This window comes from Schistocerca serialis, chromosome 3, assembly GCF_023864345.2.
Source record: "Schistocerca serialis cubense isolate TAMUIC-IGC-003099 chromosome 3, iqSchSeri2.2, whole genome shotgun sequence".
Classification (NCBI taxonomy): domain Eukaryota; kingdom Metazoa; phylum Arthropoda; class Insecta; order Orthoptera; family Acrididae; genus Schistocerca; species Schistocerca serialis.
The window spans coordinates 207,488,678-207,560,766 of NC_064640.1; the positions used below are offsets into that span (position 1 = coordinate 207,488,678).

At 41.7% G+C, this 72,089-nt stretch overlaps 1 non-coding gene across 1 annotated transcript; it reads right to left on the reverse strand.

Moving 5' to 3' along the window:
• Positions 1-11,941: 11,941 nt before the first annotated feature.
• Positions 11,942-12,016, reverse strand: Trnat-ugu (transfer RNA threonine (anticodon UGU)). The gene has a single exon. It is a non-coding gene; the product is annotated as a tRNA-Thr (tRNA).
• Between the last annotated feature and the right edge of the window lie 60,073 nt (positions 12,017-72,089).

Sequence of the window (72,089 nt, forward strand, 5' to 3'; positions counted from 1 at the left end):
ATCAGAAGAGATTCTCTCTGGTTTCGAGCGGTTAACAAAAGTCGTAAAGGGTCCCAATCTTGCTTGCGAGATGAAAACAGAGCTGACCATTTGCTGCATAGTCGACAGGACTGATTGTGGACCTCTGGTAAGAGCCGAGTGGAGAGTCTGAATCAGAGGCTCAGATGGATCTGTGACCGTGTAGGCTGCAGATTCCTCGACTCGCTTCGTGGGGTGGTTGGGTTTCAGGTTCCGCTGAATTGGTCAGAAGTTCACTATATGCGGGAGGAGGCTACACGGGTAGCAGGGGCTGTGTTGCGTGGACTGGGCGGTTCTTTAGGGTCTCGGGAAAACACAAAATTGGCTTCAGTCTCAACGGGTGCAGGCCGAACACAGGAAGAACGTAGATACAGGAACCATCGGTATAACAGTTGTAAATTGTCGTAGCTGCGTTGGGAAAGTACCAGATCTAAAAGTGCTAATAGAAAGCACTGATGCTCAAATCGTAATAGGCACTGAAAGCCAGCTAAAGCGGAAATAAACTCAGCCGAAATTTTCACGAAGAATCTAACGGTGTTCCGAAAAGATAGGCTAAACACGGTTGGCGGTGGCGTGTTTTTTGCTGTTAGAAGTAGTTTATCTTGCGAAATTGAAGTAGATAGTTCCTGTGAGTTAGTATGGGCAGGGGTCATTGTTGACAATCGGAATAAAATAATAACTGGATCCTTTCGCCGCCCTCCCAATTCAGATGATACAATTGCTGAAAGGTTCAAAGAAAAATTGAGTTTGATTTCACACACGTACCCGACTCATGCGATTGTAGTTGGTGGTGACTTAAATTCACTTTCGATATGTTGGCGAAAATACATGTTTAATTGCCGCGCGGAGTGGCCGTGCGGTTTGAGGCGCCACAGGCACAGGTCACATCAATATTCAAGAAAGGTAGTAGGAGTAATTCATTAAATTACGGGCCCATATCATTAACGTCGATATGCAGCAGGATTTTGGAACATATATTGTGTTCGAACTTTATGAATTACCTCGAAGAACACGGTCTATTGACACACAAAAAAAAAATGGTCCAAATGGCTCTGAGCACTATGGGACTTAACTTCTGAGGTCACCAGTCCCCTAGAACTTAGAACTACTTAAGCCTAACTAACCTAAGGACATCACACACATCCATGCCCGGGGTCAAGATTCGGACCTGCGACCGCAGCGGCAGCGCGGTTCCAGACTGTAGCGCCTAGAACCGCTCGGCCACACCGGCCGGCTATTGACACACAATCAACATGGATTTAGAAAACATCGTACTTCTGAAATACAACTAGCTCTTTACTCGCATGAAGTGTTGAGTGCTACTGACAAGGGATTTCAAAATAATTCCGTATTTCTGAATTTCCAAAAGGCTTTTGACACTGTATCACACAAGCGGCTTGTAGTGAAATTGCTTACTTACGGAATATTGCCTCAGTTATGTGATTGGATTCGTGATTTCCTGTCAGAATGGTCACAGCTCGTAATAATTGACATGAAGTCATCGAATAAAACGGAAGTGATTTCTGGCGTTCCCCAAGGTAGTGTTATAGGCCATTTGCTGTTCCTTTTCTATATAAACGATTTGGGAGACAATCTGAGCAGCCGTCTTAGATTGTTTGCAGGTGACGCTGTCGTTTATCGACTAGTAAAGTCGTCAGAAGATCAAAACAAATTGCAAAACGATTTAGAAAAGATATCTGTATGGTGCGAAAACTGGCCATTGACCCTAAATAGCGATAAGTGTGAGGCGCTAAATGAAATTTGTTAAATTTCGGTTACACGATAAATCAGTCTAATCTAAAGGCCGTAAATTCAGCTAAATACCTACGAACTACAATTACGAACAAGAACACATACAAAATGTTATGGGGAAGGCTAATCAAAGACTGCTTTTTATTAACAGGACACTTAGAAAATGTATCAGATCTACTAAGGAGACTGCCTACACTACGCTTGTCCATCCTCTTTGGGACTGATGACCTCAGAAGTTAAGTCCCATAGTGCTCAGAGCCATCTGAAGCATCAGCCATCCATCCTCTTTCAGAATACTGCTACACAGTATGGGATCCGTACCAGATAGGATTGACAGAGCACATCGAAAAAGTTCAAAGAAGGCCAGCACGTTTAGTATTATCGCGAAATAGGGGAGAAACTGTCACTGAAATGATACAAGATTTCGGATGGACATCATTAAAACAAATGCGTTTTTCGTTGCGGAGGAATCTTCTCACGAAATTCCAGTCACCAACTTTCTCTTCCGAATGCGAAATATTTTTTTGACGCTTACTTACATAGGGGAAAACGATCACCGTAATAAAATAAGGGAAATCAGAGCTCGTACGAAAACATGTAGGTGTCCGTTCTTTCCGCGCGCTATACGAGATTGGAATAATAGAGAATTGTGAAGGTGGTTCGATGAACCCTCTGGCAGGCGCTTATATGTGATTTGCAGAGTATCCACGTAGATGTTGACGTAGACATCTTCAGATGTCAATACAGCGTTTGATTAATCCACGTGCGTCATCCGAGCAAAAATTTTATTCAAAATTAAATTAAATGACCATATCTGTAAGTGAATAACCTCTAGAATAGTACACAAGTCTGTATTGTTCCGCTAACTGCCCGGTTTAAAGTAATCTGAGCTTCCGCCAGGTAGTCAACACAGCAATAAAGACCTCCTGAATGGAAACGTTCCCAGTATACGATTATGTATTTCCCTCTTATGGTAGCCTTCGTCTCAGAAAATGTACCGTTGTTTCTCCAGCGTGCCTAAACGTGTCCTATGACGCTGACGTGTCCTATGACAACGAAGAGCGTGACAGAGGGAACTTTACACTTTACTATTCACGACGACACATGTTATTGTTTCTTCCTGTTACAATCCCTTTGAATGTGAGAAGAATCACTGCTACGTACGTGCAGTAATTAGTCTAATACTGCCTTCGCGGCCCCTATGGGAGCCTACATAGGGGAGATGAACAATATCTCTAGATTCTTCACATAAAAACTGTTTTCGAAATTTTCTAAGTTGTCTTTCGGGGAATAATTTTCTGTCTACAAGCGTCAGGCTTTCTCAACATTTCCGTGGCTCTCTGTAATGAGTCATACGTACTTGTCACCATTCGTGCTACCTCTCTTTTTATACATTCAGTATCCCCGTGCTATATTAGCTAAAAATTATTCTTGGTATTTCTTACCTAATAATGTACTGTTCTAATGTTTCTCATTAGTATTTCAGCACATATTTGTCCCGCTTTGAATGAGCGAACATTAACTAACAGTTTAATCAACAATAATTTAACTAGATGTGTAGTCGTTTCTAATCTGTTAAAAAAAAATGGTTCAAATGGCTCTGAGCACTATGGGACTTAACATCTATGGTCATCAGTCCCCTAGAACTTAGAACTACTTAAACCTAACTAACCTAAGGACAGCACACAACACCCAGACATCACGAGGCAGAGAAAATCCCTGACCCCGCCGGGAATCGAACCCGGGAACCCGGGCGTGGGAAGCGCGAACGCTACCGCACGACCACGAGATGCGGGCTTCTAATCTGTCAATTATTAAGGCTCACTGTATTCTCTAGGAGCTCATCAGCAGTCCAGGTTCTTAAATAACCAAGTGAAAACACATCTTCAACCTATCGCTACACAAGATTCTTTCCACATGCTGATTTATCACAACAGTACAATAGTACATTATCCATCTTGCAGCATTAAAGAGAGTTATATGCGATATTGCACTGCCTGTGTAGTTCACAAGTACGATGCCTTATTCTTGCATGCATGTCCGAAGGAATACTTCTTAGTAATTATGAACGAAACAGGCACTGCAATTAGTTATCGACCGACACAGGGCAAGCGTCTTTCAGTTAGAATGTCTCCTCTGTACGGGAATATACATTACAGATGGACGGGTGCAGTTTGTAGGCACATGGTTGACGACTTATGGATGTTTGGGTCTAGGCGCGACTTGTGCTCGTATAGCCTGATGCGCGCGTCGGGGTAGTACGTTGTCCTAGTTCCGCCTATTAGCGTCAGCGCCTTGTTTCTGTTCAGTGTCGTGTGAGTTCTCGTGTACATCCCTTTGCTATTTGTCGTCTAGCGTCTGGTGTTTGTGTTGCCCTTCCTGATGTGACGTTGTCTCGTGCCGTGATGGCCAACATTCTTCCCTCGATTGCTACACATACAAATACTGTCACCTTCAGTTTTGATGACTCCAACAGGGCGAGGTGGCGCAGTGGTTAGCACACTGGACTCGCACTGTGGAGGAGCAGCATTCAAACCCGTCTCCCGGCCATCCACATTTAGGTTTTACGTGATTTCCTTATATTGCTCCGGGCATGTGCAGACCTGCTCTTTAGAGATACACAGTTGTTTGTTGGACAAGATGAAGGTTACTAGAAATCAATTGCGTACTGCGTATTTTGATTCTGAATTATATGTGCTTTTGTTAAATTCCATCACCCCCTTCAACTTGACAGGATCTTATTACGTCACGGCACCTAGGTTCCATTTACTCATCGTGAAGGTTCCGCCATCATGTTTCTTTTGGGGGATGCTGAAGTGGTCTGTACAAATGTTCGGATTTTTAATCTTCCGCCCGAATTAGACTACAGTTATCTGACGTCCATGATGGGGACATATGACATATTCGAAAGGTACGCTGGTCTGCTCAGCACCGCTTACAGGTCTATAGTGGTGTTAAGTCGGTAAAATTGGTGATTAAAAAAATACTCCCTCTCAATTACAGGTATGCGGCTACCGGGTTCATATTAATTATACCGGTCAGGAAGCAACATTCTTCATTTGTAATTGGACCGGCTACCTCCATACCAATTGTCCGCGTTGTGGGGTGGTATTGAAACCCGCTTACGAACAGCGTAAAAAATTTACTTTAGAGGATCTTCTCCCACAGGATTCTGCAACTGAGCCAAACCCAGGTTTGAGGATAAATGTGGATATTTGAGAGATACATGTAGGTACATTAGAGCCGTCACTCCCGCGGTGCCAGGCCCGGTTATTCAAAACAAGCGTCACGGAACACAAGATGATGATGCGTTTGAGGAGCCTTTTCCTTTGGCTCGCCTTTCGAATAGCCCTCCATTGAAGTGCCCTCTTCTGCCGCCTGAGTTTGTGGTCGAGGAAGCTGTGTGTGCTTCTGCACCTGATCAGGGGGTTACTGATAAGTCAGCTGGCGATTCTCCCGCCATCCAGGCCATCTCGTCGCACCGCCTTTTAAGGAATCTGTTTCACAACCACACTTGTCTCCCCCGGCTACATGGGATACCTCTCTGGTTGTCTCAGCTTCCTAAGCTACTTCTGTTCCTTCTGTCACAGCCTCCTCTTGAAGAGCGTAACTTGATTGATTCCCACGGACAGGGGGGCTCTCTGTCGTTACCAAGCGACTCTCCATAAGTGAGTCCCCGTCTGTCAGCGAGTTGGATGTGGAGGTCTCTCGCTCTCAGTCTGAAACGGATTTTCTGCAGGGCCAATCCACTCAACCGCAAGAGGCAGCGAAAATTCCGAGGAGCCTTAGTATACAACTTATCCAGTCTGAGAGAGTCGCATCACGGAAGAAGAAAAAAGAGTTGGATGGTGGGGAAGATGTTCACTCTACTTCTCCCTCCGTTTCGTCCACTGATTCCGCCGTAGATTCTGGTACATAGCTCCCTTCGATGATAGTTCTGTAGTTTTGTGTTTTTGGTTCCATTTCCATTGTCTATGCAAGCACACACTTTCCTCACTTTGAATATTAACAGGATTGTTTCTGAACTCCAGCTCGCAAATTAGCTACAGTTTATATATGACGCTCGGGCGGACGTAATTTTTTTCAGGAAGTACTGTATTATCTGATCATTTTTCAATTTCTGGGCTCTCGAACTTTTTTTAATGTAGCTTTCGAACTTTTTATTGGTACGGCCTTATTTTATAGGGAAGGATTTCCATTACAAGATTTCGAAGTTCTCGATGATGGTAGGGGTACAGGATGCACCTCCTGTGATTTCACTTTACTTCTCCTATATGCCCCTTCTGGCTCTGGTCATTCTATAGAACGTTCGCGTTTCGACAAAGAGAAAATCATTTACCTGCTTCAAAACTCCCCTACAAAGATTCTATAGGGTGGTGATTTTAATTGCATTCTCCGGCCGGGAGCCGCCAGAGTGGCCAAGTGGTTCTAGGCGCTTCAGTCTGGAACTGCATGACCGCTACGGTCGCAGGTTCGAATCCTGCCTCGGGCATGGATGTGTGTGAGGTCCTTAGATTAGTTAGGTTTAAGTAGTTCTAAGTTCTAGGGGACTGATGACCTCCGATGTTAAGTCCCATAGTGCTCAGAACCATTTGAACCATTTTCTCCGGCCGGAGGATCAGTCTCTTAATTTTAGTTCCATTAAAGAGCTCGATGACATGGTACGCTCCTTGCATCTACGTGACATATGGATTTGTCGGTATCCTACAGTTATGCGATACACTTACTTTACTGACACCTCTAGCAATCGCCTTGATAGCCATTACCTTTCTGATTCATTGTGCGGGAGTTGACGCGATAGTCGCCTGTTTTACTGATCATTGTGCTGTAACCGTCACATTTAATTACGTGCTGCCGCCGGTAAAAATGTAGCGTCTTTCCTGGATGCTCAATATAGCCAGTCTATATACAAGACTATTACATTGGTGTTGTCATTTAGCAAATATGGCCCCTTGCTCTCATGCTATAGAAAGGCACTCGTCTATTGTGTAATGGTGGAAATACTTGTCAGACCACAAATTCGTAAAGCTCTCATGCGTTTGGTGCCGTAAGGGCGTCAGAAGTCCGGCGGACCCAACACTATTGTTATTCCGTATTACGTCAACTGTACGACTGCTCTAGACAAGCTCCTCTATGGACTATGGATGTACGCCAAACCAGTCTCTGGATTAAGGACCACAACAACAAGTAGTGCGTAAGCTTAGGGCCCGATGACCTCAGCAGTCTGGTCCCAAAAGACCTTACAACAAATTTCAAAATTTTTACCTGCGCGACCACATACGGATATGGTGGAATAGTGAAGGTACCAAGTCGATCTAACTATAAAATAAATGTTAATGATATGATTCTCACTTGGGGTACGAAAGGTCCTGATTTCAAATCCCAGATTAGATCGCATGTTTACACAGTTCTTAGAGGGTTGCCAAGTGTACGCCTGTTTAAATAAAGTAGGTTTGCCGTGAGCTTTCCGTTCCAGAAACTTACTGCGAAAACTCCGGACAAAATCTCAACAACGTTCCATTTTACAAGATGAGCTGACTTCACTATTCCATCATATCCGTATGTGGTCGCGCAGGTAAAAATTTTGAAATTTGTTGTAAGGTCTTATGGGACCAGACTGCTGAGGTCATCGGGCACTACTTGTTGTTGTGGTCCTTAGTCTCTGGACTCTGGACTAGTCAGCCCTCCACGTTACTCTACTCTGTGCAAGCCTCTTCATCTCCCAGTACCTACCGCAACCCACATCCTTCTGAATCTGCTTAGTGTATTCATCTCTTGGTCTCCCTCTACTTAATCTAACGTAAACTGATTTACGCTAAAGATAACACACCCACCCATGCCCGAGGGAGGAGTCGAACTTCCGACGGGGGGAGCCGCGCGGACCGTGACTACACGCCTCAGACGAGCGCGCAGGAAACACGTTTGCACTGCATCCTTCGATAACGCCGGTAGTAGAGTGTAAACACCCGACCGTGATATTTTCAGCTTACTTTTTAACTACTTTACTCAACTGCATGACGACCACATTCCGGTTGACAATTTTCCTGACAACTTTTCCTCCTTGCTGGATTGCGTAGTTACCCCTGAATTAAATGTTTTTTGAGCGACTTCCACAAGGACAATGAATATGATGTTGTAACCAGGTCTCAGTCACTTGAGTCACCTGGATTGGATAGTGATCCTAAGAAATTTTATGTTCATTTTTGGGCTGTCATAGGTGACAAAATAACGTCGATGGTCAATGAAATAATATGAGGTGTCTCGCTTTCTGGTCCTTTCAAGAAAGGTAAAATCGTCCTCATCCCGAAAACCAAGAGTCGATCTGATCTTGACTGACTTCGTAAAATTGGAAATTTGTTGTAAGGTCTTATGGGACCAAACTGCAGAGGTCATCGGTCGTTAAGCCTACACACTACTTAATCTAACTTAAACTAACTTACGCTATGGACGACACACACACCCATGCCCGAGGGAGGAGTCGAACCTCCGACGTGGGGAGCCGCACGGCCCGTGACAAGGCGCCCAAGACCGCGCGGCTACCCAGCGCAGTTGACTTCGTCCGATTGCTCTCTTAAACTTCGATTATAATACTGTTGCTCGGACGAGAAACACCTCTCTCTCTAAATTGCTCAACAAAATCATTGCTGTTCACCAAAGATGTGTGCCTCGACGCTCGACACTAATTTCTGTTATCTCAGACGAGGAAGAATACAGTCGTCTAGCTTCTGGGTCACTATGTTCACAACGTTGTTGAAGGAGTAAACGACCCTGATCCTCGTGTCATTCACCATTATATGGAAACCACACATTGGAAATGGCTACAGTTCCCACATTATCGAGTGCTTTTTGCAAATATACATTTTCTTGATTTTAATCTACAGGGTGTTGGTTAAGTCCTCCTGCAGTCTCTGGTGTCTCCCAGTTTCTGGTGCCCAGTCATGCAAAAAATGGTTCAAATGGCTCTAAGCACTATGGGACTTAACATCTGAGGTATCAGTCCCCTAGACTTAGAACTACCTAAAAGTAACTAACCTAAGGACACCACACACACCTGCCCGAGGCAGGATTCGAACCTGCGACCGTTACAGCAGCGGGGTTCCGGACTGAAGCACCTAGAACCGCTCGGCCACAGCGGCCGGCCCCAGTCATGCAAAGTCCTGTTTCCTTAACTCTTCTTCCTGACACACATAAAACATAAAGAAATTAAAAAAATAAAAGAAAGAAATAAAGTTAAAATAAGACAATAAGTAGTGAGTTTGTTACCTTGTTGGCAACTCATATTATATGATGACTTTGACTGTGATCGTCTGAATGTTCATGGAGGTACCAAGTCGATCTAACTATAATATAAATGTTAATGATATGATTCTCACTTGGGGTACGAGAGGTCCTGATTTCAAATCCCAGATTAGATCGCATGTTTACACAGTTCTTAGAGGGTTGCCAAGTGTACGCCTGTTTAAATAACGTAGGTTTGCCGTGAGCTTTCCGTTCCAGAAAGTTACTGTGCCTTCTCAAAGAAATGGACTGAGGAAATCAACAGTCTGATCTAGCGAAAACTTACGCACATGAGACCACATACCAATAAAGAAACTTGTGATAGCATAATGAATAATGACAACCACGAACAATTTGTTTACTTATTGTTGTCAACTCACTTCTGTAGAGCAAAACGAAAAAAAAAACGGAAAAAAGAAGTGGTGAGGTGACCGCTCGCGCTAAGTGGGAAATCAGATTTCGAATCTCAGTCTGGCACGAATTTTCACTTTCGTTATCCCAGTGTACAGCTAATGGTCGTCCACATTCGCAACTGCGAATACATTCTACGCAGCTAAGGAAATTCTGTCCACTTGCACTTATTTCATACGATGTTTCACGTTCGAGAGGTTACAAAGAACATAGTCAAAGAATACCCACATATTGTGCAGTGAGAAATGTATACGTCATATCATGCTTTTCCTCAGTGTTCCAGAACTTGTATTGTTCAAGTTAATGATTACGATAACATCCAGGGTCTAATACAGACAACAACCTAAAAAAAAATCTGCGTAGTTTGATGTTTATAAGACGTAAGTATAAAAACAAGAATATAAATTAATCTGATAAAGATACGAAACATAACTTCCGAAGTTGTGGAATGTGTCACATGTAAACAACAGTACATTACCTTTACATCAAGCTAAGTTATTTCTGATTTAGTTAACTGTGACTTCGGAATATAAAAATAATCCCTTGTTTGGTGAGCAATAAAGTGTTTCTTTAACATCACGAAAATTAAACGTGGAAAACAATCGATTACAAGTGGCATCTGTCTGCACAATCTGGCAACGCTCTAGGCTGTGGCAGTTCCTGTCTTCTCTTCGAGGTTTTATGCTGTGACTGCGCACTTGATCTAGCGGGAAGCAGCGCATCTTCGAAATGCAACGTCTGGCGTTCGAAACCACTCGTTGCTCAAATTTTTATAGCGCCTTTCATCTGAATGCTGAAGTCTTTAGCGTGATGATAGCACAGCTACAGTGTGTTTCACTTTCTGACATATTGGTAATAATATTTCCTTCCAAAAACATTACCGTGAAGGATTTGTTGGTAAACTGCCTGCCTCTGAAGGTCACATGAGTCACAGCTCATCGGGGCCCACTTGCTGTCTTCCTTGTACTTCGGAAAATTCTGGATATTTGTGATAAGATCCTATGGGACCAAACTGCTGAGGTCATCTGTCCCTATGCTTCACACTACTTAATCTAACTTAAACTACTTTACTCTAAGGACAACACAGACACCCACGCCCGAGGGAGGACTCGAACTCAGAAGCGCGGCCCTCGCACTTTGTCGAAAGTGTCAGCTACCGTTCATTGCTTTGGAGAGTACAAAATGGTTTACCGTTCTTGAGTGATGCTCCACAAAAAAGTCTAAGATTTGCAATTTCACGCTCAATGGCAACGTAGGTAGGCGATTTGTAGGTGATAAGTATTGTATTACACTAAAAGGCAGGACATGAATATGGTTCAAAAACAATGTTATAGTTTGTGATATAGTCTGACGTCCTTAATACGTTGTTTAATGTTGTTCTTAATGCCTTATATATGGATTATTTCCCTTTCAGAAGTGAAACTTCATGCACCTCTTTGTGAGAAATTCGTATGTTTTCGTCTAGCCACAGCCAATAACTGTTGTGTAATGAGCTTTACGCTCATTCTTTGATTTCTTACGGTAAATGTGTGCCATAAACTGTGTGAATACCTTGCAGTGCATGCTCTATAGCAACGCAGGCAAGCTGCACATTCTGAGGTCCGCATATGGATTCATGGAGAACTTAACACTGGTCGAAAGCGATATTTAGGTTTCAATTACTTTTAAACCAACGACGTTTCCCACTTTTGAAGCTACCCCAGAGTGGAAGGAAGCTGTTAAAGTCGGTGTTAGCAGACGTCTACAGGGTTGGCTAATTGTTACTTCACTGATTTAGCTCAGAGAAACTACATTCTCTTCGTTACTATTCCCTTGACATGTGGTCCTATGTGATGGGCAAAACTCAAATTCGTATGGTTGGAAGTCGAGTGGAAGTTCTTCAGAGACGTTTATATACTGAAGAAACTTGGTATTCACAAATCAGATACCTATGACCATTAACACAGCTTACTGAGTCGAGGTTGTGAGAAGACTTAATGTGTAAAGGTTTCCTTCTGACTTTGTTAAAGAGTTTCTTCTAGCAGTTTGCCGCTCCTTTAAATATAACAGAAAATTACATCTTAAGCCGCGTCCACACATGCACGCCACGAACCCCGAGCGGTGCGCGAGCCGCACGCGCGTCGCTCGCCTTTCGTTCGTTGGAATTGTGGGTTGCAACGAACCTCCGGCGATCCACAGGAAACCCACGAACATGTAAGTATTCGAAATTAGAATTGTATTAATACCTTCGCCGGCCGGTGTGGCTGAGCGGTTCGAGGTGCTTCAGTCTGGAACCGCGCGACCGCTACGGTCGCAGGTTCGAATCCTGCCTCGGGCATGGATGTGTGTGATGTCCTTAGGCTAGTTAGGTGTAAGTAGTTCTACGTTCTAGGGGACTGATGACCTCAGATGCTAAGTCCCATAGTACTCAGAGCCATTTTTATTGATACCTTCAGCTGCTGACGGGCGTTGATACGTATCAACGGGGACAGGTGAAAACGTGTGCCCTGATCGGGACTCGAACCCGGGATCTCCTGCTTACATGGCAGACGCTCTATCCATCTGAGCCACCGAGGGCACAGAGGATAGTGCGACTACAGGGAGTATCTCGCGCACGCTTTCCTTGCATGTCCACACACTACATTCGTAGTGTCCCTGCAGTCGCACTATGCTCTGTGTCCTCGGTGGCTCAGATGGATAGAGCGTCTGCCATGTAAGCAGGAGATCCCAGGTTCGAGCCCCGGTCAGGGCACACGTTTTCACCTGTCCCCGTTGATATGTATCAACGCCTGTCAGCAGGTGAAGGTATTAATATAATTCTAATTTCGTTCTATACAGCTGCAGGTCATCAATGGTGTGTGTTCTTCCGGACATGTCCGAAAGAACAGACACCATATCCATATAAGTATTCAATTTGCAGCCAAGCTGTAAACATGTCTACGTGACGGGAAAATTTCGGGATTATGGTGATGAGTGGTGCGGCACTATTAATGGCAAGTTTGTCGAAAAACAAAACGAAACGTCGACGTTGGTGGCACACTGAAGTTTATAAAAAAATAATGCAGAACTTATTATGGATTTGAAGTCACAACAAATAAGTGGTCAGTATAAAAATTTCTGTCGAATGTCATCTTCTGACTTTGAAAATCTGCTACAGAAAATATTTCGAAAGAGGACACTAATTTCCACACAGCAATTTCCACTCAAGGCAGGTGAGCATTAATATTTAATATTTGTTGTACATAATTTGTTTACTTCTTGTTTATAATTCTCTGTGTGGTTGTCGTAAGATCCTGACCAAATAAGCAGGGTGGGCGTGGATATATAAAAAAACTGGCTGATCTAAATAAAGGCAAGTCTGTGCAGCACTCGTCCATGAGTTACAAGGATATATCAAGGTAACATATTAACAAAGTTGTTTAACTCTTTTAATTTTGAAAGTTGTTTTATTTTTAAAATATTTTTATAAGTATAAAATTAAACGCATTTCGCACAAAATCATCAAAATCCATTAAACTAAAGTTATGTTACACAAAATCTGAATACTGTTCTGCAGTTATTGATGCAACAGGTGATGGTTGAGAAAAGACAGGTGTCAAGGAATCATATGGCGATTGTACGGGAGCAGGTACTGGTTGCAAAGTGTGAAAAACGTATTGTTGAGAATGTGTGGGGTGATATACACTTTCTGGAGGGATTTTCCAATGCTGAGCATTTGGAGCAGCCCAATCAAAACAACCCTTTATCGGCTTCCATAAGTATGTGAAACACGGCATGCAGTACCTATTTCTGCGTTTCGGGTGAATATTCCTTTACTTTTGCAGCGACATACGTAAATAAGGCATCGATTTCGTCGGACTTATTACAAGGCTCTTTCTCCAATTTCTCTGCAACAGTTTGTAAAATGTCAGACGCACTCCTCATCATTGAGTCGTTAGCATCAGTTCGCTTACGCTTAGTAGGTCTGGCGGGAGATGTTGACCCTGTTTGCTCTTGTTGGCTGTCTTTAGAAATGTTGAGTCCTGACTCGATGTCATCTTCAATTCAAATAATCTCATCCGTCTCCTGTAAATTACAAGTAATAATTAATATTAACCAATATTAATTATGCATTATTGGTATTACGTGACTAACATAAAAATAGGAGCCTATTAAAAAACATTAAGTCGTGTCGTTCACCTCAGACCAATAATGTAGTAGTTATCCAGTCACCAAAACAATTATCAGTCCTGTTTTACAAATATAATATATAAACTCAACCCCCCTCCCCTCCCATGCTTAAAGGAAGTTTAAGTATGATTTCTGTTTCAGCTACCTGCGACAGCTGCAGCTTGGAAGGAAGTAAGCAATATATTTGAAACACGATGGAACCTGCCTCACTGTGTTGGTGCTCCGGACGGGAAACATGTTGTTTTTCAAGCTCCAATGAACTCGGATACAGAGTACTTCATTACAAATGCAGCTTCAGTATTGTGCTTTTTGCATTAGTGAACAGGAATTCTAACTTTATGTTTGCTGACGTGGGATGGCAAGGAAGAATTTGGGATGGAAGAATATTTCAAGGGAGCAAGCTACATAGTATGATGACTGGGAGCACATTGGGTCTTCCGGTAGCGGAACTGCTGCCAGGGCGTTCAATGCAAATACCTTATTTCTTTGCAGGTGACAGTGCATTTGCTCTAAGTGAAAACCTCATGAAGCTATGCTCTGGAGACTTTGACAATGGAACTCCTCACAGAATTTTTAATTATCGCTTGAGTAGGGCCCGACGGATAGTCGAGAACGCCTTCGGTATATCAAGCTCAGTGTTTCGGCTTCTAAGAAAACCAATGCTTTTGGCACCTGAAAAAGCCGAGGTGATATTGATGGCAGTCATTTTCTTACACCATTATCTAAGGACCCATTCGCCAAATTTGTACACGCCTGCTGGCATTGACCATTAAGAGAATGGAGTTTCAATTGAAGGGAGAAGATAATATGACGTCTTTGTTACCACTGAGACATGTCCCCCGACGATCCACAAATTATTGTCAAAAAATTAGGGATGAAATAGCAGATTATTGTATGAAAGAAGGATTCCTAGAATGGCAACACAAACATGCTTGAGTACATCAACATTTTCTTACCGTCGTAAGTCCTTTTCTTGGTACTTCCCTGCCCTCCAGAAACTTGAAAGCTTCATAAGCAAACCACCTGTTTACGTAAACGTCGTCGCCGGCCGCTGTGGGCCGAGTGGTTCCAGGCGCTTCAGTCCAGAACCGCGCTGCTGCTACGGTCGCAGGTTCGAATCCTGCCTCGGGCATGGATGTGTGTGATGCCCTTGGGTTAGTTAGGTTTAAGTAGTTCTAAGTCTAGGGGACTGATGACCTTAGATGATAAGTCCCATAGTGCTTAGAGCCATTTTGTAAACGTCGTCTCTTCCTGAACAATAACATATAGAATGTAATGAAACCCTGTTTAAAAAAATACAGAACTCTACAGCACTTATGATTGTTACTATACAGGTTTGGATGATGTATGTAAATAAAGCACTTAAAAATGAAAATGAAGCCTATTATTTTATAACACCATTCATTTTCTTAATACACTACTGGTCATTAAAATTGCTACACCACGAAGATGACGTGCTACAGACGCGAGATTTAACTGGCAGGAAGCAGATGCTGTGATATGCAAATGATTAGCTTTCGAGAGCATTCACACAAGGTTGACGCCGGTGGCGACACCTACAACGTGCGGCCATGAGGAAAGTTTCCAACCGAATTCTCATAAAATAAACAGCAGCTGACCGGCGTTGCCTGGTGAAACGTTGTTGTGATGCCTCGTGTAAGGAGGAGAAATGCGCACCATCACGTTTCCGCCTTTGATAAAGGTCGGATTGTAGCCTGTCGCGATTGCCGTTTATCGTATCGCGACATTGCTACTCGCGTTGGTCGAGATCCAATGGTTCAAATGGTTGAAATGGCTCTGAGCACTATGGGACTTAACTTCTGAGGTCATCAGTCTCCTAGAACTTAGAACTACTTAAACCTAACTAACCTAAGGACATCACACACATCCATGCCCGAGGCAGGATTCGAACCTGCGACCGTAGCGGTCCCGCGGTCGAGATCCAATGGCTGCCAGCCGGAGTGGCCTAGCGGTTCTAGGCGCTACAGTCTGGAACCGCGCGACCGATACGATCGCAGGTTCGATCTTGCCTCGGGCATGGATATGTGTGATGTCGTTAGCTTAGTTAGGTTTAAGTAGTTCTAAGTTCTAGGGGACTGAAGACCTCAGAAGTTAAGTCCCATAGTGCTCAGAGCCATTTGAACCATCCAATGACTGTTAGCAGAATATGGAATCGGTGGGTTCAGGAGAGTAATACGGAACGCCGTGCTCGATCCCAACGGCCTCGTATCACTAGCAGTCGAGATGACAGGCATCTTATCCGCATGGCTGTAACGGATCGTGCAGCCACATCTCAATCCCTGAGTCAACAGATGGGGACGTTTGCAAGACAACAACCATCTGCACTAACAGTTCGACGACGTTTGCAGCAGCGTAGACTATCAGCTCGGAGACCCCGGCTGCGGTTACCCTTGACGCTGCATCACAGACAGGAGCGCCTGCGATGGTGTACTCAACGACGAACCTGGGTGCACGAATGACAAAACGTCATTTTTTTCGGATGAATCCAGGTTCTGTTTACAGCATCATGATGGTCGCATCCGTGTTTGGCAACATCGCGATGAACGCACATTGGAAGCGTGTATTCGTCATCGCCATACTGCCGTATCACCCGGCGTGATGGTATTTGATGCCATTGGTTACACGTCTCGTTTACCTCTTGTTCTCATTGACGGCACTTTGAACAGTGGACGTTACATTTCAGATGTGTTACGACCCTTGGCTCTACCCTTCATTCGATCCCTGCGAAACCCCACATTTCAGCAGGTTAATGCACGACCGCGTGTTGCAGGTCCTGTACGGGCCTTTCTGGATACAGAAAATGTTCGACTGCTGCCCTGGCCAGCACATTCTCCAGATCTCTCACCAATTGAAAACGTCTGGTCAATGGTCGCCGAGAAACTGGCTCGTCACAATACGCCAGTCACTACTCTTGATGAACTGTGATATCGTGTTGAAGCTGTATGGGCAGCTGTACCTGTACACGCTATCCAAGCTCTGTTTGACTCAATGCCCAGGCGTATCAAGGCCATTATTACGGCCTGAGGTGGTTATTCTGGGTACTGATTTCTCAGGATCTATGCACCCAAATTGCGTGAAAATGTAATCACATTTCAGTTCTAGTATAGTATATTTGTCCAATGAATACCCGTTTATCATTTGCGTTTCTTCTTGGTGCAGCAATTTTAATGGCCAGTAGTGTATATTCATCAATTAGTTTAATTACAGTCACTTCCGACCACTCCATATTTAATCGCTGGAAAATCAATCACAAAATCGCTTTGTTGAAGCCTGACAATAATCTAAAGATATTAATTAAAATGTAATATTTTAGTTCAACTTAAAAATCACTCTTTTCTCACTAGTATCTTGCAAAACAATACTCACATGCGCGTTAAAAACGACAAACCTTTCGCGCTCCCGTCCAAATCTGAACTGCGAACATTCAAAGTGTTCGTTGGAGAAACCGACAGGAGATGGATTGCGGTGCGTCGCGCGTGCGCCCAGTCCAAATGCGAAGAATTCAATGCGCACGAGCGGCGCGCGAGTCGCGCAGCGCGCTAGTCTGGGCGCACCTTTTAATGCACTGATCTGTACCGCAGAGTGGCTTCAGCCGCTGAGCGGAGCAGACGCTCTGCATGCCTCCACCTGCAGGGCCAGCGCGCTTGCGTTGTTTACTTCTTCCGGCCGACAGCAACGTGACGCCATAGCGCCACAAGATCGTGGTTAATCAATAAGGGAAATCAACATTGAAATTCGTTTTTCAAAACTACTTTTTAGGCCAAAAGCACTCGATGTCGAGCGCTTTTTAAAGGAGGAGTTAAAGCTCCCTCCTGCTGACATCATAGGCATCCACCTTTCGTAATGGCCACCTTTCGTAATGGCACTATAATGGGATTTTCTAAAAATCGGCCTGTTATAGTGCAACAACTGTGCTGGATTGCATCAGCATTTGGTCATTTGAAAGAAATTGTCAATTTATTTCCAGTAGGAAATACTACGGGTTCAGAGTTATTCGAGCTTACTTTAAAAGTACTAACATTCATTTCAAGCTGTTTTTTCAAAGTACTCATAGTCATTTTTCATAATAATCGTTTCAGCGGAAATTTTCTTGCTTTGTTGACCAATGACACATCACTTAACTTTAATACACTTTACAGTCCATACACTTTTCACTTTGCACATACATTCAAGTGTACTAGAATCAACTGGTTTAATGTGAAAGAAGTCGACAAAACATTTACTACACGTGACTTTGATAACCCAGTAGAAAATGCTCACATTCATGCAAAATTTTCGGTAGTTAAAGACCTGTACTAAAGTGAAAGATGTAAGTTCGTTAAAACTGCACCAAAACTCAATCATAAAACTGTGTACCCCAGTAATGTACAGAGGCAGAAAGTTGCTAATATTTTTCATGAAACCACTGTCTCTACTCTGAAATTAAGTAATAGTGAGTCTGGTACGATGATGTTCCTTGGAATCATTCACAAATGGTGAAAAATGTTAACATACACAGTCCAATGAAAGGAACACTGAAGAGGAACCTGATGGATCTGCCATTTTTATCGCTAGATGATGAATATTTTAGCTTCATCAACAGTTTGCTAACGTGGTTTGAAGTGTGGAACAAAACATGTCTGGTAATATGATGGCTCAGGAGGTTTCTTGTCCAAAGTTCCACTCACCTCGTGGTAAATTTCTTCTTACACGCACGGGTCCTTGAAGTTACTTACATGCAGTTCTCAGCCGGAAAATGCTATAGAAAAAACAACTCTACATATGGTAACCACAAGTCGCCCTAGAATTTTTTTGTTGGTAGAAGGTTACTTGAATGAAAATATTTTTGTGGGTAACATTTCACTCTGTTACGGAAGCTTGCATACACCAGTCACTAGCAAACTTCATTCTAAACTGCACAAAGTCTGGAAAGTCCACATATATGCATCATTCATAACCGTAGCCAGTTTATGCTAATTATGACTTATTCTTCACCGAAAGTTTACAAACGGATTGTTTCTTTTAGAATAGCTCGCTCAAATGTTCCCAAAATCAATCTCTCGGAAAAAAATGTTCACGTTCGCGAGTAAGCAACACGTCACATGGAATTTAGTTATCTAAAACGTCACTAAAAGTTCTGAATTTCACACTGTGCTTTAAATCGAACTCCCTTCCAGACTTTACGGCATTTCTCGAGCGTTTTGGTACCGGAATATAACAACATTAATGATGCTCAACGGAGCACATATCAGTAGGTCTGATCACTACGAGATCAAAGCCCCGAGTCTACTCTGCACAAAGGAAATTTCTAGTTCCCAAAATACACGCGAATTTGCTAATTGCTGATTGCCAGAGAAACATCACAACCAGTCGGATACCAGCATCAATCCCACTTCATACCGCGCATATGTACAGAACCAATCAAAATTTGTCACTGAATCGGAACAGCAAATTGCCCTAAATACATTTACAAAACCTACAAATATAGAATCAACTCCCTGTTAACGAAACTACTTTTCCTGAATCATAATCTAATTTAACCAGTACTATAAACCGAATAAACAGTTTATAACGAATGAGTAACACACACGTCATTTTCGAACATTCCTCACTCAACCAATTACTTCACCGTATAGTATAAAAACCTTACATAAAACAGTATTTCACATTCACACGTTCATTCACTCTCATAACTAAGCACAGTTATAGCAGCAATCAATAAGCAATTAGAAAATCAAACGAACAGAACCGAAAATGAAATTGACAGTATTCTGACTGCAGCTCAAATAGTGTCCGTTAGTTAGTGACCTCTATGAGATCACTACATTCACTCGAGCAATCTAACACCACCTGCGCTGCGCGTGACTCATACTGCACGTCTTATCACTGCTGTAATTTCCCTTCTAAATAGGTACTGTGTAGAGGTGCTACGCCTCACTGGAAACCACGGTACTGAATCTCAGTCGGACAACGGATTTTTCAGTCTTCGTTTTAACCCAGCCTTCACCTCTCGTAAATGAGACGAGTCGCTAGAAACAAGACGTGGTTCTCATTTGTCCAGATTTTGGCCTTTAGCTTACGACACACAGCTAGCTGGTTCCTAAAAAGATATACGTTTATTGATAGATGATTACTATTAGAATATCTGTTTGTTCACGTACGCATGCACACATACACAAACACATGTTGTAAACAGAATTTACATAGTTACAGATGGACCAATACACTATACCCACTGTAAACTAAAATGCCATAGAATACTTTTGCACAGACAATTGTCCCTAATATTTTTGTCTTAGATGTGAATTCATGCCGTAACAGTGTATCTACACATCATGTTGAAAGTCCTTGTTCTGTTTGCTAACACAGTCCCCACGGAAGTTGGCAGTTGGTAACCAAACTTCACAAATTCTTGTAAAAGGATTTTTAGTACGTTCATTTAATCCGAGGCACTCTAACAATATGTGATCAGCTTCCACCTGTTCTCCACTAGAGCTGAAAGGTGTCCCTACGATGTGCATCCTGTGAATATATTTATGGCAAAATACGTGGTTCAGTTTGAGCCTCAGTATTATAAACGAGTGGTGAATAGGCACTAAATATTTATGTGCTTTCGTGGGATAGGAGACTAGCAGATGAATTATTACATACTTCCAGCCTTTGTGTAAGTTGTTTCCTCCCACTCAGGTTGCCAGTCCTTTGCCATGCCTCTGCGTAGTATATATCTTTAATCCGTACTTGGTATTACAGTCGACGTGGCAGTTCTGTCACAACAAGGTCTTTGACTAAGCCATCAACAGCTTCATTGACAGTAATCGCACGATATGGTTTCACTCAAACGAAGTATGGCTTTCTTCAGGCGTCGATTCAAACACTTCCATAATCCTGCATACACAATAGTTTCAAACAGGAGCAAAAATTGTTAAATACTGTTACAGCAGAGACTGACTCCTTGAGATGGAAATATGAAGATGCTATCGCCCATGAGCAAGAACATTTTTGGTATAGCAATAAGTACCATAGTTATGATACTTACAGCTGGTGGTAATCTGAATAACCTACACTTCTGTAGGCACGCTATGAAGTACGCACTTCCGATAGTCACAGCGTTTTGAGCCATCAGTACAGATACGGATTGCTTTAGGATGCTGTTTTAAGAGCTATGCCTATGTTTTGTTATTGGCGCCGAGCAGTCTAAGGCGCTGCAGTCTTGGACTGTGCGGCTCGTCCCGGCAGAGGTTCGAGTCCTCCCTCGGGCATGGGCGGGTGTGTTTGTCCTTAGGATAATTTAGGTTAAGTAGTGTGTAAGCTTAGGAACTGATGAGCTTAGAAGTTAAGTCCCATAAGATTTCACACACATTTGAACATTTTTTTTGTTATTGGCGTGGGCCTCAAAGGTAATGTGAATTATTACTAAGCTGTTTTTAAAGTGATCGGCGAGCTCGCAGCGTCGTTATAGGCGAGGTCCTTTGAAATAAGTGGACGCCGACAGAGCAGCGGCGCAGGCCCCGCTGCTGCGAGGAGAGGGCAACCAGTTGCGGCAGCTGACGTCACACGTGGACAGATGAGGTGATGTCAGACTGGAGTAAGCAGGGTGCGCACAGATAAGTCATCTTCGCTCGCTCGTCATGTCGACAGCTCCCAGGCTGCTTGTTAACGTAGCATCTCCTATTGCAATGACTGCGCAAGTCATTCTAAAGTGAGTGACATAAATGACAGACTAAACTAATTACAACACATTATATCAGTGGGGTAACGAAATGTACCTAACAACCGAAAAAAAACGCAGGTCATTCCTGGTTGCTAGAGGGGTCGTGTGACAAATGCCCATAATTATTGGCCTATATCACTGGCGTCAATCTGTTCTAGAATAATGGAATACCTTTCATGCTCACATATAACTTCCCTGCAGAACGAAAATCTCGTCTATGTAAATCGAAAAGAATTCCATCAACAGGTATCTTGCAAACTCATCTCGCTCGGTGTCAAAAAGTGGTTCAAATGGCTCTGAGCACTATGGGACTTAACATCTGTGGTCGTCAGTCCCCTAGAACTTAGAACTACTTAAACCTAATTAACCTAAGGACATCACACACATCCATGCCCGAGGCAGGATTCGAACCTGCGACCGTAGCAGTCGCGCGGTTCCGGACTGAGCGCCTGAGCCGCTAGACCACCGCGGCCGGCACCGCTCGGTGTCAATATAAACTTTAATCAGTCAGCTTGCTTTGTTCATTAGTGAGATCCTCAGCCCTATGGACTTCAGGAAGGTGTTTAATATAGTTGTGCACTGTCATTCAGCGAACGCGTTATGATCTTACCATATATCGGATCAGTTTCGTTATTGGAATCAGGACTTCGTTGCGGCTAGATTCATATTTCGCTCTTAAGAGCATAAAATCGAAAGACATACAGGAATTTTCAGACGGAGGAGGAGCTGGAGATTAGTGTTTAACGTCCCGTCGACATCGAGGTCATTAGAGAAGGAGCACAAGCTCGGATTAGGGAAGGATGGAGAAGGAAAGCGGTCGTGCTCCTTCGAAGGAACCATACCGACATTTGCCTTAAACGATATAGGAAAGGGTGGCCGAGCGGTTCTAGGCGCTACAGTCTGGAACCGCGCGACAGCTACGGTCGCAGGTTCGAATCCTGCCTCGGGCACTGATGTGTGTGATGTCCTTAGATTAGTTAGGTTTAAGTAGTTCTAAGTTCTAGGGGACTGATGACCTCAGAAGTTAAGTCTCATAGTGCTCAGAGCCATTTGAACCATCTGATTTAGGAAAATCACATATAACCTAAATAAGGATAGGCGGACACGGGTTTGAACCACTGCTGCACTAATGCTTGTCTAGTGTGTAAACCACTACCCTTACCAGCTCGGTGAAATTTCAGGAGAACCCCAAGGAAGTTTACTATTATATACGATCTAGTGAATAACATTGGAAGCTCCACGCGTTGTCGGTAGGAAGGCGGAAACACTAGAAGACAGTAGCTTATTGTAGGAAGATCTGCTTGGTATCGGCGATTGTTACGTAGGCTGTCTGGTCATCTGGGATGTGAATAAATGTAGCAAACAGGTGATGAGATCTACTACTGTTAGATTACGTTAACCCTGGAGCGAGCGCGCCGAAGTATGAAGTGCGCCACCCAACAAACAACATTGTCTTGTACCGGTCCATTGTTGTCTTACAACTGTGAGCTTGTACCTATTCCTTCATTGCTGATTCAGCTAATACAGTGGTAAGTTGTGTTGCCATACGTCCAAGTGAGCAGCAGCAATATAAAACAAACAGCTGAGAAAATACTTATAATCTCTGCAAGAAAATGACCCCACGACAATCCCTCAATGAGGCTGTTGTCTACGATATAATTAGTTATCAAAAAAGTGAGTGGGATCTGATGTAGCTAGGCTGAGGGGTAACACCTGTACGTGGCAAAAGAGCGATTAATGAAAGTTTATTTTATTATTGTTTAATTTAGCCGTGCTTTAGCTTATATAATGCAAGTTTGATTTATCACTGTCTAATTAAACGATGATTAAACTTTGATTTTGCTCATACATTTTTACCTTTGTAAGAAAGGACAGCTATTCTTTACATGTGTTCAAAGTAAGCCATGCACCAGCTCGTTTTACAAAAATACAGTATCTGGACGACAGTTAACGTTGCGATATCATTGGAAACAGTAACTAACGTAAAGTAACTAGGAGTAGCCATCCGGATTGACCTATAGCTAATGACCAAGTTGGTAGACTAGGAGGATTCTGGCACAAAGTAGGTCACATATGACATCATCGATGACGTCATCGATAAGTCATACGATTTACCCACCCCTCCACTCCCCCATCCCCTCTAACAAAGGCCAATTGCCCTATGTATAAAATAGTGGGAAATTCAAAAACTAGTGAGAATTTAAAAAATAAGCTACGTTTACCCCCACTCCTACGACCTCGCTGTGGAAGTGGGGCTGTTGTACTAAGTGTAAATTAACTGGAAATTCAAAAATCCACGATTGTGCGTTGTCATGCTTGAGGAAGTAGGTCACTCGTGCTACATATGGAATTCAAGGTGGTCACAGGGTTTTCCCCTGAAGGCACTGCGGAAGCAGAACTGTTGTCGTAAGTATAGAATCCGCTCAGATACTGGCAAAACCAGTATTACTTCAGAAAACAGTATGCTACCACAAAGGGAAGTAACCAGTCTGCTGACCTACTTAACATTTCTGTACGGGCTTGCAAGGCTAAGTTTAAGTTTAGAAGAAAATTCTAAGTTGCCAATGTATGTGTCATACAGCATCCTCTCATTTAAATTGAAAAATAGTAAGCGTACTGCTCCCCTAAGTTTAAACAACTACCCTCGTGGTGTCACAATTTAAACGAGTTTTTTCGAGATGGAATGGTTGTCACTATTATGTTGTGCAACAGGAACAATTAAGTCTTTATTTAAAACCACAATCGAGGGAGAGGGGGGGGGGGGAAGGGGGTGCACTGAGTCACCAAAAGCCCCCCCACAGTCATCAGCTGCATCGTCGCACTGCAGAGAACTGCATGACACACAATGCCGATTCTGCTGCCTAACATGAAGTGTGCAATGGTAGTTCCGATTTCTACCACTAGTATGCTGTTTACGATGGTGCTACAGCCAGATACCAATACCAGCTAAGTAAAAATGGCATAGGAAATTTTAAATGTAAGAATCCAACTTATGCTTTAACCCACACTGAAAAATGGTGGGATCTTCGAAGTGGCCTTCGACCCTAGCAAACTTTCTGGAGGGGAAATTTAAATGTTTGTGGATAATGGATGGGGGGGGGGGGAGGGGTGTAGATGCACACTGATCCTGTAATCAGGGTTTGCACAATGTAATGTTAGATATTATGATTGCAAAATTAACCATGAAAAATGAATGTGTGGGATGGGTGACAGCAATAAAAACACATAGTAAGCTGCATTGTTCATAATCAAAACCGCAATTCTCCCATGAACTCCTCATTCTTATATGCAGTCATGTATCAAACACATTTGAGAATCAAACACTACTATACTTACTTACAATTTGAGTCGTAACCACAAAAAAATTGGCAAATACCTTTGATGGAAAGTACAATATCTTTTACGAGAGTAGAACTTGATACCCTACATGTATACCACATTTCAAGACTAAAAAGTGGCCGGCCGCGGTGGTCTAGCGGTTCTAGGCGCTCAGTCCGGAGCCGCGCGACTGCTACGGTCGCAGGTTCGAATCCTGCCTCGGGCATGGATGTGTGTGATGTCCTTAGATTAGTTAGGTTTAAGTAGTTCTAAGTTCTAGGGGACTGATGACCATAGATGTTAAGTCCCATAGTGCTCAGAGCTATTTTTTGAAGACTAAAAAGTGATCTGCTATCAGCAGCAGAGCCCTTACCATCTAGAAGATATAATATGTAGCGAAGAGCTCATAGCACCAGTCATGTAATGCAGGATGATGCAGTCTCTTGCGGTGACTGCAGTGGAGAAAGAGGTGTGCCCACATAAACACATTGGAGTCAAGTGATTTTGTGCTCTGGCGGCACTGTGTGGCCAGCTGCTGGCTGACAGCATGCACCCCGCCAGCCACCGTGTCTCTGCAGCTGGCCGTTCGAATATAATGAATTTCCTTGAGACAGCGAAGTTGCTGTCCATGCATCAGCACGGCTCTAGAAACCATCGCTCCTGCGAAACGCAACTCGCCCTTTTTTCACTTGATATCTTGCGAACCGTGGATGAAGGGTATCAGACGGATGCCATATTTCTTGACTTCCGGAAAGCGTATGACTCGGTGCCCCACTGCAGACTCCTAACTAAGGTACGAGCATATGGGATTGGTTCCCAAGTATGTGAGTGGCTCGAAGACTTCTTAAGTAATAGAACCCGGTACGTTGTCCTCGATGGTGAGTGTTCATCGGAGGTGAGGGTATCATCTGGAGTGCCCCAGAGAAGTGTGGTAGGGCCTCTGTTGTTTTCTATCTAGATAAATGATCTTTTGGATAGGGTGGATAGCAATGTGCGGCTGTTTGCTGATGATGCTGTGGTGTACGGGAAGGTGTCGTCGTTGAGTGACTGTAGGAGGATACAAAATGACTTGGACAGGATTTGTGATTGGTGTAAAGAATGGCAGCTAACTCTAAATATAGATAAATGTAAGTTACTGCAGATGAATAGGAAAAAGAATCCCGTAAAGTTTGAATACTCCATTAGTAGTATAGCGCTTGATACAGTCACGTCGATTAAATATTTGGGCGTAACATTGCAGAGCGATATGAAGTGGGACAAGCATGTAATGGCAGTTGTGGGGAAGGCGGATAGTCGTCTTCGGTTCATTGGTAGAATTTTGGGAAGATGTGGTTCATCTGTAAAGGAGATCGCTTATAAAACACTAATACGACCTATTCTTGAGTACTGCTCGAGCATTTGGGATCCCTATCAGGTCGGATTGAGGGAGGACATAGAAGCAATTCAGAGGCGGGCTGCTAGATTTGTTACTGGTAGGTTTGATCATCACGCGAGTCTTACTGAAATGCTTCAGGAACTCGTGTGGAGTCTCTGGAGGAAAGGAGGCGTTCTTTTCGTGAATCGCTACTGAGGAAATTTAGAGAACCAGCATTTGAGGCTGACTGCACTACAATTTTACTGCCGCCAGCTTATATTTCGCGGAAAGACCACAAAGATAAGATAAGAGAGATTAGGGCTCGTACAGAGGCATATAGGCAGTCATTTTTCCCTCGTTCCGTTTGGGAGTGGAACAGGAGAGAAGATGCTAGTTGTGTTACGGGGTACCCTCCGCCACGCACCGTATGGTGGATTGCGGAGTATGTATGTACATGTGGATGTGGAATCTTGTTCATCCGCGAAATTTCTGCATCATATCTGCTCCTCTACTGTTGAACACAAACACTGAAAGTAGTTACTCACGCAGCAAACGAAAAGTGACAGCAAGTATGTCACAGAACTTTTACATTTAAGGGTTCATGCTTCATATCTATTTTGTGGTACATACTTGACATAAGCAATCTTCATAGGATTTCTAACTGGAACAGTGACATATATACAGTAAGTTACTGAATTTTCACACCAAGCTTATAACGGAATCAACAACACATAAAATGATAGATTACAGTAACCACATAACAGAAATTCACATCTAAGGGTTTGATGTCTTTAGGGAATGGTTGGTAGACAGATACAGGAGGAAGGATAACTGAGATACTACCGTGAGCAACTTACCAGTGTGTTTCGAAAGCTTGGGCATCTTTAGGGAGTTTTGTAGACATTATTCACAAAATTAATTTCAATACATATGAGTTCATGGGAGATGATAGTACTAACTCAGAAATCTTGCAGGACATGTTTTTAATGGGGGTAACAGCCAAAAATGTCTCGTAGAGTTTGGACGGAATTTCCAGACTCTAAGCGAGGAAGTAGAAACGGCAGAAATTTATGTGGTCACCAAGCCCTGGGATAAGAATTTCGTATTTAATTAAATATTTTAGACGTGGCTGTACAGAGCATACGAAGAGTGAGTGCAGAGAACAGCAGTGCTGGCCATGCAATTGCTTAGACATTTTGAACAGAACTGTAAGGACAAAAATTAGTAGAGGTGTGGAAATTAGCGACAGGGCAAACCTTGCACCTCACAGTTAAATGAGGCAGGAGGCGATGTGCCTGCTTTACAATGCCCACAGTAAGAGTAAGCACAACTGCAAAATCAGTGGCAACCTCTTCCTGACCAGTTATGTGACAGAAAAGTTGTGCAAATTTTTATTTTGTACCGTATCAAAACTACCTCTGGCATTTAGAGGTCTACTTGGTAAAGTGAAATTAAATCCACCATGCTGATCTTTAACTGGCGTAGTGTGAGTTGTGAAATTCGCTCGGTTCAACAGTAATACATTTCAGAGTGGGGGACGGTAACTTCTGGGTTGACGTAGAAGTTCTTTCTGTGGTCGGCAGTGGCTACGAAGTCATTCCAAGTTTAGATTTCGTGGCTGCACATTACACCAAAGTTGAATAGGAAAGGCGTACAGCAGAACTGGATGGATCATCGCTTCGCCTTGGCTCTGTGCACGGAATACCGTTACAATCACAAGTTTCACCCTTAGGCCAGGGGCGATCACCTAAACTGCACACAAGTCAACTCCCAGAATATCATACCGAAAGTTGCCGGAAACATAATCTGGGTGGATGAAGGTGCTAATCTGCCAGTTGTAATGGTCGCCTAATCGTAGATATTGCTAATTGCTATAATCGCACTATTTCACACCCATTTACGGAGCTTGTTAGCGCTTGATGTTAGGTTGGCACCATTAAAATGCATTGTGTTGTGGTAATCGCTGCTACTTGCTGGATCGCTGCTGTGTCTCGATGCTGATGCTGGCTCTAAATCTAGTTGTCTGGGGTTAAAAACATGAGGTCCCGTGTTTTTTCATGTGCTTTTGATGATAAAGAACGAGCGAAACCAACAAATATGTAAACTTCAAATATTTATTACTCTGGTGGCCATCTTAATTCCACTGTCCACCAAAGACCATGACACAACACAAAGTAGTACTTCCTTTACATGTTCTTTGCCTTGTTTATCCACCTCAAACAATAACACACAAACACACTTTACCAAAGTGACATTCCGACTGCGCCCCGACCCTTCTTGCTGCTTGTATTTATAACATTGTCAAAGAACTACTAAAAATAGATATAGTTTACAAGTCACATGTACATCTGTTATCATAATTTTGTGCAGAAAAGTTATTAATTTGTATCGAGTGACATAATTTAACATGTTATTAAAATGACAGACAGATTTGTTGACTTCACAGAATAATTCTTTGTTACAAAAAGGCCGTTTTATAGAAGTTTGTCAATTGACTTCTCTAATTTGCATAAATAAGTAAATAACATGAATTATTAAGAATTACATTGGTTTTCGTCTAAAATAGGATTGATTACGTGAATACTGAGTGAAAACGCTCCTAGTGAACAAATAGGTTTCACTGGGTGATTTTTATTTAAGGAGATCCAAAATACCTAAGTTGGCCACTATTTTTCGTACTTCATATTAATTATTTAAGATGAACTTAGTGTTTTTACATGATGACATTTGCTGTATCAGTGATCAAGTGATATTAACTTTTGTGTGGGTCAGTTATTCAGTACAATTTAATGGGTTGACTGTTTATGAAGACATGTTACGCAATCATTGTTAACATACACAATAACTTTTCTATAATCATAAATACTCGTTAAACTGGTTGAATTTGGAGGGTATCGCATACTTCGGTAAAGTAAAGCCTTTAATATGTTCCGTTACACAGTGAATTCTTTGCGCGCCGTTGAACCTGCATCTGAAAATGAGGAATTGCTCAAGGTGAAGTGCTTTTCATGGTATAGTTTATCCCATATACAAGAAATCGAAGGAAACAAAGTAGCTCCTGTCAACATTGATAACTTTAGTCCTGAAGAGCTGCAGTTATCATGCAGTACCCTGCTAACTAGTTTAAAATTGCCAAATGAAAAGGAATTGGACAGGTATTTCATGTTACATTACGTAATACTGGGATATTCTTTCAACTTGACCAACTGAGAAACGAAGTAGCACATCTAGAGAGACAGGAGAATGAAGATATGGGAAGGCTGTTAGAAGAATGCATGGCGTTATTGACCTTACTGGCCCATTACCTGTACAGCCTCTCATGGATACCTTTATAAGTCAACAGATTCAAGATGGGATCGTAGAAAGAAGTACTTGCCCGTGGTCAGCACTGGTCATCACTGTATCAAAAAACTCGCCAGATGACAGCAAAGGATATTGGTTCTCTGCTACTTAAATAAAAATACAGTATTAGATGCCTACCAATATTTTACCACTTAGGACCTAGGAATTAAACACAATCAATTAGAGGTAGAGGCTGAAGATCATCCAAAGAGGGCATCTTCAACCCCTTCTGGTCATTGTAATTATCGATGCATGCCTTTTTGCCTGAAAACGCACCTGCTACTTCCCAGAGATTATTTAATAGTGTATTTCACTGAAGCAATATGTGGCGTATGTAGATGATACTATCATGCATTCCAAAGATATCCAGGAGCGTTCAGTACATTTCAGCGAAATTTTCAAATGTCTATTTGCAGCATAGTTAAACCTTAGTCTGGAAAAATTCGTTTCCATTTTACAAGAAGTGTGTTATTTGGGGCACATTATCATCCAATATTGGAGTTGCACTGTTCCACGACTTGTTGATGCTGTAAAAGATTTATCGACACCCAATGCAGTAAAGGAATTTCAAGTATATTTAGGCCTCGCCAGTTTTTATGGCAAATATGTCCTAAAATTCACTGATATTGGAAGATCCCTTACAAAATTATTAAGGAAAGGAATAAAGTTTTATTGGTCACCATATGGTGAAGCAGTATTTGTAAAACTAAAAGATTTGTTAACATGTAGTCCAGTTCTTGTCATTCTAGATTTTCAGAGGCAGTTCTTCTCAAAACAGTTATTGTGATCGCTTCTCAATTTTGGTTATTGAAAACTTGATACCAGTGTCTGAGTTTAATGTGTACAGCACCGAAGATGATCACTATGTGATCAAAAATCGATTCTGCTATCAATGAAACATCAATATTACGACCAACGCTGACCTTCCTTTTAATAACAAATCATGCTACAATCAAATGGTTATTAGGACTTAGGGATCCAAGTCGTAGGTTAACTAGATGGGTGTTGTATCTCAGTGAGTTTGATTTCGAAGTAATACATCGTCCAGAAAGATCATACGTAAATGCAGACAGCCTCAGTCACAAAGCACAGGTCGTGGAATGCGCTGGCACAGAAAAAGATGAGAGGATCGAAGCACAAAACGATGTTCCAGGTTGTCAGCAGTTCTCCAGGCAGCTGCAGCTGAGCATGGAGGATGGAGTATTGTACAGTAAGATGAGATTCTGGCTACACATTATACTGCCAGAGCGATTACAAAACGAAGAGTTGAGGCAGGTCAATGATTCGATTGTAGCAGGTGAGAATGGTCGCAGAGCAACAGAATGCCGAGTACTGGCAAATTACAGGTGGGTAACATGCAGACAGGAGGTCGATCAAACGTAAAGAAAGAATTGCATACCATCTGGACAGAGGGCGGAGCTCAGACACCAAAGGTTTATGTTACGAAAGCTGTCGGAGGCAGATAAACAATTTAAAATCGTTGGGTTGGGCGTCCTTGGACCTGTTGTGTAAACACCAGCAGCAAGCGAGTATGTTTTGACGATAATCGATCATTTTTCACATTTCGTTTCTATCTACTTCTACATCTACATGGCTACTCCTCATATCACACTTAAGTGCCTGGCAGAGGTTTCGTTGAACCACCTACTCAATAATTCTCTGCTATTCCACCCTCAAACACCGCATGGAAAAAACGAAACTTATATCTTTCCGTGTGAGCTCTGATTTACCTTATTTTATTATGATGATCGTTTCTCCCTATGTAGGTCCGCGTCAACAAAATATTTTTGCATTCCGAGGAGAATATTAAATAAGGTGGTTGAAATTTCATAAGAAGATTCCTCCGCAACAAAAAATGCCTTTGTTTTAATGGTGTTCGTCCCAAATCTTGTATCATGTCCGTAGCACTCTCTCCTCTATTTCTCGATAGCGCAAAACGTGTTGTCCTTCTTTGACATTTGTCAATACACTCCATTAATACTACCTGGTAAGAATCCAACAACGTGCAGCAGTACTCCTAACGTGGATGAAGAAGTATGGTGTAGGCAGTCTCTTCAGTAGATCTGTTGCATCTTCTAAGTGTTCTACCGATACAACGCTGTCTTCTCAATAACACTTCCTACGTGTAGTTTCCAGTTTAAGATGCTCGTAATTGTAATTGCTAGGCATTTAGCTGAATTTATGGCCTTTAGATTTGCTTGATTTATCGTGTAACTGAAGTTTAACGGAGTCCTTTTAGCAGTCATGTGGATGACCTCACACTTTTCATTATTTAGGGTCAGTTGCCAATACAGATATATTGCCATACAGGTATCTTATTTAAATCGTTTTGCAATTTATTTTGTTTTTCTGATGACCTTACTAGATGATAAATTACGGCATTATCTGTAAACAACCTAAGGCAGCTGATCAGATTACCTCATAAGTCCTTTATACAGATAAGGAACAACAGAGGGCCTTACTAGTTTGGGAAACGTTTGAAGTCACTTCTGTTTCACACGATGACTTTCCGTCAGTTACTACGAAATGTGACCTCTGTGACAGGAAATTACGAATCCAATCGCATAACTTAGACGATATTCCATACGCACGCAATTTTGTAACAAGCCACTTGTGAGGTACAATGTAAAAAGCCCTCTGGAAATCTTAGAAATACAGAATAAATTTGAAATGTTTGGTCGATAACACTCAACACTTTGAGTGAGTAAAGAGCTAGTTGTCTTTCACAAGAACGATGTTTTCTAAATCCGTGTTGACTTGTGTGTCAATAGACCATTCTCTTCGAGGTAATTCATAACGTTCGAACACAAAATATGATCCAAAATCCTTCTGCATATCGACGTTAATGGTACGGGCCTGTAACTTAGTGGGTTACTTCTACCATATCTCTTGAATATTGGTGTGATCTATGCAACATCCCAGTCTTTAGGTGGAAATATTTCGTCGTGTGATCGGTTGTATATGATTCTTAAGTATGGAGCTATTGCATCGGCACACTCTGAAAAGAACCTAATTGGTCTACAATCTGGACTGGAAGACTTGCTTTAATGAAGTGACTTAAGTTGTTTCACTACCTCTGGGATATCAACTTCTAAGATACTCATGTTGGCAGCTGTTCTTGATTCGAATTATCGAATATTTACTTCATCTTCTTTGGAGAAGGAATTTCGGAAGGCAGTGTTTAGTAACTCTGCTTTAGTAGCAGTGTCATCCATAGCATTTCCATTGCTATCGCGCTGAAAAGGCTTTGACTGTGTCTTGCAGATAGCTAACTTTATATATCACCAGAATCTCTTTGGGGTTTCTGCCAAGTTTCGAGACGAAGTTTAGTAGCGGGAACTATTATAAGCATTTCAAATTGAAGTCCACGCTGAATTTCGAGGATCTGTAAAAGATTGCCAATCTTGAGGGTTTTAAGTTCGCTTAAATTTGGTACACTTGTTTCGTTGTTCCTGCAACAGTGTTCTGACCTGTTTTGTGTAGCATTGGGATCAATTCTGTAGTGTGTTAATGTATTTGGTTAAAATCTCTCAATTGTTGTCTATACTATTACTTGAATTCAAGTCACATCTGGCCTACACTTACAATGTCAGTCTGGAAGAAGTGGAGATTGTCTGTCAGGAAGGTGTCAAGCTAATTTTTATCTGCTTTTTTGAATAGATGTATTTTTCATTTATTTTTTGTGGATTTTGGACTTAAGATATTCAGTCTCGCTACGACAAATTAAGTGTTGACTAATCCCTGTGTCTGTTTTGATGCTCGTTATTAGCTCAGGATTATTTGTTGCTAAGAGGTCAAGTGTGTTTTCACACCCGTTTACAATTCGCGTGGGCTGATACACTAACTGCTCGAAATAATTTTCAGAGAAGGAGGTTAGTACAATTTCGGACGTTGTGTTATGCATACCGCCGGATTTAAACACGTATTTTCGCCAACATATCCAGGGTAAATTGAAGTCACATCAACTATAATTGTATGAGTCAGGTTCGTGTTTGAAATTAGATCATATGAGTTGGGAGGTTGGTAAAAGGATCCAATTAGTCTTTTATTCCGGTTTCCTAGAACGACCTCTACCAAAAAAAAAAAAAAAATGGTTCAAATGGCTCTGAGCACTATGGGACTCAACTGCTGAGGTCATTAGTCCCCTAGAACTTAGAGCTAGTTAAACCTAACTAACCTAAGGACATCACAAACATCCATGCCCGAGGCAGGATTCGAACCTGCGACCGACCTCTACCCATACCAACTCACAGGAACTATCTACTTTAATTTCGCTATAAGATAAACTACTCCTATTGGCAACAAACACATCACTGGCAACTGTATTTTGTCTCTCCCTTCTGAGGAGCGTTGACTCCTTCAAAAAAAATTTCGGCTGAACTTATGTCCGGGTTCACCAAGCTTTCAGTGCCTATAACGTTTTGAGCATCAGTGCTTTCTATTAGAGCTTGAAGCTCTGGTACCTTCTCAACACAGCTACGACGGTTTACAACTGCTATACCGATAGTTTCTAGATCTACATTCTTCCTGTGTTCGACCTGCACCCTTTGAGACTGAAGCTCTTTTTGTGTTTCCCCGAGATCTTCTAACCTAAGAAACCGCCCAGTCCACGCCACATAGCTCCCGCTACCCCTTAGCCGCCTCCTGTGCGCAATGAACTTCTGACCTATTTAGCGGTGCCGAAAACCCCACCATCCTACGGCGCAACTTTGGTTGAGACCTTCCATTGGGCTGTGTACCCGAGGTCCACAATCGGTCCTGCTGACTATGCTATAAATGGTGAACTGCTTTTATCTCGCAAGCGAGACTGGCAGCCTTTACCACTTCTGATAGTCACTCGAAACCAGAGAGAATCTCTTCCGATCCAAAGCAACGTATATCACTGGTACTGGTGAGAGCCACCACCTGCAGTTGGCTGCACACAGTGCTGTTAATGGCTTGTGGAAGGACCCGTTCCACGTCTGGAATGACTCCACCTGGTATGCATACGGGGTGCACTTTGACTTTCTTCCCCTACTTGGCAGCCATCTTCCTAAGGGCCCCATAATGCACCTAACATTGGAGCACCCAGCTACGAATAATCCCATTCCCTGTGACTGCCCAGATCTTGCATGCTGAGTGGTTTCCTTTCAAACAGGACAAGTGACTGCATTTGGCTGAGGGACACTTTCAGCCACAGATACCACCTAGAAAGTGTTTGTCAGACTAACAGGAGAGGCCTTACGTTCGATCTTTCGGAGCCTGCCACGACGCAAAGTGACCTCCCACTTGAGCATAGGTGAAGGGTCAACCTCGAAACGAGCAGTAACTGGGCTGGCCACTGGTGCAGACTGATCGCGGACTCGTAGGTCGTGCTGGACGTTCGCTGGATCCCCAAGGCCAATCCACAGCAGTGATGCTCATCCACTGCAGCCTCCAGCTGTGTAACGGAAGCCAACACAGCCGCCAGCTGAGAGTGAAGTGTTACCAACACAGCTCACATCCACACACAGCAATCACAGTCCATATCGATACTAAAGACGGTGGAAAACTACACTACACTGACAAACAATGGATTATGGACACGCGTTTGAACCTCTACTGAACACACTAAAACACAATTATTGTGTCTACTAAAATAGATTAACACGCAGAGACCAAACACCAAAACAACCAAAGTACACAGGTGAAACTAAATAAATCGCTCCCGATTAGGAACCTGTAAAATGTTACAAAATCGGTTACTACGTGACACAAACGAAAACGCGAGAACTGTGTCTAAATATTAAATTGATATGCAGAAATTCAACAACTAAGCTACCAAATCACACAGATGGAATTATATAACTTGCCCCTGGTTAGGAACTCGAAGAATTCCACGAAATCAGTTATCCCCCTGTTACTGCTCTGTCCTGGCCGGCGGCTGCTGCCTAACTGACTAATGCCAACGAGCGCTCAACAGATAGCCGGCCGCTGTGACCGAGCGGTTCTAGGTGCTTCAGTCTGGAACCACGCGACCGCTACGGTCGCAGGTTCGAATCCTGACTCTGGCATGGATGTGTGTGATGTCTTTAGGTTAGTTAGGTTTAAGTTGTTCTAAGTTCTAGGGACTGATGACCTCAGATGTTAAGTTTTTATTTATTTTTATTTTTATGGGACTTAACTGCTAATGTCATCAGTCCCTAAGCTTACACACTACTTAACCTAAATTATCCTAAGGACGAACACACACACCCATGCCCGAGGGAGGACGCGAACCTCCGCCGGGGCCAGCCGCACGGTCCATGACTACAGCGCCTAAGACCGCTCGGCTAATCCCGCGCGGCAGATGTTAAGTCCCATAGTGCTCAGAGCCATTTAAACCATTTTGATCAATAGATTTCAAAACGAACGAACAAACGACTATCGACACGCGCTACGAAACACTACTGTAGACCCTGACGCAAGACCTGTGTCTAATAAAATGGCTTAGCACGCAGAGATTCGAAAACTAAACTACCAAAGCACACAAGTGAGACTAAATAATTCGCTTCTGGTTAGGAACTCATAAAACGTCACAAAATCGTTTTCTTTTCTGTTGCTGCTCTGTGTGTGATAGCCATACTATACCAGCAAGCCGAAACAGTAGCATATTCTATTGTAAACCAATGGACACTCAATTTCGAAATGCGTGAAACATTGATAAGTGAGCAGAAGACAAACTTTATGTCCGATTTAATAAAGAAATATACCGGTTATTGCACATTCAAAAACTTTGGACTAGTGCATTACATACACTGGCAAAACGTCGAGCAGAAAGGGTTCTTCGGACGATTGCGAAGATGTTAAGCTACAACTCTGAGTCGCAGCATGAAAACTGGCACGTTTTAAGTGAATACATTACAGAAACGTACAATCCAAAAATCCATGAGAGCACATGGTTTCCCCCTATGATGTGGTTGTTTTTGGTCAGAGTTTTAGTATGGGCTTTGTAAACCTCCCCCCCCAGGAAGTGACATTTAGACAGTTAGAAATGTCTCCAAATGGTTAAAGACTATTTGGAGACAGGCAAAAAAAGATGAACAGCAAAGTCTTGGAACGACAAGACACGACACATAATAAGAAAACAGTATTACCTAAGTATCACATAGGTCACTTATGCTTTCATGACCAACCCGTATGTTTCAAAAGTAAGTTTGTGACATATTATCAGGGACCCTTATAGATTACAGAAATGACGTTGCCCGTTAATGGTAAGCTACAACTCTCGACTCACCCCATGATATTCCATGTCAGTCGAATTTGTTCTTTTAAGGAACTGTAGAGGTACTGCCCCAACTATTGGCAGCATCTTCCAAAGATGAGAGGGAAGAATTTGGAGAAAAGGAAAAGATTAGGCAAGATAAGCGAGACGGTTCTGTACTTATCCCGACACATCACTACGCACTCAGGCCACGACCAGGAATAATGACGAAATTAGAGAATAGCATGATTTCAGTGAACGCAATGCATTTACGAATTTCATGTGTTGTTTTAATAGTTATTTGGGCTTTATGTGTATATATGTTATGGTTACATCCATGTTTTAGGAAAGACTAGATGTATGTACGTATGTATTGAACTGAGGACCTAGAAACGACAGAGAGGCTTCGTCCCCGCCGTAACCTCAGCGGTACACAATCCGACAACGGGCTACGCCAGCGGACCTCGACACTATTCCACCGGGTAGATTCGTGCCGGGGACCGACACGCCTTCCTGCTAGGGAAGCAGTGCGTTAGATCGCATAGCTTGCGGGTCGGGCAAAGACTGGATTGTAGAGGACGTTATTTAAAAAAAAAAATGAAACGTTTGATGTAAGTTCTAGGCTGAAGGAATTTTTGGTGAATCTGTATACTAGCAATATTACTAACGGTAGTTGAACTTCAGCTCTTGGATTGACAGAAAAACAGCAGTATACATAGTACAATAAATGAATTGTTTTTGTGAAGAGTGCACGTGTTATTTGATGATGAAGTAGTTGTTTATTTGCAGCAGACTTGAACAGCAGGCAGAGTGCCACTGGGGACAAGTACTGGTATACGTGTTAATCAAAGACCTTTAGATTTTTTCCTACTTAGACCGTTTATGTAAGAAGAAGGGTAACACCAGACAGTTCCACGCTGAGTCTTACCACAAACTGATTTATGTACCGTACCCAATCTATTCCTCGATATTTTATCCACAGAAAATCTAAATAGCACATTATACCCGACTTTTCTTGCCTTCTTAGATTGAATATTAGAGAAACAGCATGGCCACATGTCAATGGAACACCTGTTAGAGCACATAAAGAAGTACTGATGTTTGCATCAGCGCCGAATAGTTATAGGCTCTACAACCTTAGGCCCCAATATAATTTTCGCAGTAATTGGAATCACATACTACCAAGACAAACAGATAGTAGCCCAAATCTCATCCCTGTCAACCTTCAACCAAGGAATTCTAACTAGCCCAGTGGAACCAGCCAGAATCAATGTGAAAGTGTGCGATGAATAAAGACCTCTGGGTAGAGATAAGTGCTAGGGAAGTTGGAGCAAATAACGTACAGTGTGATACCATGAGAGGGGCAGCAATTTCGGTAAAATACGAGGGCGAATTTTCCTCGTGGCGGGGAGTAACGTAAAGGAATAAAGCTATAAGTGAGCCTGGAACCAGCAGACGATTGTCGTGACGAAGTCAGGGCGCCGCAGAACGGTCGCAGCCAGTGAAAGAACTGAGTGGTCAGCCTTTTCGCAACAGGCTACACGTGCCGTCAACGCGTGATACAACCTGCAGGAGTATTACAACCCACTTACGACAGCCAGGAGATCATCAACACGTTCCATACGGTTCGGCCTGGCATACTAACAGCGGTAAACAACAGAAATCACTACTGAGAAGCAGTGTTTAAGGACGCTCGAAGCAGCCCGTTATCGTCGAACAGGTGGGCAGTGATGTGACGTCTAGACTACGCTACTCCGCGCTGTGCCGATGACGCATCTGCGTCAGGCGGGACACGAACTACTGCCCGCCGCCCAAGCCTCTGACTTAACTTTCCACACTGCCACCATCTCCGAAGTACCATCCCAGGGTCCAGCCATCTCTGCGCCCTCTGGGGTACCAAGATCCTTTCGCTCCGATCCCAAGAGCGTGATGCAGCCCGATGCCCCGAACTCGCCACCGCGGGCCATACTCACTAGGGCCAGGAAAGATGGGAATCTGGTGACGCAGCACCAGCCGCCCAGCAGCGGAAATCGCAGTCAGCAGCCCGAGGTCGTCACCTCTGGGGAGACATCCCCAAATCTCCGCACTGCCCACTAATGACTGTTATGAAGATTCAATAAAGAGGTCATTGTAACCATCATCAGGCATTGTTTAGCAGCCCAACAACCTCCCTCAGCACAGAATCCTCGTCCACACTAAGGTGTCAGAGCTATCCTGTGGAGTCTCACGTGTGAATAACATGCAAGAAATTCATAGGAAAGGCTTCTTCTGAAGTGTTCTCATGGGGAAGTTCTATAAGGCTTCACCACACATTTCCATAAAATCTGTAATATAATGATATCACACAGTGGATGGTTTTGCTTACGTACATCAGGTTTCTGAGAGGAAGTTCACTATGTTGTCATTGTTGGTGCATACTTTGGTTTTACTCTCCTTTGATAGTTTTTACGCACTGTAAACTAGTAACACTTTCAGTATTTGAGAGTTGAATATTGCAGATATGTGGACTCAATTCCTACATAAATTATATCAGTCCTAAGCTTACAGCACTGCTTTGTTGTTAGCTAATCGTGGATTTTTATAAATTACTGCTTGATTGAACCATCGATCTGATGACAATCCCACAAGATTTGAGATTCGATTCCGCCATGGGCTCTAAGTTGCCATCTGTGCTGCAGAGAAAGGATCTCACGAAATTCAATTATATACCATAGAATATACTGTTTATTTACAAAATTCAATTTTCAGGGGATGGGTCTCACTTTTATTTGCTGGGAAAAGTTCACATCCAGCAACTACATGTACTAATTATGTACTTACACTGTGGCAGATAGAAGGTGTATTCTTATGGGAAAATTTTCCTATGTGCGCTTATCTTGACACACAGGGATCGACAGAGATAGTGCACAGTGCCACCACCAGAGGACGTTCCACCAACCCCCCTACCACTCACCCCCTCCCTCCTCTCCCCTCCCAGAAAAAATTGGTAGGAAAACGACTCATTCTGTGCTGGAGAAGGAGGATCTCGCGACACGAAATTCAAAGTCAATAATATATTAATACATACTCTTTATTTAATCTCTTTACAGGAGATGGGGTTCCCCCACTTGGACAGACATCGTGACTGCACCGCACCACCCTTGCTCACCACGACATGATAATTGTAAGGGAATGAAGTGCGATATAGTGGCCACCGTTTAGGCTCCGTTTGGGCTCTCCCGCGTGTGTTTCTATTGTCAGAACAGCGCCACGAAAGTCAAAAGAGCCCATAGTCCTAATTAAGGATCACGTTACTAAATACCACCGACCACGGACTGGATATCGGTTTCCTTTGACCTCACCTCCTCCAAACAAAGCGTCAAGTAGAAGCATTCTGTTGATCGGCAAATTCTAGACTTGCTTCCTGTCTCTGTCGCTCCCTAGAAGACACTCCATACTTGTCTGTGTTAACCAACGTCTCCAAACACGAAGGTGTAGGTTTTCATCGCTCATCAGAATACTGTATTCCTATTGGCTAATGCTGGAGACGAAGGGAAAGCTGACGCAATTTCGATATCAAAAGTAGAATGAAATAATCCATTTGCGGTACCCTATCAAATTAATTGTTCAACAATTTAAAGGAATCAAACAGATCGATTAAAACACTCACTTCCATCTTACAATGATCCATCTTCGTAATAAAACATATTTTCAAAGTATGAATACCACACACAAACCTCATGTAAATCAAGTAATAAAATTTTCGTCACTAATAGAGCGTAGCGCTAAACATATCCGAGCTCTTGTATGCACCCTCCTCCACCACAGCATTTCCACTAAACATGTCTGGCGAAAAAACACCCTGACACTCGCACAAACTCGCGATCATGAAGCAAGCGTCACTTACTGTCGGGCATCGATCTTGTTTGTTGTGGCTAGCCGACCATGCTTACCTGCGCCGAACGCAAGCGTGCACGCAATACGACTATCGGAAACAATAAATTAACCAATCGGGAATTTAACGTCGCGACTGGGTTTTTAAAAGTACTATAGACTTCCTAAATTGATTCTTTTTGCAACAGTCGGAAGGAGGAAGGAAGGATCTACTGCGTGATAGGATAGTCAACAGCAAATACCACTGCAAGACAGAGTCCACTGCGATGTACTGAGAAGCACTAAACACGACACACTTCACCACTGTCCAGTCCGCAGCAGTAAACTGTCAGGCCTAGATGTCGAAGACAGCTGGAAAGACTTGCACATCACCGTGCGCTCTTGTTGCGAGGTCCACACCCAGTGCCCCCCGTCCCCATGTTTACGGCCAGCGCCGACATAAAGAGGTCAGTGAAAATTTCCACCGCGGCCGCAGTCGCAGTAGTGGACGCGTATGGGTGCCACAGTGCAACAACCCCGGGCATGAAGGGCATCCGGGGATCATTGGAGTGGTAGGATTTCGGATGTTATCAATACGTCCAGCGAAAAACATCCATCATTTTGAATCTTCTGCCACGTAACACAAACATGTCCGCTTCTGTAGCACTCACCCAGTACATTGGTCGTTTCGCCAGCTCTCGCTGCCGCGGGCAAGATCAGACAGGTAGGTGCAGCCTTTGTACACTTCAGAGACTGAGCAAAGTCATTTGCAGCTGACCACAGATGGTTCTACTGCCGCCAACATAGATTACTCGTAAAGACCGCACTATTAAAAACACGATAACAACGACTATTTTACCGTCACCCTGCATAAAAAGCGGTCTTGGTTCTATAGGAACACACAAGAGTCGCTGATAGTGCAACGCTTTCTGGTAAAAAGGCTTAGTGCAATTTGGAATCAAGTCTCTCCATTCAACCACATACTTGGGTTGGATTCTATGGAGACGTCTTTTATGGGAAGACGAAAGGCAAGTGGGCTTCAAAAATTCGATTTTTAGATTTTAGCATATTTGAAATGCCTGGTCTTTCCTGCGTGAAACAGTTTTTGTTTGATATAAATGAGACAATTTTTTCGTGAGATATGACGGTTTTCCTGACGCTCTGTGCAATCTGGCACTGAAATGCCACGCCTTCGTTTTTGCGCCACGCAGAGATAACGCACAGCATTTTACTCCTTGTATATTATTTCATGCTTCTAGTGCTTTATCGCTTCAATGTTTCCTACCTTGTATCTACTATCGATACTCGATTTTCCGATCGTGTTTGTTATTGTTTTCGAGCGTTAATGGTTGTACTTAGTGAAGTTTGTTGTGAGTGAAGTATGTGTTGATTTGTATTTTCTTAGGTTCCGCATGTTTTCATAAAAACGAAGCGAATAAAGAAATTCTCATCTAAATTAAAATTCATAGGAAATAAATACGTAAAGGTAAAAGAGGTTAGTGGGTCAAAGGACCCCAGAATGTTAGACATAAGGAAAATCAGTACATCAAGAAAGAAACTGCAGTCTATTCAAGGCATTTCCTCCCAGTCAGCTTGTGGAGATGAGCATTCGTTTGGAAATATTATGGTGAACCTTAGCATGCTCTGTGATTTCGTTTCCAAAACTAAGAGTTGTACAAATTGTGGTGCAGTTGCTACAACAATGACATCAAAACTGGCAAATAATAATTTATATGAGAACAACGTAAGGTTAGTATATGGTCTCAGATCTATTGGTAAAGAGATGGAGGCAGGCAAACTCTTATGTGCATTACTTGACATTCCAAATCCTCCTGCAAAATTTATGACTTACAATAGTGTTATTGATACTGCTGTTACTGAAGTTTGTAACATCTCAATGAAGGAAGCAGCTGAAGAAGCACTCAAGGAAAGTGATGAAAGTGAAAGTTGTGATGTTTGTGCATGTTTTGATGGCAGCTGTCAGAAATGTGGACACACTTCACTAAATGGTGTCGTGACAGCTACATCACTTGATACCGGCAAGGCAATTGATGTAGAGATTCTAAGCAAGTACTGTAAACCTTGTGGCAGTGGAACTACGAAAGAGCATGAATATAACTGTCAGAAGAATTATACTGTTCCAAGTGGTGGGATGGACGTAGCAGAAGTTCTCATGATTTTTAATCGTTCAGTGGCAAACAGAGGTGTCAGATACACGCAGTATTTAGGGGATGGTGACAGCAAGGCTTATGACAGGTATGTGCAGAACAACCCTATGGTCTTAATGTCACAATTTCTAAATTAGAATGCATTGGGCATGTCCACAAGAGAATGGGGTCCAGGTTGAGAAAATTATTGAAAGAAAAGTCAAAAATAGGATTGGAAGATGGTAAGAGAAAAGGTGGTAAAGGTCGCCTGACAAATGTTGAAATAGATAGATTACAGAATTATTATGGCTTAGCCATAAGAAGAAATGTAAGGAATTTAGAAAACATCAGAAAAGCTGTATGGGCTATCTTTTTACATAAGCTTTCCACAAATGAAAATCCAGTCTACGATCTTTGCTCAATTGATCCTGACACTTCCTGCAAGTACAGGAGAAGTGCCAGATATGACTACAAACATTCTTTACCTGCATCAGTAATAAATGAAATTAAACCCATATTCAGAGACCTTTGTAAAGATACCATGTTGAAGAAATGTCTTCATAGGAAAACCCAAAATTTAAATGAATGTGTGAATTCTGTCATTTGGAACCGGTTATCGAAAGCTTTATTTGTTCATCTTAGAACTCTCAAATTTGGTGTTTATGATGATATTTTATGCTTCAATGATGGTGTAATTAGAAATCTGGATGTTTTGGAATTATTGGGCATAAAATCTAGTTGAAATACTGCAGAATCCTTGGTGCAAATAGATAAAGATAGAATCCGGAAAGCAGATATTGCTAATTTAAAATGCACAAAAGAAGCCAGACAGAAAAGAAACGCGACCAAGAAAAGAAAAGAAGATCAGTATGATTCAGATGATGCACAGTATGGTGCAGGAAAATATTAGTGGTAAGTAATTCTCATCAATAACTGTACTAGAATTGCAATATTATACTTTAAATGGATTTTTCTCTAAACTACATTTTTTTTTACCTTCAGGTAAACTCATGGGGTTAGAAACATGACATTTGGTCAATTTATACTGGAAATGGTAATAAGTTATTACAAGTAAATTAAGAATCACCAAACAATCAGAAACTGTTTTATAATAATTAATGTACAAAACGTGAAATTTTACTGGTGAAAGAATAAAATGTTTTGTCTTCAAAACCATAAGAGGTATTATGTTCATTTTACTTGTAAATTGAGGCATTATGTTATATATATGCAGCAAAAATTTCACTGTTTTATCACTTATAGTTCTTTTGAAAAGTGTACCTACTCAAAGGCTAAAATAGCATTGGCAGAATAGGGATAAAAATTGCCAGACACTGGTGAATAATATTCGTGCCACTCTCATATCCCGAAAGGAGTGACCTTTTTCGAATATCTGCAACAGCAAAACTCCAAAGTTGTTTTAGACAGTCCCTATCCATCTTGTAACTGCTCTTCAGTGTCTCCCTGCCACCCCCGCAACTTTGCGTATGTGATCGTTCTAATTTAAGTCGGAACTGAATGGAAGTAGGAGGGCACTATATCTGCCACCTTCTGCTACCCGTGTAGAAGTAGGGTAAGCAGAGTTAATGTGACAGGACAGCGTTTCAACCACTCGATGGAAATGGGAACATGTTGTCGTAGTTCCGCCGACGGTGTGCGATGTGTAAGGTCAGCGCCAAAACGAAGCTCTCTCCTGTGAAACGAGGTAGTATAAAAGACATTATGAACAGTTATGGTGATGTTTCTTGTAGCGAAAAATAGAAATACTCCACATCATACATGTACTACAGTCCGATCCCTCAGGACCCATTCACGTCTGTCACCCACGTCTGTCGTTATTTTGTACCATCCAACAGAGAATAAAAAACTACAAACTATAAAAGCTCCACTAACTTCATCCGACAGAGAACTCGCTAAGATTTTTACCACATCTCTCTCTTCCGATAAATGAAAACAAATACCGTCTGTGTGCGCGGCATCGAGCGTATGTGGTGATTTTATTACATATACAGGTATTGATCCATTGGAGCAGGTGGTCAGTGATCGAAGTCGCTTGCACAGATCAGTGTAAAGTTTCATCGCCTGTCCTGTAGGAGGATCATATCCCACAGAGTATCAGTCGCAAGAGAGGGTCCCTGTTTTGTTGTTTGATACATTGTTTTTTTTCTGCTGTAACACGCTATGTACACCGCCAAACATTTTTTTCTTTTTTTCTGCCATGACTTCGAGGTCTGTGTCGGGTTCTAAACTGACATTAACACGTTTCAATCCATTGGTTCTCACAAAAAACTGGACATCACATGGAGTAAATCATGCTGCTGCTGCTCCCACCACACACTGGATGATTGAAATAAAAGACAGTCACAGCATAAGGAAACTGGAAGAGTTTTGCAGGATTGTGGAACGTTTCCAAACTGCTGTTCGAATGTGATTGACGACCTCTACATTTAAACTCATCTTTCACAGCGATGGGATAGACAGCCGATGGCTCTGTGTTCCCTTTTGATTGACTCATCATATTGCAGTCATGTACACGATCACTGTGCCGGTGCTAGCCAGTGGACGGATTTGACAGAAAAGACACCACTGATGTACTGTAATAGCGAGCATTGCAGTTGATAGTGAAATGAACTTTAGCAATTTTACCAGTATTTACAGTACTGATCACTGACATGGCAGCAAGCTTCCCACTTTCTGTATCATAGCTAACACACCCCTTCTCTACTCTGTGAGTGCCGTTGCGATTGTAGATAGATGACTGTGCAGTATGTCCATTCATTGTTAATTCTCGAGCATATATATCAAAGTATACCAGACAGCGATCTACATATTTCTACCAATTGAAGCATAGTGCGTAATTTACGACCTTTCTCTATACAGATGGGAATCACAGGGTGTTGTCGCATTCTTAGGATAAAGTTAGAGACTGAAAAATCTCCTCGCACTGTCTTTGGCCAACCCCCCCCCCCCCCCCCCCCTTCATCGATTTAATCTACAGGAATAGAGCGAACTGAGTCCGTAACTGCTGTTCTGCGACCATCCATGAGTACAACATTTCTCGAGATGTGTGCACGTCGACGAGGTTAGCGCCCCGTATCGCTGTATAGTAGTAGTCACGAAAGTGTTGTGGTGTAATAGCAGACAGTTAAGGAGACTGGTCCGTGAATACCAGGGGAAACCTTGAAAAACAGTGTAACTCAAAGAATAGGATCTTTAAGCCCATGTAATGCTTACCATCCTTTGAGGCATCTTTTGCGAACATTTTTATGTACGAGCCACAGCTTTAGTTCTCACACTTTTTTTAATTGTATTTTTTGTTGCAAGTGAAATACCCCATGCTAATTATTTATGTACATCACAGGTACACATTAATCAAAATACAAACAAAGTAGAAGGTATTTTTTCCTGTAAGTTTTTACACTGTTATTTTTAACGCAGACTATTGGAAAGATGGTGCTGTCATAAATTGTGGTACAACAAAAATTTAAGTATGATTATCAAAAATTCTGGAAATGAATTCACGTTTTTCTTCAAAAAAGCATTTTATTTTCTAAATTAAGTCACAAGAGGAGTCTACTTTTTAGTTAAGCATGTTCAAAGACAGTATACAAAATTTCAGCCCTCTATCTTTAATAGTTTTTAGCCAAAGTGTATCAGAACATGAAATAATTTAACTTTCGGAAAATTCAAGTTTAAGTTAAAACTTGCTTTTTCTATTGAACTTGCATGGCACTAATGCATCCCAGGCCAATATTCGTCTTCTTTCCTGTGTTTTTCTTCCTCCCTTCTCTTTTTCACACTTCTTCTTATTCTTGCTTCTTTGGTGGCTTCCAACACTGATTCTTCTTCTTCAAAGAGTCTCCTTGAATCAATGGCTATTAGAGCTCTATGCTTATTTAGTCCACCAGGCACTCCCAACAGTTCCATAACATTAAGACTTGACACTACACCGTCACTGAAACATAGAACAGCATCTAGCACACCTATTCTCTAAGTATTTGGTCCTACTAGTGAGTCGGGGCGGGGTCGGCCGTCTTCATTCTCTCCGTCACTTATCGAAAGTCCACCTACCTCTATAGGCTTCCTTCCGACGTCCCTTTACTCTGTAGTAGCAGATTCGTGCTAGACAGTGTAAAACAGCGTTGATGAAACCACTACCTATACCTACCACACAGAGGCCGCGTAACTCGAGTTGGAAGTCAGTTCCTGAAAGTTCATTTTTTTTAAATCGGGCGTTCGGAGGATGCAGTCTACTTGCACAAAGCATTTAAAATTAGACTGAATCTGCTTTTAGTCATTTGGAAACACATGAAATGGCTATCAAGTCCGTATTTAATATGGTAACGCTCTATCATTCAAAGTTCACTGTCTGTACAACATCGTTTCACTTGAAAAGCAGCCAGAATTTTTGCAAGTCCGACCCGATTAATTTTCACGCTCTAACATTCACAAACCCACAACCATTCGCGAGTTAAACATTCCGTCATTTCTGTGGTCTTATTAGTAAGAAGTGCTCGCCAAAGTATTCCGTACAGAGGACGAAATATGTCACGCGGAATTGTTACTACGACCAGAAAGTTCACACTCTCATAACTTTCAAACTATTTAATTTAGAAACACAAATTTCATTAAAATATTCGTAACTCCAGTCGCTTCAGTCACGGGGTATTCGAACCGCAATTAACTCACTGTTTCTTCATTTTTCAGAGAATTTTTACCGAGCTAACTAACATGGTATTACCCGAAGGCCAGTTAGCAAGCGACTATCTCCAATTATTCCACTCACTCCCCACTCCACTATATTCGCGCGGGAACAGCTTAATTCTGATTGGCTGTTGATCTAAACAACCAATCAGAATGTTCCTTCCATATCATTCTCGCGGCAAAACTTGCCTTATCCAATCAATAATCTTTTAGTAATTAACGTCATTAAAACTTCAATTTCTAGTATATTGTTTAATTAAATAAGCAAAGTACGAATTATTCTCCAAATTGGTAAATAAACTTATCCCGCCACTAATATTCATTGTGGCTGCTTTTATACAAAAGCAAGCTCACACCGACATGCGTCATCTGAATCATGGTTGCACCATAATTTTCCCATGGTCTATTTGTACAAGGTTTTATGAAAAATGACATATTAAGTTTTAACGTACGTCCCACATACATTCTCTCAATCATTCTCACGCACTTACACAACAAAATATAATCAGATAATAATTTTGACCGATTTTTTTATTGCGTAATGCATAGTGACTAAAGTGCTGAAAAAGAAAATTCTAATTAACTGATTTTTATGCACTGGTGACTTTGTAATGGCTTCAGATGATAATGAACGTCAATTTGTATTTACTTCTAACTTGGTTTTAAAAAACAGTCGTCGGTTTTAGGACTTTTAGGTAATTTTCTCTATCTCTGGGGCTATAATAAATAAAAGTCTGAAATTCTGACGGCACCATTCCATTAATAACAAAAAGGCCGTGTACCAAATTTGAACAAAATCGGATGATAACTAATATGGATTATTTAGATTCGTAGAGGGTATGAATCTTCGTGTTTACTGACTGTTACACTGCACAGTTCTCACGGCAGGCAGCATCAGCTGCACTGTGAGCAAAGCGAAAAACAAACAAAGCCATCTTGCAGCCACCGTACCAAACGGCTGCGTGTCTTACTGCAACGAATGTCATCTCGTAATAACTTGATACGTTACACTAGGACAGTTTTTAGTATCTGTTCCCATATACAATTGCTGAAACTTTCGTTTGGATTTTGAATCCTACGATGTAAACATTTCCCTAGTAATCTTGTGTCACTAAGATCCATATATATAGGTTTTATAATTTCCGTTATAGCAAATGGCAAAGAATGTTTATGGCTGTAGGTCTCGCCTTGAGTAACAGCCCTTTTGTAACCACACCATGAATCACTGCCAGATCGATAGAGTGCATGACATCGGTTGTCATCTGTGGAGGATTTATGAAAGAACGTAGCCCAATCTGCTTTTTTCATTCCCACAAGGTCATTTCTATTATGTTTTAAGGCTTGTCCATAATAACACTGCAACCTGTCTGTAAGCTGACTCGTCAACTAATGGACTTACCATCAGCTAATTTCTTTCCCTTCAAATTCCTCTTCAAGTTCCTCAATCTTGTACCTAACATTTTCTGGACATTTCCAGCACATTCTATTTTTCAATTTTTGTGTCAGTATAAGGTTTGGATTCACAAATTTTATGGTACCCTTTTGGGTCTCCATTTCATCTGTGAGATGTATACATCACACCATCCACTGACCTGTGAAATATCTTCACAACACCTTCAGATTCCATCACTCCACTATAACCACTAAAATTAATCAAACATTTATGATTTTCAGTTCCATTAGTACAGCCATGACAGTACTTGGTTATACATTCCACATGAATGACTTTACCACTGTCTAAGTTGCTGTCACTACACCATTTAAGGAACTATGGCCTCTTCGTCACCAGGGTGCATCTAGGACTTCAGACATACATGTATTGCTGTCACTCGTGACTATACTTTACTGAACAGCATTTTCCATACTATCATTTGCTACTTCTTCTAAAGTCTGTAGAATAATTTTATTCTACATGTCAAACCTTGTAGGGGGACGTGAGTCCATAAGAGCCCAGAAAATATGTGCACTTCTGTAACCTTTGCCTATACACCTCATAGCATAAGCAAGTATAATATTTTGGTTATACACTCTGATTAGCTGCGCCACAAGTGTAACCACATTTGCTTAAATCACAAAAATTACAAACCGTTCTTAATTTTGATGCACAACCTCTTCTAGCACGTATCTCCTCAACTACTTTACATCACTATTGTCACATTTCTTACACTACAAAGCTTTATTTATTAGTTCAGATAGAGCAGACAGTTCAACAATAACACAACCTGAATCAATAGTTGGCGTCTCTACATTATTAGCATTAATACTGTCAACCCCATTGTCCAAATATTTCAGTTTTAGCTTCGAAGCACTTGGAGTAGTTGAAGCAGATTCAAGTGTTGTAGCACATTGTATTTTAGTATTAGCAGAATCAATCCGTTTGGTGAAGTGATTTCCATAAAATTTACTTTAACACCGAACGTCTTAATTCTTCCCTTTGCTTTCAAGTGCAATAAGAAACGCACGCACACAATAAGAAACTCACACACATATTTACTTCGCTGTAAAAAAAATATACGTCCCGAAACAACAGCAAGCAATTACTAAACCCTCTGTATAAACGAAAGATAATCAACTATAATTCTTTCGCAGGTTAGCCAACTTAAGGGACTAAAAAGTCAAAAACGAAACAAATGAGAGCAAAACTTTATTTTTAACTCACTATGTATCATGGGGACGCCACTTTTGAATTCCTGTGATTGTGGTACTTCCTGTGGTCCATTTTCCTGGCAGTAAACTTTTTCTCGTTCAGAAAACTACAGATAATTTTTTAAGACAAAAATTAAAAAATCGATTGTTTGACAGTTATTCACGTACACATCCCTGTCAGGCGTTGTCGGTGGATCACGATAGCAAATATCCTTCAACTTTCTCTACAGAAAGAAACCCAGGGACGTCAGAACCGGTGAACGTGCGGGCCATGGTATGGTGTTTCGACGACCAACCCACCTGTCATGAAATATGCTATTCAATACCACTTCAACCGCACGCGAGCTATGTGCCGGACATCCATCATGCTGGAAGTACATCGCCATTCTGTCATGCAGTGAAACAGCTTGTAGTAACATCGGTAGAACATTACGTAGGAAATCAGCATACATTGCACCATTTAGATTGTCATCGATAAAATGGGGGCCAATTATCCTTCCTCCCATAATGCCGCACCATACATTAACCCGCCAAGGTCGCTGATGTTCCACTTGTCGCAGCCATCGTGGATTTTCCGTTGCCCAGTAGAGCATATTATGCCGGTTTACGTTACCGCTGTTGGTGAATGACGCTTCGTCGCTAAACAGAACGCGTGCAAAAAATATGTCATCGTCCTGTAATTTCTCTTGTGCCCAGTGGCAGAACTGTACACGACGTTCAAAGTCGTCGCCATGCAATTCCTGGTGCATAGAAATATGGTACGCGTGCAATCGATGTTGACGTAGCATTCTCAACACCGACGCTTTTGAGATCCCCGCTTCTCGCCCAATTTGTCTGCTACTGATGTGCGGGTTAGCCGCCACAGCAGCTAAAAACCTACTTGGGCATCATCATTTGTTGCAGGTCGTGGTTGACGTTTCACATGTGGCTGAACACTTCCTGTTTCTTTAAATAACGTAACTATCCGGCGAACGGTACGGACACTTGGCTGACGTCGTCCAGGATACGGAGCAGCATACATAACACAAGCCCGTTGGGCATTTTGATCACAATAGCCATACATCAACACGATATCGACCTTTTCCACAATTGGTAAACGGTCCATTTTAACACGGGTAATGTATCACGAAGTAAATACCGTCCGCACTGCCGGAATGTTACTTTATACCACGTACTTATACGTTTGTGACTATTACAGCGCCATCTATCACAAAGCGAAAAAAGTGGTCCAACTAAAACACTCATATTTCTTTACGTACTACACGAATATGAAATAAAAATGGGGGTTCCTATTTTTTTAAAAACGCAGTTGATATCCGTTTGACCTATGGCAGCGCCATCTAGCGAGCCAACCATAGCGCCATCTGGTTTCCCCCTTCAAGCTAGACGAGTTTCGTTCTATGTAGTTTTTTCGTTTGATGTTTATTTCGAGAGATATTTGGCCCGGTCACTATCAATGGACCACCCTGTATAAAATAATCGTTAGTAATGGAAAATACCTCTTACAATGAAAGAGACAAACGCACAGTAACGGTGTTTGACATGTGAAATTACACGCCATGCCTCCACTAACTCCGTAAACAGGACATCTGTCAAGCAGATGTATACACACGGATTGCAGTACCTCACAAACACTTGTCGCTAACTTAGAATCACCGTTGTTATGAAACTGAAGACTCGATTTTATGCCCAAGAGGCGGCAGGGGTAAGGAGTACGTCGCATAAATCTTCGTTCGTCTAGAGGAATGTGTCGAAAGAGGATAGGCATGTTTCATTACACATGAGGTGGAAGTCCTCTGATGAGAGGTTAGCTCTTAACGATCGTAAGTAGAAAGTGTTCTAAGTCGCACTCAGATTATGCAGCTGTATAGGAGTGGAACGCAGATTATGACACACAACTGATGCACCCTGACAGAACAACGGGAAAAAAGATCCTCAAATGACCTGCAGCAACATCTCCCTCTCTCTCTCTCTCTCTCTCTCTCTCTCTCTCTCTCCCTCCCTCTCTCTCTCTCTCTCTCTCTCTCTCTTTCTATAATGTATCATCAGTCTATTATGAAATCATACCTCGTTACAACTCCATCTCAACCGATCACTCCATCCACTTGCAACGTACGGGGGTTTATTGTAAAATTATCGATATACTGAAAAATATCTGTTGGTAGTCTTAGTCAACCTTGAGTTGCTATCTGACTTATGTTGGCTCTGTTTAAACGCGCGGTTATGCCCCCAGTATCATTGACATCGAAATTATCGTTACACTCTAATTATTAAACAAAAATATGGTGATTGCTAGCTACGATATCAATAATGCGATGATTAGCGTATGATACCAAATTAAGATTTATTCAGAAAACAGGATGAGCAATATTTCTAGCCTAACATGACAATCCAATACATTTGTAACCTAACATGACAATCCAATACACTCGCTAACCTAACTAGCCTATCATTGGCACAATGTATCCTCTTTTCCTAACTACTTAAGTCAACACTGAACCCGCAAGTGACTCTATTGCAGTTCTGCCTGAACGGAAACAGACTCAGAGAGCGCCAGTAAAAGAACTAGCGGAATACGAACTCATTTAGAATTACAGTGCCCTACTTTGGCTGATGATTGATAATATCACCTTAATTCTCCGTGATGATTACGAGGTCGGCCCAGCCAACGTCGTGATGTCGTCTTTCCCGTGAGCCAGCTTGGCTTTAATCTCCAACGTAGACGTGGTTGGCGCCCGTAAACTCCGGTACGTAAGTGTTCAATTGCGGAGTCCGTCACTAGTCAATACTCAAGCTACTTGCACATATGCCAAGAGTAGTTGGTCGACTCAAGTGCGCGGCAGCAAAGGTACACTTCAGATTGCATATGAACACCACAAGTTAGTACAAATCTGTTTCTCTCCTCAGAGGAACAGATAATGCTACGTGTGTGGAGTCGTATGCTCTAAACTATTCAGACTTGGAGAGTAACCACTGGACTCAATGCCGGTAACTTCTCCAACCTACTTCTCTCCACGCTCTCCAAGCAGGGCAGCCAGACACAGCGACAGCTCTCCTCTACAGCCGACCCCAAAGTCCTCCTTCAGAGTTTTTGCAAACCTGGACGTTCTTCGCCGCATGGATCCGTGCGCGTTGGTAGTCAATCACGACACAGACTTGCATGTATCCGTGCGCGTTTGTACCCAACCACGACACAGAATTCGCCAGCGGTTACTGTTGCCGCCAAACTTTTAACACGTATCTCTACGCGCTCTGCGCCAATCCCGTCACAGTCTTCCGCAAATTTTCCACTGTGGCGCGAAATCGTCTTTCTGTCTTTCGCATGTGGCTCCTTCTCTCTTCTTGTTGTGATGTCCCAGTCTCTCCGAACGTCTTTGGTGGTCTGAAGCGCCAGCCGACAAAGGGGTCCGGCCGCGGCCATCACGTTAGTTTGACATGACATAAACACCTTCCTAAGGGGTTCCGGCCGTGTTCCAGCTCTGAGCCCATCTCGTTAGTATGACATGACACACACAACTTCCTTTTCTGTGTCCATCCTCTCCTACCGGTGGGCCAATTATCAATTATTATTCGGTGTATTAGTACTGATTTAGCATCATGTAAAGTGCAAAATATGCTACCTTACACACTCTCGGTGATCCTTTAACGCAGATGCAAGATGCAACTAAGTTTAGAGGCCCGTGGTTCTCTTTTTTCCAGGAAAGCATCACAGACAGCCGTCAACTCGCGTGTATCACTATTACCTCAATAGACACACAGTAGAAGGTTGCCTCAACGAAAAAAATGACTCTTTCCCTGGTTCCCATTGCTTCCATGCGAACGTTTTCTCGTATTCCTCTTGCTGTCGCATACTCGTGCCCATGTACACGAATTATTCTGCACCAAGCAGAAGAAATACAATTACTCCCTATATTTCCCGCATTTTGGTATATTTTCCCTCGATTTGTACGTATTTCCATCAGTTTTGTACTTTTATCGATTTCATGTCACTTCTACGCATGCGACTATGACATCACTTCTCGTTACGTATTCTGAAATTGCTAGGCAATGTAGTACAGTTGCCAACACATACTGCAAATGCTCTACTTTTCTGGTCGGGTGGCATAGTATAGAACTGTACTCGAATGCATCCAGTCACCTCCAACCACATATTCTACAGTTGCAGTGCGTTTGCTCTGTTTTCTGTATGTCTGTGTTTGTGCATGTGTCACGGAAGGCCCCCACGACCCATTTTTCCCTGTGGTGGATCCAACTTTGAACACAGAACACATCTCCGGACATAACACGTGGTTGGTCCACCTTCGAGCCTTATCCCAGGTGTGACGTGTTGTGGAACCGCCTCTGAACATCGCTCCAGATATTATACATGGCGGATGCGCCATCAAACCCTATCACGAACATGGCATATTGTGGATCCGCATCCCAACATCGCTCCAGATATAACTCGCGGCTGATCCACCCTCGAACGCTAACTCAGGTCTACTCTGGGTACTGGGAGCCATCTGCAACACATGCACAGATGTGGGATTGTTCAGAACTACTGTAATGTCCAAGTTGCAGCTGCCTGTTTCACAGTGCACCGCAGATGCCTGCAAGGGCTGTCACGAGAAGTCAGCAACTAGAAGTACCGGACTTGCTTAGCCTTTGAAATGTACAAATGATGTGCCTACCTGTCTAATCTTGCCCATGGCAGCGAGGGCTGGCAAAGTCACCAGTGTCTTGGGTGAGCGCGACAGAAGCGGACATGTGTGTGTTAAGTGAGAGAAGATTCAAAATGATGGATGTTTTTCGCTGGACGTATTGATAACATCTGAAATCCTACCACTTCAATCATCCCCGGATGCCCTTCATGCCCGTGGGTGTTGCACTATGGCACCCACGCGCGTCCACGATTGCGACTACGGCTGCGGTGGAAATTTCCACTGACCTCTTTATGTCGGTGGTGGCGGTGTAATTGGGATCGGCGGCACCGTGTGCGGACCTCGGCACAGGAGCGCAGGGGGGTGTGAGAGTCTTTCCAGCTACAAAATGTTTAAATGTGTGTGAAATCTTATGGGACTTAACTGCTAAGGTCATCAGTCCCTAAGCTTACACACTACTTAACCTAAATTATCCTAAGGACTAACACACACATCCATGCCCGGGGGAGAACGCGAACCTCCACAGGGACCAGCCGCACAGCCCATGACTGCAGCGCCTAAGACCGCTCGGCTAATCCCGCACGGCTTTCCAGCTGCCTCCATCTATGCCTGACAACTTATTGCTACAGACTGGATAGTGGTGTAAGTGTGTCGTGTTTAGTGCTTCTCAATACATCGCAGTAGACTCTGTCTTGCAGTGGTGTTTGCTGTTGTCTCTGTCCTAACACGCAGTAGTTCTTCCTCCCTCCTTCCAAATATAGCAGAGACATTCAATTTAGGAAGTCTATAGTGCTTTTAAAAACCCGGTCGTGACGTTAAATTCCCAGCTGATCAATTTATTGTTTCCGATAGTGGTATTGCATGCATGTGTGCGTTCGGTGCAGGCAGGCATGGTCAGCGCGTTGCAGCAAACAAGATCGGTGCCTGATAGCAAGTGACGCGTGCTTCCTGATCGTGAGTTTGTGTGAGTGTCAGGATGTTTTTTCACCAGACATGTTTAGTGGAAATGTTATGGTGATGCATACCAGAGCTCGTATATGTTTAGCGATACGATCTATTAGTGACGAAAATTTCATTACTTGATTTACATAATGTTTGTGTGTGATACTCATACGTTGAATACATGTTTTATTGCGAAGAAGAATCATTTTAAGATGGAAGTGAGTGTTTCAAGCGATCTGTTTGATTCATTTAAGTTGTTGAACAATTGATTTGACTGGTTAGCGCAAATGGATTATTTCATTCTACTTTTGATATCGAAATTGCGTCAACTCTCCTTTGTCTCCAGTATCAGCCAATAGGAATACAGTATTCTAAGGAGAGATCAAAACCTCCATCTTCGTGTTTGGAGACGTTGCTTAACACAGACAGGTATGGAGTGTCTTCCTGGGAGCGACAGAGACATGAAGCGAGTCTGGAATTTGCCGATCAACAGAATACTTCCACTTGACGCTTTGTTTGAAGACGGCGAGGTCAAAGGAGGCCGATATCCAGTCCGTGGTCGGTGGTATTTAGTAATGTCATCCTTAATTAGAACTATGGGCTCTTTCGACATTCGTCGCGGTGCCCTGACGATAGATACACACGCGGGAGAGCTCAAACGATGGCTACTATACCGCACTTCATTCCATTCCGTTATGATTATTGACTTTGACTCAATTCACAGTCATGAGATCCTCTTTCTCCGGCACAGAGTGAGTCGTTTTCTACCAATATTTTCTGGGAGGGGAGTGGAGGGAGGGGATGAGGGGTAGGGGGGTGGGTGGAACGCCCTCTGGTGATTTCACTGTGCACTATCTCTGTCGATCCCTGCGTGTCGAGATGAGCGCACACAGGAAAATTTTCCAATAAGAATACACCTTCAATCTGCCACATTGTAATTACATAATTAGGACATGTAGTTGCTGGATGTGAACTTTTTCCATCAAATAAAAGTGAGATCCAGCCCCTGCAAACTGAATTTTATAAATAAACAGTATATCCTATGCTATATAATTGAATTTTGTGAGATCCTTTCTCTCTAGCCCGCCGCAGTGGCCGAGCGGTTCTAGGCGCTTCAGTCCAGAACCGCGTGACTGTTACGGTCGCAGGTTCGAATCCTGCCTCGGGCATGGATGTGTGTGATGTCCTTAGGTTAGTTAGGTTTAAGTAGTTCTACGTTCTAGGCGACTGATGACCTCAGATGTTAAGTCCCATAGTGCTCAGAGCCATTTACCATTTATTTTCTCTCCAGCACAGACGGCAGCTTAGAGCCCATGGCGGAATCGACTCTCAAACAGGCGTTTGCCTTGTAAGGGTGAATTCTCTCGTGTATCGGCATTCCTCAGGCGTTTGCTGGATAAACACTGCCTTGTTTGCGCTTTGGCCCGACTGCGACAGACGGTGCCTGCGGACCCGGATGGACACTTGGAGAAACAGAGAAAGAGGACATGTTTCAGCAGGTATATTTTGGATGCTTTTGTTCAAGGATTAGTGCGACATTCGGTTTGTCAGTCACGGGGCCTCAGCGGACGCTTGTGTGCGGCAGCCGCTTCTCAGGCTCTCGCAGATGTGGCGTGGCCAGCGGACGGCATTGGTGGCGTTCTGTGCGTTCCAGTGGACGGTGGATGCTTCGCAATTGAACGCTTTTTAACATAGTAATTACGTGTGAGGGTGTTTCATGATGGTATTCTTTGTGCGATTGGAATAAAAAAAAAGCGATCGACGCAATTACTTCTTACAAGACCTGCATCTTCCCAAACAGCAGAGAATGATGAGCAAGAGAAACCCAACTCCTGCACTCTGAATTTCTTATAAATAAACAATATAATACTCTTGAATTTCCTGTCATAAGATCCTTGCTCTCCAGCGCAGAGTAGCCAATTTCCAGGTCGGAGAGGGGGAAAAAATGGTTCAAATGGCTCTGAGCACTATGCGACTTAACTTCTGAGGTCATCAGTCGCCTAAAACTTAGAACTTATTAAACCTAACTAACCTAAGGTCATCACACACATCCATGCCCGAGGAAGGATTCGAACCTGCGACTGTAGCTGTCGCTTGGTTCCAGACTGTAGCGCCTAGAACCGCACGGCCACTCAGGCCGGCGGGGAGGGGGAAAGGGGAGGCTAGTGTTGGGGAGTTTATCAGATGGGGAGGGGTTAATTAATTTATCAACTTAATTAAATAGTCAATCGAATTGATAAGAGTGAGATAGGGTTATTCGAATAACTCAGACCTGAAAGTACACCTGTATCATCAGTGAGGGGGATTTGATGGGGCGGCTGGGGGGGGGAGGGAGGATTGAAGATTTTCTGAGGGTTTGGGAGGAGGAGGAGTAGGCAGAGGGGTCGGGGAACAGTAGGTTAAAGGCCTGTCAATCAAAAGGTTGGATTATCCCCAGGGTGTCACTACCTGTCAATCAAAAGAGAACAATAGGTTTGCCCTGAGTGCATACTTGCCCCTGATGTAGGCAACCCACACTAACAAAAGTCCAGAAAGGTACACTGTCCTACAACTAATATATTCTTTGTGCCTAGTATGCCTGACAACGAGGAAAAATCAAGTGGAATTTCTTCTAGATATTAGAGTCCATCAAACGAAGATGCATGTGGGATTACGTAAATTACACCATTTCACTATCACATCTTGGCTAGAACCGAGTCGTTCAATTTCATACCTGTGGCAATTCTAAGGCAGTGACAGCAAGTGGTCAGGTTCTGTCAGCTCTATGCATACTTGTCTATAACCATTTGCTTGTCAGTGATTGTGAGACATAGAGATTCTGTGATGATCTAGTGTTCTACTCTGTTCTTTTTCACGAAGTTAGTGTAGCTTACGTTTGGACGTCAGATGATGCTGTCTGCTGCACCTCTCTATTTCTGGCAAGGAGTCTGCTTTAATTACATTGGTTTTATAATTTGCAGAGTAACTATATTTAATGAAAATTGGATTGCTCTATAGTGGCTAACTTGAACTGTTCCTTGAGTTCATAAGATACAGAATTAGTAGTTTGAAGTCTTAGAATTGTTGGGATAGTTTTCGTAAAATGACGTGTACTTGAAAGAAGAAATCTAGTATGATCAGTTCTAGAGCGCTTTGCAGCAGATATCGGAAGAATGGAAGACCTCTCGCTAGGATCACAACAGTTATTAAGAGCTCAGACGAAATTGTAGCTGCATATCGCGAAATTCAGTTCTTTAGGTGCTAATCTCATTGACTTCCGAACAAAATTGGCCAATTTCTTCGTACATTCAATGATTTGCTGCATTTATGTCAGCTGTCCTCATTTAGAAATCCTGTGGTAGCATATGGTGTTACACATGCAATGTAAAACACATTTTGAGGTGGGAGGTTCTTCAGGTACAAATGTTATTTATCTACATGAAGTATTCGTTGATTTCAGCATGAAACTGAAACGAAAGTTCAATGACTTGCTGTATGTATGTCGCCTGTCTCCATTTAGAAATCCTATGGAGATGTCTGATGTTAAGTACTCACTGTAAGCCACACAGTGAAGCATGAATCCTTATATGTAAAAGTTCTGTGATATGATTGTTGTCATGTGTCGTTTACTGAGTGAGTACATTTGATGTGCATGTTCAATAGTACGGAAATAGATCTAACACAGAAACTTTGGTTAAGGATATAGGATACTTTTCTGGCTCAATGTTGCGTAAAAATCAATACCTATTACTTTCAGGCACTGTTTATAATGTATATGTTTTACAGATTTTTCGTTGGTATCAGATAATACAGCAAACTTTCTAAACAAATTAGAAGTATTTTGAATATTTTTGAACCTGATTAGGGTTATTAAAAATTACAAGGAAATTTATGTAATTTTTTTCCAAAATGCTTCTTCAAATTGAGGTACCATTAAATCCAACGTTATACATTTGAAGGAGACCAAATTTTTACTAGATATGCATGACATGATGGCTGAGGTACTAGAAATATTTAATTCCACTTATTATGTATATTACAAGGAAAAAAATATTGCATTTTATGTTTTAATTTTTATAATTTTTTCCTAATAAAAATGTTATTTTTCTGTAAATTAGTTCATTCTGCCATAAAGGTTAGGTGTACCACATACATATGGACCATTCCAATTTACAGAAAAAAATAGACTAATTCTTTATAAACTTTAGGAAATATTTGTACCTGAATTCTGAAAAATACGACTTGCAGGAAGTTGTAAATGAAGATATGAGTTCAATTAAACTGTGCCTCAGAACATTCCTGAAGCATAGTCTACATCCTGCAGCAGTTCTTCATCTTCAAGCTTCCTCTTGGCATTCCTTTTAGCCCTTCTTGCTTCTTTGGTAACTTGAAGAGCGAACCTTTCAGCTCCATGCACCCCTTGTCTGCCACACACAAGCAATTGATCTTCCATATTAGAGCCACATATAATGACTAAATTTCTCAGGACTTGTAACCTTCCTATCACTCCATCACTGAAACGTATCACTGCATCTAGTACACCAAATTTTAATTTATTTAGTCCTACACAAACAATCTTGGGTAACCTTTCCCATATGTAATGGTTGAAACTTTCGTTTGTATTCTGAGTGCCCTCATGAAAACAGGGTCACTCAGGTCTCCAAAAATTGGTTTTATTTCATTCATAACAGTCTCAGGAAGAGAATGCTTAAGATGATATTTTTGCCCACTTTCTTTTGCTTTTTAGTAACCACACCAAGAATCTTCCCCTTTAGGGCAACGTCCGTGAACAGGGTGGTCATCATATCAGTGGACAACTTACGAAAGTAGGTGGCCCACACAGCTTTCCTCATTGCTGTAACATCACTCAGAGGTGCAGTTCGTCTAATGGCCAGTCCATAACAACTCTGAAGAAGGACTATTGCAGTTTCTGTCAATCTGCCTCGGCCAGACAGAGTTTTTCCATCAGGTAGCTTCCTCAATCTAACACCCATCCTCTTTTGCACATGTCCACAACACTCCAGTTTTGTTACCAAGGTATCACCATAAACATTGAACTCATTAATTGTACTGAAAGCTTTAGAGTCCCCATCACCTACGTACTTCGTATATCTAACCTTATAAATGGGCAACGACCTCTGAAATATTTTTAGAGCTCCATCACACTCCATAGCTCCACTGTAACCATCATAATTCTTCGAACACTGATGTTCAATATGTCCTTCGTTGTTACCATGGCAGGTGTGGCAGTACTTAGATAAACACTCAACATCAACAGCTTTTCCATTCTCCAGAGAAGTAGCACTTACAACACCATTCAAGGAACGATGTCCTCGACATTGCCATGTCACATCAAGTGCAACAGCAATGTTCGTGGTTCCAATAATATTTACAGTTTCTTCTACTGTACGTTTCATAGTTGCTTTAGACACAACTGTGTAGGCACCTTAAAGTATTTTTATGTACTTGCTGAACCTATTGGTAGGAGGAAGAAGACCCATCAAATCACAACACGTTTGAGCAGCCTTTTTTACTTTTCCTGTTGCATGCATTGCATACACTAACTTCAAATTCACATCGTATGAATTATGTGCATAATGTTCTAAGTAATTTTCGAGATAGATTCATTGCAGGATCTACACAGAACAACTAATTTTGACGCTAAACCATTCCTGCTACTTTGTTATTCAGTTATTTCCAGACAGCCTACATCATCACGTTGTTTACATTTTGCAACTTCCTTTACCAAAGAAGATAAGATGCCCATGTCAACAACAACAAATCCACTACAAACAGCGTCATTGTTTACACAAAAATTTGAATCACCGGGAGGCGTGCCATGTGGGATTTTCTTCTGTGAAGAATTGATACATAAGTTACTTTCAACAGTGTGGCTTGCTTTGTTTGTGAACTGGCTACCACAAAATTTCCTTTTATTGAACTTCTTGATGCATGGCATAGTTCGTATGTATTGCACACTAAAGGATATATACTTCCACAAATACATGTAGCACTTGGGCAACAAACATTCAGTAACACGTGAACAAAGTGTTTCAGAGAACAAAAGTAAATACTAGCAAAGATAATCATTTACACACTAGAAACTTGCACTGTTACCAACATATACAATGTATCATACGTATAATCGCCGGAAACAGAAAGTTCACATTTCTTTTCGAAATAATACTGGTTTCTGTAACAGAAATAAAGGGGACATGGCGGCATACATGACTGTGATTTTAAATTTGGTATATGTAGGTCATTTTTCAGTTGAAACCCTATAACGTATATATCAATGTAATCAGGTAAGACTATAGAATTTAATAATGTCATAACAAAATTTCGATTTTTCCACCATTTATAAGTACCCAGTATCCTTAGGAACACTACTCATAACACTGCAATCAGCTCCCCACACACGGTGGACAGCAGTGTGCATGATGTCGGCCGGTAGCCGGCCGCACATCGCCGCCTTAGCACGTGAATCACATGATTGCAGTATATTTATCGAGGTGCGCCGGTTTCGCCAGCGTTGGTAGGCTAGAGACTGCGTTATTTTCCGTTACTTGGCTGGTGCTACGGCCTCTAGGCTACATGTTACATCCACGACATGGCGACGGGAGATGTTGCTGATGGAAGTTCAGTTTACTCGTCTTGAAATATGATATACATTAGGGTATTAAGCTCTACTCTAGTAAAAAGTACCGTAGTTTTCCGTCATATGTATTTCCCTCTCTTTTCAGGGTTACGATTCGACTTTCAAATAAGTATAAGTGTGTTTCATTCCCAGTGTTTGATACAGTGCTGCATGTAAGAACAAGGAGTTCATGGCATAACTGTGGTTTTGTTTTGAACAATGCATCAATGCAGGTTATGGACTGTTATAAAAGTTGTCTTCTATCATTTAGTTTTCGACGTGAATTTTCCAAGTATGTGGGCCATTTTGAAGGTCCCAAGTTTCCCAGTATGGGCTGAAGCATATGTGTGATACTGACTGTAGTGTTGTCAATAATCGACAGAGGAAAATCTATAATCGAACACTGCAGAGATTGTGGATACACAAGTGGCATCACTAATCGTAAATCAGGAAGAATCAATAAGGTAAGCTTCCCAGAGTTACAAGGCGCCACCACCACATAACACAATTCAAATATCACCACACTGGACAAGAACGGTCGCTTCTGTCTTGTTCTATCTAGTCTGTGAGTTGTGTCTGAATTTCCCCATCAAGTGCAGTCACACGCCAAAGTTCTCCTTCCACCTGCAAAGAACAGTTTCGTTGTATCTTCACACAGTCGAACAAAGTTCAGTCTTAAATGTACCGTTTCTTGAGTGTCATCAACACACATGTATTCATCGTAGCTGCAGTAAAAATTTAGACTTCATTATCTGCAGATTTATACCTTATTGCCGCTCAGTGTCTGTGGTTGTCTCTTGTATGTTGGTACTGGAAGTCATTTAATTACATAATTAACTCCACAAATGTTCAAGCAGCCACTGCATTGCGGAGCTAAGGATAACTGTATTATTTGCAACAATGAAGTGTTATGTTCTTTGTCTCTTTCTTTATCTGGCTGTTTCTTTTATCCCTTGTGTGTATGTTCAAAGCAAAACACAATACTTACATTTCAAATAGACCATGTAATTTTAACTTAGGTCACACTGGGCTATGGCTGTGGCGCCATCACCAACAGTATACTATAATGGGAACGTAACGTGTATGTAGGCGAGTTAATCAGGTGCCTAGAGTTGGTAGAGGGTGAGCTGAATTTGCTTCTACACCTAAACAGTAGCTGGAGGCCCCAGGGCCTAGGGCGCACTGCAGTCGGTCTAGCTAAACGACCGGTACAGGCCAGACAGGTATGAAAATGAGCAGTGTGGCCAGAAATGGGGGAAACCCCAGGGGGAGAGAGATGGGTAGTGGTCGCTAGCTTAGCACCACAGGGAATGCACCAGAAACGCTAGTTTTTGAGAGACTTTGAAAGTAGGCTAAGTTACAACTGTTAGGAAATCTGTAACAGTTTACAGTCAAATAGTTAAACAAAACTGAATACACCTGCAAGCTCAGATAAATGAGGCCACATCGAATGACACAACAATATTTTCAATACCTTTAAAACTAGAGAAGTTAACATTTTACAGTGTTAAATATTTCCCCAATGAAATGTTCAATTAACTTCTTTTAAACGCTTCATACGATTTCACCAGGCAACGTCTCAGATGATAGTATTGCACTGTACCTATCATCACTTAAAGCTATACGGGGTGAGTCACTAAATATTGCCACCTAGATTAACTCCGAAAGTATGATAGTAACTTAAATGTTTGTGGGACAAATGTTGCATGGGACAATGGAGGCCACAACATGACATTGGTTTTTTGATGCTAGGTGGGGTCGCGTCAGAGGTATGAAGGTCAAGTTTGCTTTTCTAAATGGGATGCTATAGCTTGATACTTATTTTCTGATAGCGGCTATCGAGACGAATCCAATGATGTGTAACAGTAAGGTCTTTGAAGTTCAACGAAGGCCAAAAAGGTGTCATAAACGTCCATTTACAGAAGGTGTTGGAAGTGATGACCAATGGTATCATGGACTGAGTGGTATACCTTATCACTTCAGCACTTACCAAAGCACAAGCTATGACAATTCTCTCTCGTATGTAGTGCAAATATAAATATTCGCCGAATACGGCGTATCCATCTAACGTGCCATTGACATGTAAACACCATTCGACGGTTTCGCAATACAACACTAATAGGAACGTAAGGCCAGTATCGTCGAATCAGGCGAATGTGAATGGTGTATTCCTTTGAAGAACAAGACGATATGCTTCTCATTTATGGAGAATGTCAACGAAATTCAGTAAGAGCTAGAGACTTGTACGCTGAAAGATATCCTCAACGTGCTCACCCTACGCGTCGTACATTTCAATATGTGTATGATAAATTGAGAATAACTGGATCTTTAACGCACTGGAAACATATGTGGCAAAGAAAAATTACTAACGAGGAAACGGAAATCGCTACTCTTGCCACTGTGGTTCGAGATCCTTGTGTTAGTTCGCGTCAAAACGCAAGAGAGTCTGGTATGAATCAGAGTTGTGTTGTTTATGTTCTACATGCCAATAAATATCACCCTTACCATATCAGTCTCCATCAAGAATTAACTGTTATGGATTCTGTGTGTCGCGTTGAATTCAGCCGATGGGCTCTACTTCAGATTCAGAGGGATGACACATTTATCAATTTGATTTTATTTACTGACGAGGCTATATTCACGAACCACGGAAATGTTAATCTGCATCACATGCATTAATGGGCAACTGAAAATTCATGTTGGCTGCAGCAAGCTGCACACAAAAAACCGTGATCGATGAATGTATGGTGTGGGATTCTGGAGGACAGAATTATAGGTCCCTATTTCATCGAAGCAAATCTTAATTTTAGGAAGTACACCATATTCCTGCAAGAAACATTACGTCTGTTATGGGAAGAAATCTCTTTAGGAACGGGGAATAGAATGTGGTATCAACACGATGGGTGTCTGGCTCATTTTTCGCTGATGGCTAGAAATGAGTTGCAGGGACAATTCCCAAATCGTTGGATTAAACGCGGAGGAGATGTGTCATGGCAGGCTCGTTCGCCACACCTAACGCCTCTCGATTTTTTTTCTTGTGGGGATTCGTAAAAAACATTGTTTATAAAGACGTTCCAGCTACACCTGAAGATGTGCGAGACAGAATTGTCAAAGCATGTGCTTCGATAAGTGCTGATGTGATAAGGAATACCACTCAGTCCATGATAAGAAGATTGCAGCACTGCATTGACACCAATGGTCATCACTTCGAATACCTTATGTAAATGGACGTTCATGCCATCTTTTCTACCTTCGCTGACCATCAAAGATCATACTGTTACACATTATTGGATTCGTCTCGATAGCCACTATCAGAAAATAAGTACCATATTATAGCATCCCATCAAAAAAAGAAGTTGATCTTCATATCTCTGAAGCGACCCCACCTAGCAACAAAAACAGTCATATTATGACCCCCGTTGTCCCATGCAACTTCTGTCCCACAAACTTCTCAGCTCCTATCATACTTTCGGAGTTATTGTTGGTGGCAATAATTAGTGACTCACCCTGTATATCTATTATGTTTATTGATTTACATCGTCTTTCTTTTATATCGTTTGCATGATACAAAGGACTGTCAGAACATCATATTCTTCACAGTAACACAGAAAAGGAATGCAGTATGAACACCTCGTATTTTTTCGTACTAGCGTTTTTATTTAAGGAATATTTAACTAGTTTTTCAGATATTTGTTTAACTGTTGATTACAGTTCCTAACACAATATCATCATAGTTTAAAAAGAGGCTAATGGCGTGTTTAGAAGACACCACTTTTGAAAAGAGAACTGGAAGATGCTTCTATCAATCAGATATAAATAACTGTTTCAACAATATTTAACGAAAATTTGCTTTCACTTACTGTGAGCATAGTTGAGCAAGAATACTAGCTTATTTATTTATGAACAAACCTTTATTTGTAGTTATTGTGTGTGATCTGAGTGTGAGCAAACGCTTATAACATTTATGTCTTAAAATGTTGCTGTAATACATTAGTCTAGTGCAGAAAGTGGCCAAGTGGAAAGAGATACCTTTGGAGTGGTGCGCACTAGGGAGCGATTCTGAGCACTTTTCGTTTAGATCTTGAGGAAGACATATTTTTGTTTTTTTCTTGAAGAAAGCAGACCTGCTATGAGTGAGTAGGTTGAGTGGGTGACAGATTCTGGGTGGTGAATGGCCGCTACACTACTTTAACTTCTGAAAGACTTTATGTCGAGTTCCTGAAGAATGCAAACCTGCCTGTAGTACAGTGCTGTATTCAGTTGGATGGGTGATTTATCCTGGGCAGTGAACGGCTGCTACGATACTCTATGTTTTTCTGATTGCATCACATAATTTCTACTCATTATCTTGGATGTGTTAATTTGTAAATCATGATGTTGATCTTTGAACTATTTTGAGCTGTTGTATATTTCGTGTATTATGATCACAAAATGGTCTTAGTTTTTACATATCTCAGATGACTGTTTAGCTTAGGGATTCTGATACCATTCTCGTAATGCTCTTAACACAACTTGACTACATTTGATAATGCTATTTTCTATCTATATTTTAAATGGAAATCGTAGAAGCACTTTCCATTTATTTGACATGTACTTTCTTGAATAAACATCATTAAACGCAATTCTCTGTCGTCTACATCAGTTACAGACGTTAGAATACAACCCTTTCTACTAAATTATTAATTTATCTTTTATTTTATATTTCTGTGTATTTTATTAATTCGAAATTCTAGCCAATGCATAGACTATTTGACTGCAGGATCACAGCTGCAGGTTATTATTTGCATCGAGTTAGCTGCTGGTCATGGAAGCAGACATGCTCAGCTCGACCCAATGACTACAATGAGCTAGTCTTTTTTAACTGAGACCAATTACCTAAACTACGAGTAACCACGGTTTAAGTCTCTATTGGTTTGCTTGTAAGGACTGCTGGCTAGAGAGTAACTACTCAACACAAAACCGTTAGGCAACGTTGCAATACTAGCGGCGGAACTCGGAAATACTATCCCCCACTTCGTGCTAGGCAGCCAATTGGCAATAAGTGTCACGCAGTTCCCTCCAGTGTGACGCTGCGCCGGCTGAATGTGGGTGGAAGAGACCACTGCAGCGCGCCAGTGGTAAACTTTGAAGCATGGATGCTCTCAGATGATGGGCTCTGTGTAGGGTGGTGTTAAATAAAGACCCCATTTTTCCAACTACATAACGTGATAGTGACACCCATACACATTTAACACAACTTGCTTAAACTGTGATGGCAGAAGGCTGGTGGTTTAAACATAGAGTAAAACTGGGCTTTCGATTTTTGAACTTAAATAACATGATGCTGCATGACATATCCGCAGACCATTTTAAATAATCCACAAAACTTAAACTTTGTATGATAATTGTTTAAATGGTAATGTTATAGGGGAAGATGCAGGAATTCTGTAAGTGACTCGATTGCTACAAATGCACTTACAGGTCTCTACAGGAGTGAGTGCTTTCTAGCAAACGTATTAAGTAGTTCAGCAGACTAATTACTCCCTTTTGTCCCAGCTGAGCCAGAATCACAGGGGATTCCATACATATGACAACAGCCACACTTCAGTGGTGAAATCGGTGGAAAACACTATGGCCATCTTGAATTTTATATTTAACACAAGTGAACTACTACCACCAGTATGACAGTGGGCCATTATGGAGTTTTTAATTTTCCACTAATTTATACTTTGGACAACGGCCTATTTCTGCAGTGACATCACGGGAAAACCAAGTGGACACCCTGAGTTCTAAATGTACCTCAAGTGACCTACTTCCACCAGAATAACAAAGCACCATCGTGAATTTTTTCATTTCTCGCCAATTTATATTTGGGACAACAGCCCTACAGTGACATCACAGGAGTTAGAGAAAACCCCAGATATTGTTTTAATTGTCCCTTAGTTTCTGAATTTCCCATCATTTCATTCATAAGGAAATTGATCTGTGTCAGAAGGGGGTGAGGAGGGGGAGAGGTGGTTAAATCTGATGACTGAGTGATAACATCATCAATGATGTCATAGATGGCATACTTTGCACTAAAACTCTTCCACCCTAGCTACTTGAGGACTTTAAGGAAACTGAGAAAAGACAGACAACAGGCTGAGATTCGTTGGAAGAAAAGTGTGGTCTCTGGAAAGTGTGAGCTCACTTTTAAAAGTGGGCTCAATCTTCACTGAGTTTACTTTTAAAAAACTTAGCATGAACATACTGTTTACTTCTACTATTTCTGGCTCACTTCCTTTCATATAAAAACTGTAAACAATATCAATTTTATTATAAAATTCGTAGAAAATTAAGCATAAATATAAAAATAAACAGAGAGAAACAATTACAGTAAATTCACACAATTACAGTAATTCACACTCATTTAAAAATTTATTATAAAGTTCATAGAAAATGAAGGGAAAAGAATTGAAGACTTTGTTTTTCCTTTTTACTTGTGTTCTCTTTTTTAGAAAAAGTCTAGTCTGAAAAAAATGTCAATGGAGATAAATAAAACAGCAAAATAAAATTATTCACGTTTTCCTAAAATTAAACCAATTTAAAAAACACTTATTTTGATCGATTACAGTGCAACATTATTACCATTAATATTTTCTATTTTATTCACTTTAGTGTATTAAATCTCATGGGGGATCGCAATCCCCCAAGAGATTGTTGCAAATAAAAAAATTGAAATATTTATAAAATTTTTGAAACCAGAAACTGTAGACCATGAAATTCATTATCATTACTTTAAAGTTTCTTCATACCCTTGCACCTCACTTTAATATTACCATCTTTAAAAAAAATTGTAAACCCCATCCACTAATTATTTTCAAAAACCTGTCTCCTAAAATAATTTTAAATTCCTTATTCAGTTCCAAATATATTTTCTCTCCTTGTCTAGTAGTCAAACATTCACAACCAGTAATACTGTATAAAATGTTTACTTGTAGCTCACTTATCTTTTCTAAAAAAAATTAATATTGCTAGTGTTAATATTTTTTTTATTTACTGTTGATAATAATTTGTAATGTTCATATAGTAATATATATCTTCTATTTTCCAAAATAAATCTTTTATCATCATATGGGCTCAATGCCTTTTTAATTGACTCACCTGAATAAATTACATACTTAATGTTTCTTATTAAATCCCTAGTTCTGTGCTGATCCCTATTGCTATACAAACAATTTTATAATCTTCTAAGCTTATTTTATTTTTAACAACACATTTCTCTAGACTTCTCGATTTTTCAAATATATTGTCACCAACGTCATTAGCATGCAGTTTTGTTCTGAATTTGTAAAAGCCTTTGATTATTTTTTATTACATTCATCTTTCATTTGCCTTAAAACTATTTCGTTTACTTGGGAATGTTGTATATGGATAGTCACTAGTATCAAATTTGTCAACTATCGATTTCATATTGTCATAGGAATCTTAAGTCTGTATGTTGTATATGCAACTATCTGTATCTTGATATCAGAACTCAGTTTTCTCACAGTATTTTGGTTTCATAACTCTACAGTGAAAATCACACACCAGCTATGCAGCGTGGTCCATTGATCGTGACTGGGCCAAATATCTCACGAAATAAGTGTCAAACGAAAAAACTACAAAGTACGAAACTTGTCTAGCTTGGAGGGGTAAACTACATGGCGCTATGGTTGGCCCACTAGATGGCGCTGCCATAGGTCAAACAGATATCAACTGCGTTTTTTAAAAATAGGAACCCCCATTTTTTATTACATATTCATGTAGTATGTAAAGAAATATGAATGTTTTAGTTGGACCACTTTTTTCACTTTGTGATAGATGGCGATGTACTAGTCACAAACATATGGCTCACAATTTTAGACGAAAAGTTGGTAACAGGAAGGTTTTCTAAATTAAAATACAGAATGTGGGTACATTTGAACATTTTATTTCGGTTGTTCCAATGTGATACATGTACCTTTGTGAACTTATCATTTCTGAGAACGCATGTTGTTACAGCATGATTACCTGTAAATACCACATTAATGCAATAAATGCTCAAAATGATGTTCGTCAACCTCAATGCATTTGGCAATACGTGTAACGACATTCCTCTCAACAGTGAGTAGTTCACCTTCCACAATGTTCGCACATGCATTGACAATCCGTTGACGCTTGTTGTCAGGTGTTGTCGGTGGATCACGATAGCAAATATCCTTCAACTTTCCCCACAGAAAGAAATCCAGAGACGTCAGATCCGGTGAACGTGCGGTCCATGGTATGGTGCTTCAACGACCAATCCACCAGTCACGAAATATACTATTCAATACCGCTTCAACCGCACGCGAGGTATGTGCAAGACGTCCATCCTGTTGGAAGTCCATCGCCATACTGCATTCAGTGAAACATCTTGTAGTAACATCGGTAGGACATTACGTAGAAAATCAGCATACATTGCATTATTTAGATTGCCATCGATAAAATGGGGGCCAGTTATCCTTCCACCCACAATACCACACCATACATTAACCCGTCAAGGTCGCTGAAGTTCCACTTGTCGCAGCCATCGTGGATTTTCCGTTACCCAATAGTGCATATTATGCCAGTTTACGTTACCGCTGTTGGTGAATGACGCTTCGTCGCTAAATAGAACACGTGCAAAAAATCTGTCGTCGTCCCGTGATTTCTCTTGTTCCCAGTGGCAGAACTGTACACGACGTTCAAAGTAGTCGCCATGCAATTCCTGGTGCATAGAAATATGGTACGGGTGCAATCGATGTTGATGTAGCATTCTCAACACCGACGTTTTTGAGATTCCAGATTCTCGCTCCAATTTGTCTGCTACTGATGTGCAGATCAGCCGCCACAGCAGCTAAAACACCTACTTGGGCATCATCATTTGTTGCAGGTCGTGGTTGACGTTTCACATGATGCTGAACACTTCCTGTTTCCTTAAATAAGGTAACTATCCAGCCAACTGTCCGGACACTTGGATGATGTCGTCCAGGATACCGAGCAGCATTCATAGCACACGCCCGTTGGACATTTTGCTCACAATAGCCATACATCAACACGATATCTACCGCAACTGGTAAACGGTCCATTTTAACACGGGTAATATATCACGAAGCAACTACCGTCCCCACTGCCGGAATGTTACGTGATACCACGTACTTATACGTTTGTGACTATTACAGCGCCATCTATCACAAAGCGAAAAAAGTAGTCCAACCAAAACATTCATATTTCTTTACGTACAACACGAATGTGTAATAAAAATGTGGGTTCCTATTTTAAAAAACGCAGTTGATATCCGTTTTACCTATGGCAGCGCTATATAGCGGGTCAACCATAGCGCCATCTGGTTTCCCCCTTCAAGCTAGATGAGTTTCGTTCATTGCAGTTTTCTCGTTTGATGCTTAATTCGTGAGATATTTCGCCCAGTCACTATCAATGGACCATCCTGTATAGATAAATCACGTATACTCACTCCAACATAAAATGTCTTGTTAAACACACTTTTTGTTTTATTCATATGGATAATAGCAAGATTGTCATTAAGTATTTTCCTCCCTTTAAAGTTTGACTTTGCTACAAGTTTGTCACATGTTTCTCCATCTGAAACTAATATGTCTACTCTGTTCCTTATATTTTTAATCGTTTTTCCAAATACTCAGTTTTCCATCAGTTTCTAGAAATGTTCTTCAAAATCGTAATTTGTCTTAGTGCTCATTTCTGTGTGCAAGTCTATATATTTCTTTAACCAATCAGAGTGTCTAATTTTGTTACTGTTTGAGTAGCTGCTCTTCCTAAACATCATGTCCTGCGAGCAAGCCAGTTACTCATACTTTAGGTACTTGGGCTACAGATGACTCTGTTTTAAAAGAGTGGTAACTGCATGTAGACACAGGGTCAGACTGGGCACATCTCCTTTCATGCCCCACATGTAATTCGTTGCAAACAATAAATTGTAGCTGTGATACTGCATTCAAATAGTCTATGTACTGGCAAGAATTGCGAGCTAAT